Source organism: Chelmon rostratus, chromosome 6 (assembly GCF_017976325.1).
Source record: "Chelmon rostratus isolate fCheRos1 chromosome 6, fCheRos1.pri, whole genome shotgun sequence".
Taxonomy (NCBI): Eukaryota; Metazoa; Chordata; class Actinopteri; order Chaetodontiformes; family Chaetodontidae; genus Chelmon; species Chelmon rostratus.
Genome location: NC_055663.1, coordinates 20,496,477 through 20,557,424, shown reverse-complemented (window position 1 = coordinate 20,557,424; position 60,948 = coordinate 20,496,477). Strand labels below are relative to the sequence as shown.

Sequence of the window (60,948 nt, the reverse complement as noted above, 5' to 3'; positions counted from 1 at the left end):
TGGCCGGGGCTTCGATGGTTCGTAAACTGAGCTAGCCAGTCTGCGTCATTGTTGTAACAGAGAGTCAAGTGTGCAGTCCCTCAAAGGGCTGCGACTCGTGCCCTCATGTAAGGATAGGTAGGCAGCAAACGATAAGACAAGAATAGTCCAGTACGAACCCGAGGTCAAATGCATTTTTAGATCTCTTCTTCTTGTGCTTGCTGTAAAGGAGGAGGAGAAACGATGTCTTGCACTTCCATAACGTTTGGATACTCGCAAGGGACAGATTAGAAAAAAGAATGGGCAAAACAAATGCCCAAGAGACAGCGATATCCTGACTGTTTGAGCCTCAAGAACTCTGGAGCCTACATTTTCCATAATGCGTCCAACAGCATCTAGTTGTTATGCTGCACTCACATAACGTCGGCAGAATGGAGAGAGCAGGAAAACCTCCTGTTTTTCGACTGGGGAGTGTTCATGCATGGATACCTCCGCTGCTAGTCTTGTAGTCACATCACTGAAACGGTCTAAATCAGCTACTGTTACAGTCTTTTGTATATGGAGCAATTTGTTAACAAGTGAGCACTCTTTTCAAATTTGCGGAAATCTATTGTAATAGTGTTGTGATATTTATTCAGATGTAACTGCCAGATGGAGGCTTTGCAGCCATTTTGCCAACATTGGTTTTTTGTTGTTTTCACTACATGGGAGAAATTCTCGCCAACAGAAATTCCTGAAATCCCTACATTTCAGTTTCAAACAATACGTAGTGAGCACAAGCATGAGATCCCACCTTCAGTTTGTAATGCAGGTTTCTGTTACAGATCTGTGGTCACCTAACCCACCCTGATGACATGGCATCATCAAGGGGTGTTTCTGTCACACACAGAGGGCAATGTTTAACTGTGTGAACGGGCCAATTAGAAGTAGTGTTCAGAGAGAAACTGAGATTCTTCCACTGTTAGAAATTTAACGTCTTGCAAGGTCCAGGGTACTCACAGACACTGCAGATAGAAGTGTTAAGTAAAGATTTATTTTCTTATCACTTTTTTTCTAGTTTAGCTGGTAAATTATTTGGTCTGGAACATATCAGAAACCCCCCGTCGTAACTTCCTTGAGCCTCTTGTCTTCAAATTGCATTTTGGTCTGACACACGGTCCCAAATCCAAAAATATTTATATTTGCTGGATCAAGCAAATCTGGAATTGGCTTTTGTATTTTTGCTTGAAAAATGTTTAAATAATTAATTGATAATTACAATTGTTGCTAATGAATTTTCTCGCTCAGTAAATTGACTAATTGTTTCAGTTCTGATTTGTTTTTGATAGTAGTCATGTGTGTTGGTTGGCACTCTGTGCTCTGGCTGCTCCATTGTTTCTTTACTGAAGGGTTTATTGCAGCCCTGAACCTGTTGCCTCTCTTGTTTTTGGATGTTCACAGTTCTTAATGTGAATATTATATATATATATTATTTGATTAACAAAGATGATTTAACAACTTTGTTCTGAGCTGCTGCTGTTGACAATTGCAAAGTCCTGGAGCCATCGCTACCATTTGGCTGATGTTGTGTCCCGATCTATATTTTCAAGAAAGAACTTACATAATAAAGATTTTTAAAAAGAAAAGTGCAGCATTGGTTTTCTGTGTTGATCAGACGTATTTATTATAATAACAACTGGTCTTTTCCAGGCATTTCAAGATCATTCAGCAATTTTCACTGTATGCTTATCTGTTATGAAAGTGCAGACAATTAAAAATGCTAAGTTTTTAAAGTGCCAACACCCCAAAACAATGACAGAGTGCAACACATCTATATGCAAAATATACACAATTCCCTTCATTTGAATCAGAATATTTTTGCATATTGCAAAAGTCTATACACACTCACACTCACACATATACTGTCAACTTACTATTGCAAACAGTGACATTAGCTTATTGTTCCTCGCTATTCTTGCCCACTGTAAAACAGCAGTATTTAAAATGTCTATGAATATAAAGTCTACTGTCCAGCATCAAACAGCTTCTTCCTGCCCTCCATGCCAGACATGGCCTCCACGTTCTTACGCCAGTCAGTCACCTCCTCTTTCTGTTCATAAGAAGAAAATAATTCTTAGTTATACTGTACTTTCGCAAAATAACCCCAAAATATGAGAAATACCACGGCATCGAGCCATAAGTCAAACCTATTCTGAGTTTAAAACCATGGAGTCAGCCCAGCAGGACATAATCTTGAAAATATAATTTTATCAAAATACATCAGATCGCTGTTATAGTTTCCACACTTACCTTCTCCTCCTCTTTCTTCACAGTCTTCAGGTTGGCCTTGAAGTCCACGGACTCTTTGACCTTAGCACCCAGCAGAGCTCCCAGCATGGCGTCAGCAGAGATTTTCACCCTCTTGAGAGCAGGTCGCTTCATTTTACCCTTCAGCTCAAAGATCTTCTGAGACAGATTTTCAATCTGCAGGAAACAATCAAACATGTAAGTGAAAACTATGTATTCGTGCACAGACAGTTTAAGCAAATCCTAATAAATGACATTACAGTACAGTAAAAACAGATTCAAATCCACAGATCAGGTTAATATGAATAGATATTGACCTCCTTGTTATTTTTGGACACTTTAGCTTCAATGTCATAGCGCTCTTCATCTACCACATCAATCTTATGGTGCAGGTCTTTGCAGAGAGCCTGCAGGCAGAAAGAGAATCATGTTATTTTTATTGAACTGAGTAAGGAGAAGCCTATAGTTCTCTGGCCTGTTGCGCAGTTGGAAATCTCTGTGTGTGGATGCAACACTATTATTGAGCCCAGTGTCTTTTATAACTAATGCGTTGATTGTCACACTAGTTTTGTATTTTGTCATATACATGTTATGTATTTAATATGTATGTCAAATGTTTTTCTAATAGTATTTTATTAATGATTTTGAATAGCTAAATGCCCAAAATATAAAAAGTAGTCAAGGCACCTGCCCTCTAATGTGCCGACAGCATATGAACATGCTGTATGCATGGCATCTATATACTACAGAGGGATGCCTGCATGTGGAACATTCAGAGGATGTTGTTTCGTTGTAGTACAACGGGCTGTACATGCAATGACTTGCGCATACCTGAAGGTCCTGCACATACCTGAAGGTCCTGCATGGACAAACCAGACAGCTGAAGAGGAGGGATCCTCTCACTCAGAGCAGCGTCTCTCTCCTGCTTCTTCTCCTCCTTCTCCTTCTCAAGCATCACAGTGGCCATTTTCAGCAGCTTGGTCTAAATTGATTGAAAAGTGAGGTCACATCTCATTTTGTGAGCTTGTGGATGGTAAGAGAATATCATGAAACTAAATTTGACAAAGAAGATAATACCTTGAGCGCCAGTCTGCGAGATGCAGAGATCTTGGATTTTCTCTGCAAAGGAAGCAGTAGACAAAATGTAAAAGCAAAAAATCCATAAGAATTCTAAATGAAGTTTGTTTTTGAGATAACGTACACTAATTACATAAATAACTTACCGGTCTGTGGTGGACATAATGATGTGGAAAAGGATAAGAAATAAGAGTTAGTAAAGATCCGAAGAATTAGTCTGATTTTACAAATACTGATTTACATAATAAAAAACAATCAGAACTTACGCCTCAGACATGGTTGGTTTTTGTCTGTAAAAATGAAATAATTTGTCAGAAAAATGCATGATTCAGGAACAGTATTATTTACAGACATGTATTATTATAAACACTGTCAGCTTTTGTAAATGAATGAATATTTAATTATTTTGTGATTAATGAAGCAGTGTCTTTTTCTGCTTCTGTACACACTGTTTATTCACCTTATGTTGACTGAGCTGAGTTATAAGAGTCATCCAGACCTTGGTATGGTAACATGCCAACATTAAGCCTTTAAATTAGCAACACTTCACGCTTGAGTGCTGCAGATAGTTTGAATGATGTTCCTTTTTTAATCCCAGTTGGAGTCGATCCATTTTCAAGGCAGCCAGATCAGAATCGAAATCAGAAAGCAAATATATGTTTCACTACATTAGTGGATCTTCTTTGTCATAAAAACTTTTCTCAGTAGCTTTTATTAAAACAATTTAAGAAAAAGGTTCACTACAACATTACCATTTAAATTACCTGATGAGTTTAAACAATAAATAAATAAGATAAATGTACCTTCACATTAAGTGCATAGATTTTGAAGTAACTAGATACTGCAATGCAAAGTGTATTAAATCTTACATTTACAGTAAATTTGCATGCAAGTTTCCACAAGTTTTTGCACCTGCCTAATAAGGATCTTACTAGTCTTTAAATTTTTCCGTATAAATGAAAGCAGCAAAATTGTCTAACTCTTTTAAATATTCTTAATCCAGACTATCGTTATTAGAAAAATCAACATACCTTTTTTTCAATCTCTGCAGAAAACCTGTTGAGGTGAGCAGCGACTGTCTTTAAATGACAAGAAGAAGACTCAAGTCAAATTTAATGGCCCCTGTTGGCTTCTGTGAGTGGCCAACTAAAATAGCCTCCTGTGTACTGACAGCCACTATATTGCACTTCTAAATGGCATCCCCCAGCACCAGGTTCATCACTATACTCCCATTGCTCAACACTTGTACAGGATGTTAGGACCGCCTTGACCCATTGATTGACATCTCTCTGTTCTAATTGATTAAAATAAAATGAATTTATTAAATCTGATGAATAAAAATTTAATCTGGAACTCCAAGCAAACCAAATAAACCAAACAGAAAAGTCGTTATGGTTGTTTAATGAGTATCACATGTATTACAGATAGTGAGACAGCGCCATCATCTGTGTAATACAAATACTGCACTACAGACAAACTCATGAAGCTTATCAGCCTTTTCTATAACACTCTCTCAATATGCAAAGGGTACTGTACAGTTTATAGTAGAGCTAGAATAAAACTATTTTGATACAGTATAATCTAAAAAATGCATTTTTTTTATCTTTTACAAGTGCCTATGGTTGATTATTCTTTACAAAATCAGTTTTATTTCATCCTGCAGTGGAAACCTTCTTGAATTTAATGCTGAAATAAAGATGAAGAGGAATTTAAAAACAAAACTTGAACATCGTAAACTTACAGTTTACTTTAGGAAAGATATGTTGCAAACATAGCCTTGTTGCAGACAAGAACCTTTTTATTGTCCTGCATTAAACAGCTTCTTCCTGCCCTCCATTCCAGACATGGCCTCCACATTCTTACGCCAGTCAGTCACTTCTTCCCTCTGCAAAATAGAGACAGATTATAACCTATTTTTTCACACAGTTTCTTATTTTGTGGATGGTTTTTCTTCTCAGCCACCAGCTTTACCTTTTCATCCTCCTTCTTCACTGTCTTTAGGTTGGCCTTGAAATCAGCCTTCATGAGTTTGGAGCTGTCGGTGCATGCACCCAGCATGTCGTCTGTAGTTTTCTTCACCCTCTTCAAGTTGGGCCTCTTTACGCCCTTCAGCTCAATGATTTTCTGATTCAGTGTCTGGATCTGCAAAACAAACATCACGTTTTAAGAAAAAACAACAATAACCACACAACTAACATCCTGATTGGTCAGGAACTGGTCATAGTCATTCAGGTGTATTGTACCTCTTTGTCATTTTTGGCTACTTTAATCTCCATATCATAACGTGCTTCATCTACGACATCAATCTTACGATGTAGGTCTTTGCAGAGGTCCTGTGAAGTAAGAGAAAACTGTCAAGATGATGGGAAATAATAATAACTGAATGGGCATCATTTGCTGTGTCTGTACCTGGAGCTCCTGGACAGACAGGCCTGACAGCTTCAGTGGAGGGAAGCTCTCATTCACAACTCTTTCCTTCTCGTGTTCCTTCTCTGCACTTTCAGCCACCAGCATAGAAGCTGCCTTCTTCAGCAGTTTCGACTGTAAGATAGTAAGGCGTTAACAGGCCTGGATAAAAACTAACGCGGTCTTAGATCATGTGGCATGCTGTTAAATACTGTTCTCATATGGCCTAAAGGTCCACGAGACCCACCTTCAAATGCAGCCGGCGTGTTGCTGAATATTTTGGCTTTCTCTGTGAGAAAGTTAAGAATAAACCATACATCAGTGACCATCATTTCAAATGTCTTTTTAAATATGAAATTCATTATTATGAATCAATATAGATGACTAAGTCATGCTGGGGACAGAACTTATTTTGACTCACCGGTCTTCATCAACATGTGGCAAGAAAATGAGACAAAATTTATATATTTGTTATTATTTCACGTACAAATAGTGCGCAGAATGGTGTATTTTTAGAGGCTAATACTCACCCCTCAGACATGTCTGCAGCTTACAGTACCTTTGGGCCAGAAACAAAGTTTTCTTTACTCATTTTTACTGCACTCCTTGTATTTTAACACATAATGTATTCTATGTAGTTTTACAGACTACACCTAGTATAAATAATTATAATAAGTCTCAAGAGTATTGTCTACAATTTATATTTTTAATGAATCCAACTTGTTAACAGTTTCATAGATTTATTTAGAGTAATTGTAGTCAGGAGCAAATAATCCTTCCTATTGTTATAAAGTGCCTGTTGCATGGCTATATTTGGCCACATTGCCCTCATGCCTCGCTGTGTCCAGCCAGCAGCTGTGGCCTTGATGATGCCAGAGAAAGCCAAGTAGCAGAAAAGCTTGGCAGCCAGGAGAGTAACACCACCAAACCTGTGGAGACTGTGAGAGTAATTAAAAAAGAACTGTTCACAATCTCAAGACTTTGGGATCCACAACACTGCTCGTTTTCTATTTTGCTCAGTTGTGAGTTGCATATATTCATCATCATCCAAGCCTAAAGTTTCAGATTATGGCTAAAGTGAAAATGAGCCGTAAATCAACATTATCTCTTTTACCACATGTCCTCCCCTGTATCTTTCTCCCACTTTCTCTGACCTTCTCTTTGTAGCTTTGGCTTTACAACATTACATCCTATTTTTAATTAATTTAAACATGGCATTATATATTCATAGATAGATGCAGGTGATAGAGAAGGATAAAAGTATGTCAGTGCTCCTGACAAAACACAGTCATATATCCCATTTAAATTAAGCCAGCCTGACAGGGTGCGAAAGTCAAGCTAAATAAGCAAAGTAGCAGACAATTTTAAGAAGCCTTGCCCCTCCACCCAGGAGGTTGCCAGTTCATACGAGCGAGCCATCATCACTTATCACTCCAGCTTTTCGGCCACAAGGATGGGTCAAGTGTGCCGTTACCAGCCGCCAATACTTTGGCAGCCAGTTTAAGCCTCGGGTTACATTTCCTCACTTAGAGGATCAAGAGATCATCAAGAAGTTTGAGGTGTCGTAGAAGTCAATCCACGGGAACCGCGTTTGAAAAGTTGCTCTAAGACCTTGACAAAAGTAGCGACATAGCAGGGATTCTCTCACATAAATACCAGCCGTGTCAGAGGCATGCTGATGTGCAGTCTTCACTATTTGCTACATTAAAGCCGGACTTCACTTGACCCAGACGAACATAATGCTGTAGAGAAAAGTACTCATGCACCCTGGCTGCCGTTACAGCAGGAGAAGAGGTCTCTTAATGTTGCATTGTAGGGTTAAAGAGCCCCCTTTAATATCTATAATAAATATGATTGACTTTTATTTTCTTGTAATAAATAGCAGAGGTTGATTATTTTTCCTACCTTGAAGATGAGGAAATCAGCGAGGGCAACAACAGTGGTGAGCGGGGAAGGAAAAAGCACTTTATGGTTAATAGTGAAAGATTTATGCATTCAAACTCTCATGTGAATGGCTCACTAAAATAGACCCTCTGTCCACCTGACAATTCTTGCATCACAATGCAGCCCTCTTTGACTTGCCCTCTACCCGTGACCCATTTATTTCATGTGATTGTGTTTCGTAAGAGCACACTTCACATGTCCCTCACCGAACTGACAGCTGAGTTATCCTCTCTGCAGATATCAGGTGCCCTGAGTGTGTTAGCTTTTTAAATTTGTCATGGGGTGTACTGGCAAAGGCTGACACCAGTGACCAGTTGTTTTAAAGGTGCCTTTTAAATCAGATTAAAAAAAAATGATATTTTGTAATTGATTAAGTTGAACTTAAAGTTTAAAGTTTTTTCTCTACGACCTGGAGTCTACAGCCACAGTTATCATCTGAGGCGATACTTGGGCACAGTGGTGCTTTGAGCTAAATACTAAAATTAGCTAACATGCTGTTAAGAAGGTGTGATGTTTACCATGTTCACTATCCTAGTTTGCTGTGTTAGCATGCTAACTAGCACCAAACAGATGAGGCTGATGGGAATGCCCTTAGATTTGCAGGTCAAAAACAAAAGTACTGGGTAAATTAAAATTATAACAAGATTGGCCTCTCTGACTATATTTTTAGCAACGTTATTAATACTCACTGTCTCTGTCAAAGTAACAAACTAAACTAAACTAAATAATGTTGCTAGAAGACAAGTCTGCCTCCACAAAATTCATTGACAATTCATCCAATAGTTGTTGGGATATTTCAGTCTGGGCCAACATGATGGACAGACAGACACAGCAGTGTAATCCCTGCAGACACACAACTGGCACGGCTAAAATATTGACAGTGTAATTAGAGCTTTAATGCCATCCAGTATTGAAATTTTTTTGAAGCTATTTTTACCTCATGAATTAGCATTTAAAACCCATGAAGACAATTTGGTATATTACAAATATGTTATGTTGTATTTTTTTTTTACTTTTCTTTTTTCAATTAAATTCAACAATACTTTATTCATCCCTCAAGGGGCAATTTGAGGCAAGCAAGTTTGCAAACACAAATGCGCATAAAAAATGAATTTACGCACATAAAAACAATCTTAAAATACAAATATAGCAATTTTAGAAGGAGCTGAAAAAACACAAGGAATAATGTCAGTGGCCAACAATGTCTAATGGCCTCTGGAGTAAGACCAAACTTCATGCATACAGGCAATCTGAATCTCCTTACTGATGGCATTAGGGATGTGTTTTTGATTGCCTCTATCTAAAACAAATGCTGTATTTTATGACTAATTAATTAACATCGGTATGAAATAAATCTAATTCATCTATCAGTCTGATTTGGCCAGACTAATTGGTATTTGCAGTTCCTGGACAGGTTGATAAGGTATAAATATACACACTAAACAACTTAAAGTACAAATAAGAGCAAACAGCATCAATGAAAGTAGTTACAGACTAAAACATACAAGCACTTTTCAAGCATTTATTAACTTTATATATCAACTATGGTTTCTTAAAGGAAGAATTTTAAAGGCGGAGTTATAATTGTTGACATTACACATATAATACAGAAATACACACAAAAAAGTCCTTATATGTCATTACAACTATTTTATAGTGTGTTATAAACACAATTGTTGTATGTATTTATAAGTTATTCATCTGCCACGTATAAATGGCCAAATCCTGAACACAACATGGCATATCACAACTAACAGTAGCTGTACTGAATAAAAGAGTATTTTTAGATTTGGATCAAAGTCACCATGACTTCTGAGGCATAATATGCTGTGACGCCACTCTTCACAAAGAGGAGAGATTAAATGCAACCTCTACAGTCTATTCTGGTCATATTTCAGTGGCACATGACTGTCTGTCTGTCTGTCTTAGTGTTATGTAAAGTGATACGGTTGAGCTCATTGTCCAGTAGGAGACACAGTAACACTGAGACACAGCGACAGGAATTAACACATAGCCACGGCCACATTTTGTCCGATAGAATATAATCTCTGGTCACCGAGTGGTGAATAGTTGAAGGTTTAGTGGTCATAATCCTGGTCTTCATGTGTTGATCCTGTGTTGAGATGTTCTGTTATCGGTATATTTAAGTGTTGGCCTGGGGGTTATGTGAGGACAGGCTTGATGTTAATAGGTGGTTTAAGAAGTGTCCTGGTGGCCTCTAGAGGTTAAAGACACTGATTTTGTAAGTCCAGCAGGGGACCTTTGTTACATGTCTCTCTCTCCCCTCATTTCCTGTCAACTTTCTACTGTTGGCTGTCTAAAAAAGCTAAAAATGCCCCCCTCACCAAAAAGTAAGTAGTTAAAGCATTTGAATAAATTGTGTATAAATAATTTTAATAGTGTGATAAACCTCTTAGGCAGCACTTAACTCAAACCTGTTGCTAGCCACCAAAATGCAATTAAAACAGTTTAAGCAGCAAGTTTTTAGTCACTGCTGCCCCCTAGTGACTGTAGGATGTTTTGACACATTGGTTTGCAGTGTTGGCCTCAATCGACAGTGAACACACACACTGCAGTCAGTTAAAAGCAACTCCTTCTTCTTATACAATTCTGTAGAAAATTGCAGATTTTGTAAGCAACATTTCCCATGAAATGTTCTGCATGAGAATGGAAACTACCAACCACATTTGATGCTTGAGCATGCTTCCTGTGTGTTCAGATTCCAGCGTATGATAAACACGACACAAATCACACTGGTTCAGATCAGATCACAGTGAGACTTCTCTGTATTTGTTCAGGCAAACTACAACTACTGAACCAGTAGTTTTTAAAGCTTTTCTTTCTGTATTGTGGAGCTCCACCACAATGATCAATGTTCCTTTTTTCTGTTTTTGTTTGACTGCTGGGCTCACAGTGTCATTTTCTCTTAGGACTCTGGACAAGCGTCTGAACTGCAATCAACAGGTGAGGATGCAATCTATCCTAGATGATAAACATAAAAGCAATCTTATGAAAGTAAACTGAGGGGAATAGTCCTAGATTCATGAAGTCACTCTTGTTTTGTGATGTTTTATTCCAGGGGCTCGACAACTGTAAAATTAGTAAGTATCTAATTTGTCAAATCAGTAAAGTTCAATCAGTTTGAGATTAAGTGTTTTTCTTAGCACAGTGTAATTTTGATTTGAAATGACTGATTTGTTTTGACAGTCATCTGCCCTCACACATAAGAACACATAAGTCAAATATATTCCTAACATTATAATGTACACACCGTTCCCTAAATGTCAGAAAACTGCTCAGACAATCACACGGTTGTACGTAGACAACTTGCTCCGACTGGCCCAGAATGGGGTCCTGAGCATGTGGGACTCTGGATGGACAAACATGAGACTGTTTCTGTTTTGAATGTAACGTGGAAAATAAAGGCCGATGGTAAGTATTACTAAAATCTGCTTTTGAAACTACAATGTGGTTTATTGTAGTTCACATTTTAAAATACATAAATTACAAATGCATGAATAGAAAAAAAAGGATTCATATAAAATGGACACTCTATTCTATTCACAGGAAGTATACGAGTACTTCTTGGAACAGAGATAAATATTCAGGATGAAAGTACAAATCAAAGCATGTGTGTGCAGTTTTCTTACCGAATCGGACAACAGCTGAATCCCACATCTAAGAGGGTAAGACTGAAACATAGTTATTTATTTAACGATTAATATTACAGTGCCATGCAATATAAATGTTACAGATTAGACACCTGCAATTTGTTTTTCTTTATTAGTGGACATTTTCTTTGGATGGAGTTGTGGTAGAGCCTGGCCGCACATATATGGTGTCAGTTTTTAATTTGCCAGAACCGGATATTGGAGACTACAGGATTAGAAAGCAAATTACTATCCCAGGTGAGTTACCTCCAGATCCAGATCCCTGAAATATGCGCCGAACAGCCGGAGCACATTTACTATGCTGGACATTTATTATGAGTCATATACATTGTGTATACGTTTGCTGCACATGCGTGGTTATAAATTACATATATTGAGTCTTTGTTGTTGTATTCAGGTTTAACTTTGTGCTCTGTAATCCAGGAAGTAGTAGCATGTGTAGAGCCAGAAGTCTCAAGAAAAAAAGATATGTTTAATGTAGTGTGTTGTGACAATTGCTCTGTTACCAAAATACCCTTTTCTTTCAAATGTATCCCATGTCATCACCCTTTTGATATGTAAAAAACCAATCTGTTTTTGCATTCGAAGAGTGTCTTGTCAAGGTGGACATTTTTCATTCTTATGGGATAATTACCACAACTAACTGAGTGATTTGATACTAGAGCCATCACAGAACAAGCTTTAAAAAGTTCTAATCAGGTTCTTGTCATATATGACCAGGATGTGATAACAGGATAATCCAGAAGACCCAAGTGTGTCTGCAAAATGGTAAATCTTTTTATGTTTTAATGGACTGCTGTACGAGGTCCAGGAGTATCTAGGCATTGTACTTTTCATGTTTGGTTATTTCAGGTAGTCTCTGGGATCCTCACATGACTGCTAATGTGTCTGTGGATAAGGAACACAAAGAGTTATCTATTGTTGTGGGTTTCGAGACAGCACAGTATTCAGAGCTATACCAAGTGTCTATCCAGGGTCATCGTTTCCATCACAAGAAGAATGTCTCAAAGGTAATTATCCTGTTGTTGGTTCACTGCTTGTTTAGTATGAATACTGTAGCACTGTAGCACACGTGATGTCAAAACTCTCACTTTGCTATTTCCTTGAACAAATAGGGAAACAGAACATCGCTGATTGTGACGTTTGAGTTTGGTTTGTGGAACCTGTCACAGTGCAAGATGGTGTTGATGGTAAGTTCAGTTCTGATTTAATGTCCCATCCCTAACAGTTGCTAAATCCATGTTACTTATAGATATATAACATCACCTTACTCTGCTTGTTCTGAAGATTCAGCCGTTTTTCATTGGATGCAAGAATGGCTGTCACAGCCCCAAGAAAATGATTGATTACTGTCAGTGTAAGTACGCTTTTTGCCATTAAACTGCACATGGCAGATTTTCAGCGGCCACTTGGTGCAGAGCATAAATCAGTGGTGTTCAACCTTTTTGGGTGTGACCTCTTTAAATAAAACAATGTTTGCTTGCTCGCTCATTTTTGGTGTCAAAAGTCAAAATGTTTTGTTTCTTTCAAACGTTTTAAACAGCAAAAATTGGAGAAAATGCCCAAAAAAATAATGCTAATTTATGTAGCAGAACATTATTTTTCCTCTTTTTTCTACTCCATTGATCATATCTCAGGCCCCTTGGATTGATCTTGTGACACTGCAGGCTCCAAGAGTCTCTCTTGGGAATCACTGGTATAATGATATTTGGATTTACTTTATGTATTTGTTGAGGTATTTCTTTATTTTTTGTTTAAGATTATCCACCACGGACTTTAATCGTGAAGGCATCTGTGGGGCTGCTCGTCATTGGTAGTTATCTTGCTTATATACTGTGGAGAGCATCTCATAAAGGTTTGCCTTCTTGTAAACACACTGTATCAAATAGAAAACGCAGCTTGAATTGATAATTAATCAGTGGTCTTCACCCTTCTGTCAGATCCTGTGAACTCATCCTCATCTGCTGCCAAGGAACAACCAGAAGCTTTTCAAGTGCAAGAGAGAAAAAGAGTCCTCATCATCTACTCCCTCGACCACCCTTTATACAAAAACATCGTTCTCAAGCTTTGTGCCTTCCTGGCGACCACATGTGGCACTGAAGTGGTCCTGGATCTGCTGGACTCCGCAAGACTGGGAGCGTTGGGAACCATCCAGTGGTTGGACTGGCACCGAGAACAAATGGAAAGCTCTTCAGATAAGATACTAATCCTGTGCTCTCGCGGAGTACAAGCCAAATGGAAAGCCATGTGTGGTCACAAACAGGTTTTTCTGAGAGAGGATGCCCGCTCACCCGTAGGCGACATGCTCAGTCCAGCCCTCAGCCTCATGGTCCCCCATTTTATCCGATCTGCATCATTTGAAAAGTACATAGTGGCCTACTTTGACGATATTTGTTGTGAAGAAGACGTTCCTTCACCTTTCAACATTACAGTACGATACAAGCTGATGAAACAGTTTGAGGAGCTCTTTTTCAGGATCCTGGATAGTGAAAAGTACAAACCAGGCAGAGTGAATTACATCAAAGGGCTTTCAGAGGACAAATACTACCACTGTCTGTCAGGTAGGGCCCTGCGGGATGCCATAGAGACGTTTCATGCATATCAGCTGGAGCATCCACAGTGGTTTGAAGATGAATTACTGGAAAGCTCACAGTTGGAAGTTGAGGAGGCCTCAGCTGAGATCTGTGATGATGCAAAACAAACCTTTTAACACAACCCAACCCAAGTCATCACCATGTAAATACACAAGAAAGTGATTTCACTGCCGACAAAGCAGGACTGAACATGGCTGGAGAGTTTCAAACGTACACCTCAATTGGGTTCAACCCTCTTTATGCTGAGAACATACAGCAAGTTTGATATTATCACATTAGTGTTTTGTGGCATCTACAGACAACTATAAAAAGCACTTCACCAGTTATTCACTTATATTGGACATGAAACACAAGCTATAAGTGGATCCAGGTCATGGTTATCCAAGGAGGCTTGAATCAAGGGTAACTGGACTTGGTTGTAGAAACTTGAAAATGCCACATTGGCTGTTATGTGTGGCCAATGGATGAAGATGACTTGTTGGATCTGTTAATTCTCTCCAAGCAGTTACTAGATTGCAGAGTGATTTTTTTTTTAATAAATGGAAATATGTGGACACTTAATACACATTTGTGATTTCTGTAATAGATTTTGCATTTCGCCATGTACAGTATCTGCTTATCCTTTTTTGCACGTTGCATCAAAGTTAAATATCAAATACTTTCACTTAGGAGACAATTCCAGAGTAGCTTAGACCACAGAGATCTGTGTTTGATTCTTGTGGGCTGTGTAAACAGTGTCTGGGTCGAAGTTCAACCTCCTGGGCAAAGTTTCTACCATGTTTGGTACGCTGGAGAAGGTAAGAACCAAAATCCTGTTTGTGGGACGCTATTGTTCTTTATATGGAGCTGATTAAATGTACTTTTTAATAACTCAAACAATGGACTTTTGATAGAGTTGCCAATATTTCTACCACAGCTAAATGGTCTCCCTCCATAGAGCATGTTAGAAATGAATTCATGTAGAAGTTCCTTTAGATTGATGTGGCTAGTCACATGGGTTTGAATTGTAAATTGTGTTTCTTGATGAGTCTCTGATCCACTCAGACTCACTGATGTGATATTAGATAAAAGCAACTGTTAGACTTACAGTGCTGGCACAAAAACAGTAGTAAAGCACTGACTAAAATTTTTTTTGACTTTCTGTCTCAGATAACTGACAATATAAAACATTTCTGCTAACAACCTTTGGTGCATAAATACGGTGAAGCAGGAAAAACAGATAAGAGGACTGACCCCAGCTCTGGAATGTGGGTGTCAGTTTCTGAGAGTAGCCCCCAAAAAGGGGGGATGGGAATGTGTCCTAACTAACTGGAGCAAAGAAAATCCTCACAATGCCTGAGTTGGACTTGTGCCTTGCAGTGACAGAAAACACACTGCAGGGTGTGATGCAACAGGGGAGCCGGTTTGATTTTTCCTTCGAGAAGCTGAGGTAATGTTCATCGTTTTGATTTTGACAAGCACATCGTGTGTGACCTGTACAGCTCTTTGTCGAAGAACAATCTACAGGAAATTTAAGTTAGATGCACTGCCTCATTGAACGTTTCCCATCAAATAAAAGTCTGCAGGAAGTAAATTTAAGAATGAAATCTATCTCATAGTCCCTTTGGTGCAGTCTTTTTTGAGATTCATTCTAAAGAACTGAGAATTAAGCTTCAAGACATTATGGCATTCCTGTAGTTTAATGTTTGGGATTGTAATTTTTGAATATATGTTATGTTAAAGGAGATGTGGAGGCGGGCTGTTTTTTCCTCCTTTAAGCATTTAATCATAATCAATCTCTTGATATGGAGATTGTTGGGGAGGAACGCTGGAGTGGAGACTAAAGCCTTTGATTGATCCACCTGAAAGAATCAGGCTGCAACAGTGGGAAAGCAACTGAATGGCACAAGGTGATTGGAAGAAAAGCATCATCTGCCACAGTCTTTCACATTTAAATGTAAAAACTGAATATTTTCAGGATTTCTGGACAGAATGAGGATGCTGAAGAGAGCCTCTGCACTCATCCTGAGAAGAGGAATTACAACTTTTAAGAGCAGATTGTGCAAAAATGGTAAATACACCCTCTCATTATACAATATCTAACCATTTAAAGTATAATGTACACACAGTTCATAAAAATTGATGATAATGATAACAATGATTATGAACCATGACCTCTTCTCGTAGACAGCCTCTTCAGAGTTCATCCATCTGTATCACAGGCAGTGGCAGAAAACAAACCAGTGGTTGCACTGGAGAGCACCATCATCACGCATGGCATGCCCTATCCACACAACCTGAGGTACCCCAGTTAACCTTCAAATGTCATTCAACTCTGATGCCAGCAGCTCATCGTTGTTTTAACCACTTGTAACCGTTAATGTGTTTTTTATGCAGCACAGCGAAGGAGGTGGAGGCCATTGTGAGAGCCGAAGGAGCCACCCCAGCCACGGTGGGAGTGATTGAGGGTGAGGTCCGTGTTGGTCTGTCGTCAGAGGAGCTGGACCACCTCGCCCGCTGCCAGAGCTCCCTGAAGGTGTCCCGTCGTGATCTGCCCTACGTCATCAGCAAAGTGAGACCACAACAAGCTCACACTCACAACACAAAGCTCAAAGTGATCTCACTTTGACTACCTGAGTCCGCCATTTATGACGGTGCTTTGAAAACTGCCCTGCTATTTCCTCAGGGTCTCTCCGGGGGAACGACGGTGTCAGCCACTATGATAGCAGCACATCAAGCTGGCATCCCTGTGTTCGTCACAGGAGGCATTGGAGGAGTTCACAGAGATGGAGAGAACAGTAAGCAGTCCTTGATGGGAAATACTCACTGACTTTTACACACACTGACAGTAACTCGTTATTGTTAACCGTGAAATCAGACTCACTGATTGGATGGTTTTGGCCTCCTTTCACATGGAGACTGAACAATCATCAGGTGTGTCAGGTACTTTATTACTCAATGACAAAGACCATGAGCAGAGATGAGGGTGCTTATGGAGTCACAAATATGATCTATATGGAGGCCATATACAGGCCAGCCCACCTGGTGGAAGTCCTCCATGTGTAAGAACAACAAAACTGTTCAGATAGCATCATCTTAACTCCTTATTTGGCGACTTTCATAGTTACGTTCATGAAGGCTTATCATTAGTCACCATTGAGTCAGTGATTATTTCTCCAGGTCTGGACATCAGTGCAGATCTGACAGAGCTCGGCAGGACTCCCATTGCAGTGGTCTCTGCTGGTGTCAAGTCTATTCTGGACATCGGTCGCACCCTCGAATATCTTGTAAGAATACTGAGATCATTTCATGTTGATGAGTCCTAAGTCATGTTGCACAATGGATCTGATACGATGTTTCCTAGTCGAGCGTGTGCTTTAGTCAGCCAGATACGTGTTAGCGTGTTAGTTTCCATAGTCTTTTATGTATCACCTGACTTGTGGTTGGTTTACCACAGATTTCCTGTTTTGTATTTTTCTGTGATTGATGAAGTCAAATGTAACCCGTGGTTTAACATAGACAGAGGTGTTACAACAAGACGAGACAGGCTTTACATTACAAAGACTTGAGGATAGCGCTGAGATTACTGCTGAAATTACTGTTGTGTGTGTTTATGCATGTGTGCAGAGTGATGTAGATTTCCTTTTATATAGAAAAAAAATGTACAAAAAATAATAAACAATCAATATATTAGATAGAAGGAAAGATAAGAATATTCTTTGTGCTTAGAAAAGGAATTAATTAATCAAAAGAGGCAGACAGATTTTTGGCAAAGCTCTGTTTAAAAAGGATTGTTCTGTATTTCTATTATGTATCTTCAATTAGGAGACTCAGGGCGTCTGTGTCGCCACTTATGGAGCACTGAAGAATTTCCCAGCCTTCTTCTCTCCACAAAGTGGATTCACTTCTCCATACCAAGTCTGCGACCCTGAGGAGGCTGCAGAACTCATCGGTATATGAGCGTTTTATATCCTCAACAATGACAGTTTTGCTTGACCTTTAACACACAGAGCTTATGAGTCTGGATCTGTTGTTTGCATCGTTCAGCAAGCTGTCTGTCACTGGGTCTCCAAAGTGGTGTCCTGTTAGCGGTGCCCATCCCAGAGGAGCATGCGGCAGCTGGGCAGCAGATAGAGGAGGCCATACAGGCTGCGGTGACAGAGGCAAGGTACAGAAAGTCTCTGTGGCTTGTCATCTATTGTTAATCAAATGGACTGTTAATATTAACAGAAAAAAGATCACTTTCTGTTCTCTTTTATGATTTCCCCAGTGCTAAAGGTATAAGAGGAAGAGATGTGACGCCATTCATTCTTCAAAAGGTCAACGATCTGACTAAAGGAAAGTCCCTTCAAGCCAGTATCCTACTGAGAATCTGAATTGCTGAGAACTGAAGTAGAAAACATGATCGTAACAAATATTGTCTAAAAAAAAGGCACCAAATATATTACTAACTTTGTCTCATAGGCCAGATAATGTCACAGTGCAGCAGCCTCTAAGGTATACTGTATGAACATCCTTAACCTGTTGTGTTCTTAGACATTGCTCTGATTCATAACAATGCTAAAGTTGGCAGTCAGATAGCATGCGCGCTGTCAAAACAAATGAATGACAAAACGTCAAAGGGCAAGACTCAACCACATGGAAAACACTCATCACACCCCGAATCAGATATTGTGAGTATAAAAACTGGATGAGCTTTTCAATGTTTAGTCAAATATTGGCACAATGCAGTAACCACAATGTTGTTCTGTTCAAGGTTGTCATAGGAGGAATAAATGTTGATTTTATTGCTAAAGGAAAAACAAAAACACTTGTAAGTTTAATTTACAACAGTATTTATTCACACTACTCCAGATCATGTAAGACATGTTATGTAGGTTGTAATGACTTTTTCTCTCCTCCAGTTTGGACAGACCAACGTAGGAAGTGTCTGCCAGTCATTTGGTGGAGTCGGTCGGAACGTTGCTGGTGGGTTTTTATCTGCTCATGCTCATGCACATGTTTTCACATGTACATGTAATCTGATGGTCTCTCACTCACTTCTTTGGTGCTGTCCAACAAGACTCTCTGAGTCGATTAGGCCATAGACCCCTGTTCATCTCAGCCACCGGCGCTGATTCTCACAGTGATGCAGTGTTTAACCATTGTAAACACATGGTAGGTGAACATCAACAGTTGTTTATTACCAAGCACGATGCTAATCCATTTTGCTTAAATATGTAAATGTTGAGTTTTTGACTTTTTTTCTTATTTTTGTAAGAACACAAGTGGTGTGGCCAGGCTAGAAGAGCAAAGCACAGCTACGTACTGTGTTGTTATCTCTGAGAGTGGAGAAATGAGTCTTGGACTGGGAGACATGGACGTTCATCAGCAAATCACAGAGAAATATGTAAGTTCTCCACCCAAAGTTATTAATTTTTAGCAAGGCTAACCCTGGATTTGTGTTCCAGCACCATATTCAGAACCATATTCATGACTTAAACTATTAAGCCTTAATATTTTCGTGATATCACACCCAAATTTAAATACTAGCTATGGTTAGCATGTAGTTGCCATAGTAAATAAAATAATTGTATTTACACTCTTTAGTTACCTCTTTATGTAGTTATTTTGTATTGACAATTCACCATTCCTGCATTGGAATAGGCAGGAAATGACCTGTGCATGAACTGAACAAAATTCATGAGACAAGAGCTGGTGCATGCAGACATTGCAAAAATATACATGTGCATGCTCACATGTCACATAATGATGTAATCTGACATGGAAAAAGATAAACATTTTGTACTGGGCACTTTTTACTGTTGAGTGATATTTTATGGAACAGAAATAATTAACTGAATAATGACAATAACTATTTGTTTCAGCCCTAATTTGTTTTAGATTTTGCTGTATTTTTCTATATTTGACCATTCCCTTAAATTTTTGTTGTGTTTCATGGTATTGCATTGTATGTACACCTGTGATGCACCTCTATGGAGTCACTTCATTTCTTCATCTAACTGTTGAGTATCTTTTTAAAGGTTTCACAGTTTGAGAAGCAGCTCTCGTCAGCCACTCTTGTGTGTCTCGATGGAAACATTCCCGTCTCCACCATCGACTATGTTTGTTCCATTGCCTCAAAACACAACATTAATGGTAAATACAGGGAGGCGGTCAGTAATGATAATAAATGATGGCGAACTAAAGCTCTCACTGATTTTAACACAATGCAACCAATGTGTGTCACAGTTTGGTATGAGCCCACAGATTCCAACAAGGCTTCTAAGCCTTTCATTTCAGACGCCTGGAAGTCTCTGTCCTATTCATCCCCAAACCTGGCAGAGTTGTGCACCATGAATAAAACACTTGGTATCCCAACACCTGAAGGTAAACTGTATTAGTATTTAATGGTTCAACCGTGGGTTTATTTTTCCCTCTTTTTACTCCCACATGCTCTCAAACACATATTCCCCTTCACAGTTATACAGTAAAGGTTCGTGTGAAAAATGCAAACAGCGTGATACTAGCTGAGGATGTGGTTTTTGTCTTGTGGGTTGGCAGTGCTGCCAAGCTCTCTTGACGAGGTGCTGAGTGTAGCCATGGCTCTCTCACGCCCCCTTCTGGATCATCTTCACTGTCTGGTCGTGACTCTCGGGGCAAATGGAGTGTTGGTGTGTGGAGAGCATGATGCCGGCTCAGTCAACCTGCAGCCAAGAAAACAGAAGAGGGTAAGGACAGCAAATACTTAAACTGATCATGATGCTTATGACAGTGAAAGTAAATATGTTTACTGCACCTGTGTTTGCAGAAGAGGCAGCTTTGTGCTCTCCACTACCCATCACTGACTGTAACAGCAGAGGAGACAATGAATGTGTCAGGAGCAGGAGATAGGTACTAAAAATTTGACCTACTTTCTCTTCCCTATGCTATTTTCCAAACTTCCTCTGCTTTAGTTTTATTTACTTTTCATTTCCCATGACCTCTTTCTTTTCCTGTCCCTGCCTGTCACACAAAATCCTGCCTAAGCCTTCAAACAAAAGACACTCATCCACCTCTAACCGCAGTCTTGCAGGTGCCTTAATGGCAGGGATTCTCCAACAGCGAGACACAGACACCTGTGTTCGGATGGGGCTCCTGGCAGCACGGATGTCCCTGGCGTCACCTCATCCCATTGCCCCCACGCTCACCTTAGACTCAGTGAATCCCAACAAGGTCCAGGCTCATTACTGGCCCAAACCCAGCCTCTTGTGGATAGACTGATCCTGGAACACTACTGAGTATAAGAAGATTAGGTCTGTTTGCATTGGGTTGGTTAATACATTTCTCAGTATTTTGTCATTTTAGTTTTATTCTTGTGAAACCTGCATTTAACATAGCAACCTAGTAAATTAATTTAGGAAGATGACATGTTTTACCAAAACCATTGAATCCAATTTTATTTGATATTTTGTGTTGTTCTATAATAGCTGATCTCTTACAAAAATGTTTAAAAAATGAACCACTTTTTCCCTTTTCCTTCTTTGTTCATTATTGCAAATCCTTGTCAATAAATTCTGAAGCATTATAACAAGGTCCTCTGGTGTTCTGATTTCACATGATGAAGAATGGTTATATTCAGCATCAGTGATGGGTGAAGCACACCTTTTCAGGTCCAAAATACTCAATTGCAAAAGTCCTGCATGCAGTTCTTTTTTTATGTAAAAGAGCATCACTGTAATCAAAAGCAAAAATCTTGTGCTGAATGTTCCCTTTCATAGTGTTTTGGGCTATTATATTCAATGCATTGTTAGGAAAGCAGCATTATAGCATAGTAGCTGGTCAATGTAGGGCTAATTTTAAGCACCTCATATACTGTTATGTAGTTTGACTTGTAACAACATGACATGTTTTCTAAGCTGATCCTATGTTTTAAATGTAAAATCAATCTACAAAACTAATAACTAAAACTCTTCATAAATATATTGGAGGAAAAAAGTACAGTATTTCCCACTGAAATGCAGAGTAGTAAAAGTAAAGTGATATAAGATGTTAACACTTAAGGAAAGTATTCGTAACTCAAAAAGTAATTAAGTACAGTGTATTGCGCTATTTGATTTTAAATACCACATTCTAGTTACACGCTGGTATAAATTGTGTCGCTGGTCATGGTTTAAACTCACACAATCGAAAACTCCATTACCCACAATGGATCTGTGCATGTGCGCACACTCAGTGGCATTGAACACTTGCCCCACTCCCTCCTCCCTACTTTAATGCTAGCTAAGATGGTGGTTAGAGCGTAAATTGTCTCTACAATACCAAGAAAAGAAAGGGGCAAAACATCTTTACAGCCTTTTAATTACATCAGAACAACAGACATAGGGCTATCTTATGTGACTGTTTAGAGAAATTTTGACATTTCAGATATATTGGCTCGCAGTCCCCGCCCAATTTGGTGTGACTCCCTTGGAGTGGAATCCTAAGCTAAATACGGACAGGGTAAGTAACACTAACGTTAGCCAAGTTGCTAGTTGGGCTAGCCAGCTTCCATTCTATCTCAACGAATAAAGGACAATAGTGTCGGTTACGATTTTACGGACTGACACTAGAGTACTCACAATCTTATTAGAGCACTGTCCAGGTAATCGTAATGTCGTGAGAGCAATGTCAGCTGTTTATGGTGCCAAAACTTGCTTCGAGCTTAGCGTTAGCTTGTGTAGGCCGCGTCCTAAGCTTGGCTCCAAAACCCCGTACGTTTTGATGATAATGTAGCATGCTAGCTATGCCGATGCTAGCGGTTAGCAAAAAGCAAGCTGTCAGTTAACATGCAGGCGAAAGCGTAACGTTATTGCAAACGTTTTTAGAAACGTTTCACGTCAATATCAAGTAAATACTCATCTCTGTACGTTTTGGTGTTGTGATTCAATATACAATTGCTCCTGGACACTTGTAATTAGTTAGACCGGCTTCTTTTACCAATTCGCGGCTAATGTTAGCTTAGCCTATCATTAGTCAAATAACATCTGTCATAATGTAGCTACGATCCAGAAGACAGAGCAGCTAAAGTTACCAGCCTGGCTAACTGGGTATTCTGGCTTCATACATGATTTTACCTATCAGCTTATATCTCTAGCTAAAGAGGCAAAACCGTGATACTCCTGTACATGGCAATTTATTAGCAAATGCTGCCAAGTATTTGAAATGTTGCCATTTCTCTGTTATCGGGTAATTCAACTATACGATGTCAGGTTTGGTCAATCTGGGTTTTTCATTCCGTTAGTCTGCCTTCAGCAGTGTTGTCACGCACAAAACAGGCTGGTGTTTTATCGCTAACAACAGACGTTTCATTTGTAAATAAACGCAGTTTGTTTCATTTCCCTATAACGTAAATTATGACGTTGTGTCAAGTTACTTACTGTCAACCCCTGAAAGACACAACAACATCCGCATTATCATTTTAAAGGGATGACTGCTGTTCCTTGTTTTCTAAGACATAGAGTCAAGTTGTCTTTTTCATTGGCGCACCCAGCTAAAACTAATTAAGTTTAAAACAAAGTCCTGCAATATCTCAAACCTTCATGGAGGTGGTCAGTTTTTATTGAAACTGATATAGAGAGGTCTTGAATCTACTTATATGTTTTGAAGGCTGCAGTTTGCTACCTATCACAGTTTCCCAGAGCCCAAGGTGACTGCTTCAGATTGCTTGTTCTGTACAACCATCAGGCAATAACTGAAAGATATCCACAGAGGACTATGGAAACCACCAAATACTCACATTGAAGAAGGTCGAAACCAGGGAATTTTTGACACTCTCTGTCAAATGACTTGTGATGAATTGATTTTCAAAATACCTGCCGATGAAATTCTGTCAGTTGGTTAATTGTTTCGGCTGTGACATATGCTGAGAGCAGTTTCCATTATTTAATGTTTCTCCAATGTTATAGACACATTTTCTCTGTACAGCACACTGCAATTCAGCCACTCCAGAAGATTTGAATCTGCACCTTTCTAAAAAGTTTAATAGAAACTGAACATTATATCCGTCATTGAATTAAGATTTATTGCATTAGACTGCAGTAGTTTAACTAAGTGAACCTAATAAACTAGTGACTGAGTGTAGTGTTTCCTTTGCTGCTGAATAGGTCAAACTCTACGTCAAAGACATTTATAGAAATACATTTTGATGTGTGTTTAGTCTGATAATGTGACCTTGGTGGTCATAAAGTCAGTTTAAGAGACTATACCATCCTGCTATTAAGTATGTGTTAAGAATTTGTTCAGTAGACTTTCAGTCATGTCTTGATGGAGTTCTTATACTTAGCCTTTGTATGTTTTCGTAGCCCTGTGATCTGTGATCGGCTTCAACACTCACCCTCGCTGCGCCATACGATGTCCCACAGCCCTGAAATGAAGGACGACCCTATGGAGTGCCCTCTGTGCATGGAGCCGCTGGAGATTGATGACGTCAACTTCTTCCCCTGCACCTGTGGCTATCAGATCTGCCGCTTCTGTTGGCATCGCATCCGTACAGACGAGAACGGCCTCTGCCCCGCCTGCAGAAAGGTGAGGAGATGATGAGATGAATGCGATAACAGAGAAACTCATCACAACTCTCAACAGAGGATTGGTTTGGGAAAAAAGAGATAATGATGTTGAATGTCCAAATGGGAGGGTCCTGCTTCTAAAGCAGTTTGTAACTTAAAATATCAGTTCATCATCATTTACAGCAATTTGACTAATGGTGCCTGTTGATATCTCTATCTGTAACTTAATTGTGTTTTCGTGTAGCCGTACCCAGAGGACCCCGCTGTATACAAGCCTCTGTCACAGGAGGAGATCCAAAGGATAAAGAACGAGAAGAAGCAGAAACAGAACGAGAAGAAGCAGAAGGTGACAGAAAACCGCAAGCACCTGGCGAGTGTCAGAGTGGTCCAGAGAAACCTGGTGTTCGTGGTGGGGCTCTCACAGCGACTCGCTGACCCGGAGGTGAGCACAGTCTCAGCATCAAAAATTTCAGTGACTTATGCTGCCTGTGACATTGGAGATGCTTGATGTGAATATGGCTGTGACAAACTGAAGGCAGTAGCTACTAGATTTATCGTGTCCTTTTCTGACAAGCACAGACACAGTTCAAATCATAACTACTTTGATAGGGAATGATTTTAATGCTCATTTAAAGGTCTGTCAGTAAACCCTCCCACAGAGGCCATAAGAGTAAAACTTGTGTATGAACAAGATCACAGCGGACCCAAAACCTTGCCATCAGTTATGTTTATTAATTTTTTTCATTGTGCCCACAGGTCCTAAAACGACCAGAGTATTTTGGGAGGTTTGGGAAAATCCATAAAGTGGTCATCAACAATAGCACATCGTACGCAGGTTCACAGGTGAGAGGTTGGACCAAACTGACTGCATGTTTATAACCATTGACAGAACTTAATATTGTTTTTTTTCTAATAGTTGAACCATTTGTCTTTTACCAAGCAGAAATGTTACACCTTGTGTTGTTTACAACTTTACAAATGACGAGATTTGCTTGATTTTATAGTTAATTTTCCTCAGTTGTTGGTGTTGTTTATTATTTTTTTGTAGATTGTTAAAAATAATTACTTGCATAATATATTATAGATCAAATCATAATTATTGAAGGATGGAAAAAGTTAACTGACTAAACATTTAAGCATTCAATAATGGAAACATTATTAACTCAATGCAGCTATAGAACACTGAATTAAACGCAACAGTAAATCTGTTCAATTCGTATATTTGCTTATCCTTTTTTCAGGGGCCTAGTGCCAGCGCTTATGTCACTTACATCCGCTCTGAAGATGCTCTAAGAGCAATACAGTGTGTGAACAATGTGGTTGTTGACGGCAGAACACTCAAGGTGAGAAGCTGATTTATCTCATCACTGGTGTATGGCTATGACTTAGAAGTTTTTACACAACAGCACTGTGATAACTTCATTCTGTATTCTCCTCCTCTCTGTTAAACACAAACATCCTTATATAAACAACTTTGATTGATAGTAGGATTAAACTAAAAGTCCTTAGCTTTGAATATCATTTACATATTTTCTTGTCTCATTTTCTCTGTGTTAAAGGCTTCTTTAGGCACAACAAAGTACTGCAGTTACTTTCTTAAAAGTATGCAGTGTCCCAAACCTGATTGTATGTATCTACATGAGCTGGGAGATGAAGCGGCTAGCTTTACTAAAGAGGAGATGCAGGTAAAATATTTTGCTCTTTGCTGTTTGTGCTGATCGTTGTTTGAGTATTAACAAAAGGGTTAACTTTGACTCATGTTTTGTCATTTGTTTTAAGGCGGGAAAACATCAAGAGTATGAGCAGAAACTCCTCCAAGACCTCTATAAAATTAACCCTAGCTTTCTACAACCTCCAGCATGTGGAACAGAGAAGTCAAAGAGTAAATCCAACTCCACACAGAGGTTGTTTTTTAATTTATTGTCTTCTATGTTCTTCGTCTTTTTACTTCCACAATACATCTTAATTATTATGCTAAGCTTGTTTTTTCTCCCGCTTTGTAACAGAACCAACAGTAGCAATGGTAAAGATGGATGGCCGACGCTGTCAGGACATAACAAACTGGCCAACGGGCTTTCAGAGGACCGCAAGTCTCCTCCGTTGCTAGACTATCTAGACCAAGAAGTTATTGCTTCAGATGGGCTAGAAACAGAGCTGGGTCCTGGCCAGCATACTGCCCTGTCCCCCTTCTCCTCTAATTGTGACAGTAACAGGTAATATAGACAAAAGCCTAAATATCCTTAAAGAAAATTGTTTTATTTCTGAAGCTTCTTTGTGATGTGTATCTGATTTTGTCACTTGTCTGCTTCCCAGTGACAAACCTCCAGAGTCCATTGGAATGGTGAATGGTGAGACTTTACAACAGGTGAGAAGACCTCAACTCCCTATTACTTTGGTTCCATATAAATGAAGGTGAATCAGGTTGGGGAAGGACAGCCTCACAAGCGTCGCCTCCTCTCTCTTTGTCCAGATACCCACCAGTGACTCCCCCTCTCCTCCCCCGGGTTTAACCAAGCCCAGCCTGGTGGTGCCCATCAGCGTGTCAGACCTCACAGCCCGTTCACCCTTTGAGGGTGCGGCAGCTGAGTCCCAGTCGCTCTTTTCAGACAACAGTAACTTCAGACATCCTAACCCTCTCCCTGCTGGCCTGCCCCCCTTCCCCAGCTCCCCCCGCGGCAGTTCTGACTGGCCCATGACCCCCGAACCACAGAGCCTCTTCACATCAGGTATAATGGAGCTTTAATTAAACATTTTGTATGCCTGGTTGTTTGTGCTTTTTGTCTAATTTTCAAACAGTGGGTTGACCTGCAGCTGCTTTATCTGTTTGTTTTAATACCGTGGCCATTAGCAGTGCACTCCATAATACTGACTGTAACAGCAGTGTATCATTAATTTAGGCATTTTCTGCTCTTGCAGCCATTGGAAATTGCCCTGTATAGTAAAACTAGTAAAATGCTTAGAATGTGAATGTAACTTGTAATTGTTTGTTTGTGACCTGGTCCACATTTAGTCTATGAAACGCTTCTTATGGGAAATGAGCAGTAAGTCATTGGTCATCACTGAATGACACGTCTCTATCATCCCTGTAGTGCTGACAAAAACGTTTTAGTAAGCTTTAGGTTTTAAAAGGTCTATCTGCATGACTCCATTGAACTTCCAAAGAACAATGACATCGAAGAGGCAGTTTGAGGGTTCATTTAAATGAGTAATATGGTAAAATGTATTTGTCTTTTCTTAAAGTTACAAAGTGCTTTACAGGGAAAAGAAAAACAACATTAAAAGCAAAGCAAATTCAAATAAAAACGAAGAAAAGAAGAATAAAATCAAAATTAAAAAGAGAAAAAATTTAATCACGAGAATGGAAAGTAAAAGAAATGTAGAAATAAGAAATGTATAAAGAAGAATGCTTTAAGAAGGGATTTAAGAGCGTTCACAGCCTGTCTTATCTCTGGGCAAAGTGTTTCAAAGTCGAGGCTCTAACTGCAGAGGCCCTTTGTCACCAGCCATCAACTAATCACTAAGCCAAAGACATTTATGACTGGTTGACTAAGAATTTCTCACATTGAGGACAGATCCGGTAACTTTTCTTTCTCCTTTACTTACAGACACAATACCAGTGTCTTCTTCCACAGACTGGCAGGCGGCCTTTGGCTTCGGCTCGTCCAGCAAACAGCAGGACGACGATCTGGGCTTCGATCCTTTCGACGTCACCCGCAAGGCCTTGGCCGACCTGATAGAGAAGGAGCTGTCAGTGCAGGATCAGAGCCCCTCGTCCCCAGGGCCCTTCGCTCAGGGGAGCAGCCACGGTCCCAGCCTGCTGCCCCCTAACCCTAACCCCAGCGCCTCTCACCACTTCCCCAGCGGCCTGCCACGCCTCCCCCAGCTCCACCACAGAGCCATCTACAGCTCCTTCAGTTTCCCCGGCAGTCAGAACAGCCAGGCCAGTCAGCAGCAGCAGCCAGCCTCCAGACACCCCTGGATGGGCGTCCCCACACGAAATAACCTCACACACTTGAACCACTCAGCCAGTGCTGCCTCACACAGTAATTTCCTGGACCTGAATCTGCCCCCTCAGCACAACACAGGGCTGGGAGGGATCCCCATCTCAGGTACCAGACACCTGGGTGACTGCGGCACCTTTCTGTGTCCTGTGGAAGCTGTGCATGTTAAAACAGATATCAGATGTGTTCCATAATGGTGTTATTTAATATGACAGCTCATGATACTTGCTCTGTTTAGTGTTTATTGACCTTACATAACAAACCCTGGTAGATGCAGTTCTGCAGACAGCCACTAGTCTGTGATCAAAACACCGGAGGAACTGACACGCCTGCTTTGCTCTCCTCTCCTGCAGAAAACAGTGGCTCTATAGACGGCTTAAATGTGAAAGAGTGGCAGGACGGCCTGAGAGCTCTCTTACCCAACATCAATATCAACTTCGGGGGCCTCCCAAACTCCTCTTCCTCTTCCTCCTCCTCATCCTCCAACAGTGTTAACCACATTGGTGGGCCGGCGGGGCCAGCGGGCATCTCACACAGCCTGAGCTGGGACGGTACAGCCAGTTGGATGGACCCTGCTATCATCACAGGTAGAAAGTAACTGAGATGATTTCGCAGTTAGTGAGCGACTGAAAATCAGTCAAGGAGCGTTTTGACATCAGATTAGTTTTATTAAGCGAGAATGCCAAACATGGAGTGGTTCCAGCTGCTGTTTTATACCGTTGAATTAGAGCTGCAACCATTTTCTTTTCCATTGCTCTGCTGCTTATTTCATTGATTCATTGCTCGGTCTGTAAAAGTGTGAAAAAAAAGGTGAACATTGCCCATCACAGTTTCACAAAATCCCTCAAAGCCTAGTCCAAATAGCAAATGCTCACATTTCAGAACTTCTTTTTTTTTCTAGATTGAACTTAACCAGACAAAACAAATCATTTAAATAATGACACTTTGGTCTTCTTCACTATTTCCTGGCTGTTTCATACATTTTCACATAACCATAAAGCTAAAAATGATGATATATATGGTAAATATTCATTCATTATAATATGATAAAACAGCTGTTGGTACCAGTTGTGGACAAAACACCCAGAAACATCTTTCAATATAAACACCTTTGGAATAATATTAATAGTAGTGGTAGCTGTTGATACTCTTCTCCCTGCTGCAGTATGTAGTTGAGCTGTTCCTGCAAACTTTCAATGTTCGTCACAATTGAAATGTCAGCAGGCTGTTTTCTGAATTAATGCATTAATCGCTTTGTCTATAAAATGTCAACAAATCTTAAAGATTGCTCTTTTTGTAAAGCAGCAAATCCTCACATTTGAAAAGCTGGAACCAGTGACTTTGGTGCTTTTGTTAAAAAAATCCTAAATCAATTTTTTGCCAGTTAACCAATCGATTGATCATTTCAGCTCGAAAGTCAGTTACGTGAATGTTACCAAGTTAGATATTGATTAACGGTATTTCTCTGCTTCAGTTAAGTTCTGACAGTCACAATTGTTTGAATAAGTTGACACAAAGCAACTTTTACAACAAGGAGGCCAACAAAACCCAACCAAATTAACTGCTCAGTATCTGTACTTACCACAGTGTCTTATTTTGGGCCCCGGTGTATTTTTGTCATCACTCATCTCTTCTGTCACCTCTCTCTGTCACCCCTCTTCTCCCCACAGGCATCCCAGCCTCAGCAGGGAACAGTTTAGACTGTCTCCAGGACGACAACCCACCACACTGGCTCAAGTCCCTGCAGGCGCTCACAGAGATGGACGGCCCAGCAGGCTCAGCAGTGCCCACTCCCCAGCCCCTCCACACCGGCCTCCTCGACGCCCACCTCCCCCTCCATCACAGAGCCGCCGGCGGCTGGGCTCCCTACCTGCCCCCTCCCACAGCCAACCCCGCCAGCCAGTTCCACTCCCCTCCCCCCGGCTTCCAGACCGCCTTCAGACCCCCAGGACAGCCCACCACAGAGCTGCTACAGAGTGCTGCTGTGGACCGCCACTGAACACAGAATACAGCAGACACCCATCCATCCCCCACTACCACTTTATGCCCAGTCATCCTGTACCCCGCTCCCCCTCCCCCAATGCAATACACACCAATCTGCAGAGTATGAAAAATTATTAACAAAGTAACAAACATGCTTTCTTCTTTTTCTCTTCCTCCTTCCTTTTTGTCTATTCCGAAGGCTGATTTGTTTTTGTTTTTGGTACACAAGTTATCATTACCCTTTGTCTGCTACCATCACCACTCCTTACATCTAGTTCTGGGCGTAACATGGGAATCATTGTGCAGCTCGCTGTTAACTTCAGAGAGCGCAAGAAACAGGATAGCATCGAGCGCCCAGTGGTGACACAAGAGTTAACTCCACAAACTGGTGAAGAAACAAATTAGCTGAAGTGAGGTCTTTTTAAAAGTAACTAATGATTAAGCATGAACAACATTTGTGTTTTTGAAAGTTGAAGTCATGATAAGTTTTTGAGGAATGAAGCAAGCTGTGAATCTGCTCTTGAAGCTTTGCCCCAAAGACCCTCATCCTCCCCACTTTAACAGGAGACTGTGAAACGGTTAACCCTTCCAGCTCAGTTGTGAATAAGTCGAGGTAAGAGAGAGAGAAAAGGGGTTGGTTCTTAGCTTTTTTCTTTCTTTCTTTCTTTCTTTTGTGGAGAGTGGTTTTTAAAAATGTTAAAAAAGAAGCTGAGATTTGGTTAATGGACAGAGTGAATGCAGATGACACAGGGGAGTTGAGGGCACAGGCTATGCATGGGCTCCCTGTTAGGTAGGGACACAGATGGCCTGCTTGAGAGGCCGCTTGGCCCATATTCCCTTTAGTGGAGGGCTCCCACTGGCCCCGTCCTACTGGAGGGAAAATTTTGCTGAACCTCTGTATCAGAGGATAGAGCACTGCCTAACTGCAGGGAGCCAGGGCTTAGGGAGATCGTGGCACACATCCTGAGCACTAGGGTTAGACTCTTACTCAGTGCCACTGTGTGGTACCTACAGTAGCTAGCCCTAACATGGACAGCCACCAAATAGATAGGACAATGACCAGGATGGATGAGGAAATGTCAAAAAATACTAATGAGGGTAGCAACAGGGTCAAACATGTCCCTTTGTCTGACCCAGGAGGGCTTAAACGAGGCCTTAAAACGGACAGAGGAGAGAAAGGAGCTCGAGTGATTGGAAGGGGAGTCTATCGTCAGTGATTGCTGAAAAATATGCAATATTGTATGTGATTTCAGCAGCTGTATGTGAGTGTGTGTCACAAAGGGAGGTGCTGCAAGACAAAACCAAGTACTGTAGTAGTGATTTAAGGAGCTCTCAGCCTTTAGGATTCGAGATCGACCTCTCCGACCACCGCCTTTTTTCTTTTTGAAGTCTTAATTCTGATCCGTGTACGCTCTCTCTTTCTCCCTCTCTTACCCAACCCCCCACCCTACCCATCCCCCACCCCTCCCGCTGTTACCTATTTAACAGTATTCACAAAAATGAACAAACTCATCCAGGAGAAACCACCACAGAGTCATACAATGGGTTTTAACATGATGTTGCGAGAAAAAAAACAAAATTGAGGCGCTTAAAGGAAGTGAACTGTCCTCTGCAGGTCTGGAAAAATGAACCTTAAATAAAACTGAAAACTCAGAGCTGGTGTGTGTCTGCTGTTGTGTTCTCAACACCCGGATTCAAATATGTGCACTGATAATTATTTCAACCCTAAGATACTCACCACTATACTGTGCAAGGTCACTATGAAATCCCTCTTTTGTGTCATTTCTTTGTCCTCCACTAGAGGGCAGATCACTGTCAGTGATGAAGCTCTGCAGTCAAACTTCAGCTGAGCACACACACACAAGGTAACACAAAAAGACTCGGATACTACAGTTTCTCAGGTGCACAATGTTTTATCTCACTAAAAACAATTTCAGCAGTTCCAAGTATGTGTTAGGCACAATTAAATGCAATTATAATGCAGATAAAGGCGAGGTGTGACCACAGTGTTTAATGCCATATGTTTAGTGTGTTTTCAGTGGAGCTGCACTGCTGGGAGCAGAGCATGCGTGCATATTGCAGCTCTTCACTTTGCAGCTCTGAACTCTCCTCGGCCAATGCTGCAGTAGATACCGGCAGCAGACACTTTGTTTCTGTCCTGTAGGACTTCTGACAGACAGCCGATACTCACACAGTGGCGTCACTATTCTACAGTTAGACAGCTGAATTCGATGCTTGTTCAGTTAGGTTTTTGTTTTTTGTTTTGTTTTTTGCAGTGCCCTTGAAGCCAAAGTTAGACCTTGATTTGGTCTTTTTTCGATTAATTGATTAATAGTCTAGTCAGGGGTTATCAAATTCAAAGGGCTTTGGGGTAATGTTAACAGGAAATGTTCCCATGGAGTCATTTAGTCGTGGGATACAAGTAGAGCCACGTTTATTTAAGCCTATATTTCTCTATATTTGGCCATTAAAAGTATGCCGAATTAGCCGTTAGCGGCCCCTGTTTGCAGTGTCCCCATTAAAATGCCAACAACTGTCACTGCATTACTTTGATCGTAAAGAAAACTTAAAAACGTGATGATTCTCAGGCAGGTTCTGGAGTTATACGGAGCGTCTTTTTTCTGAGATTTCTAAGCAGATTTACGGACGTTTTATCGCGTGTGTGTTTAAACATTTAGCATTTGTAAGCAGTGTGTCAACATTTACTAAACGGCAAAGCCCTATATCATATTTATATATAAAGTTATTTTTGGTAAGTGTTTGTTAATGTACTATATTTGCCAACAGTTCTAAAGCATCCTATGAAAACACATTTTATATCATTACAACTGTGTTTTACTATATTGTGTTTTTACTGTACTGAGGTTTGTGTGTAACAAAACAATATCTGTTGGTACACACCAGCCTCCACTTATGGGGGCCCACAGCTGGCGACATGTGATATGTACTGTATACAACTATACTATAGGTTGTTATAAACCATTTACTGTTCATAGACTGATTAGAAATGCTAAATAGGGGTAATTTAAGACAAAAAAACAATCTACCAAAAATCAAATATATAAAACAGAGAAATAAAGAAAATTAATTGGCCATTTTTTCACAGTTTTCTTTGTTAAATGACTGAAATGATTGTGATTATCAAAATAGTTGACCGTCACTTTCCTGACGATTTACTAATGGGTTAATTGTTAACAGTTCCAGCTCGAGTCCTGGTGTAACTGGACATGTTGGTGAAACAGAGCTGCCCCCCTCTGGCTTCAGGCTCCAGGTGCTGAGGAGGCACTCGCAGAGGAAGGTGAGTGTGAATAACGCAGGCAGGCAGCAGATTCAGGGGCTGTGACAATGAGTCAGCAGCAACACGGAGGAGGGGGGAAGCTTTGCTGAGAGCGTTCCTGGACCAACACACACTCACACAGACACTGCACTGAAACATAATGGAGGTGTCTTTGTGGTGATGCATACCTGACATATTCAAGAATAGCATCTGTTTATTTTCCACAGCTACAGAAAATAGCTGTAGTGTTTGGGGCTTTCTTTCTGCTCTGGTGGGAAAAAAACTGGCACGGAATTTGCCTAAAAGCATGTCGGACTTAATTATTAAGTGCTCTGAGACAGAAAGTGTTGCCTAAAACGAATGATTAGTATATTGATTTGCTTGCTTTGCTGAAACTGCATATTCATGCTCATTATCATAAGGGGAAGGGAAGGACTGGGCACTGAGGATGAATGATGAAGCAAAAGAGGTTAGAGGCAATGCATGGAGACAAATCACATTTTAGTTGCCTATTGCAAAGACCTGGGTCGCATAGCAGTAAATTATTCTTATTTCATTCAAAAGCACCAGAATTGGGATTTTAACAGCAGTGAGGCAACTCTGTGACTTCAAATCCCTGTCTGTAAATGTCTAACTGAAATATGCTGAGTATTTGCAAAGAAATATCTGCGAACAGCATTTAACTATGGTCAGGTGTTCAGGACAAGCAGAAAAAGCCCTGATTTTTCACTCCTCTATTCCACAGAGCTGTCCTCTGCGGGGGTTCAGTCTGTTAAACTGCTGAAATCTCGCTTTCCTTGAGGACTGCAGCTATGAGGGCATGTGGAGAGGGCACAGCAGCTGCAGTGGCTGCCGTTAAGAGCAAGCTGTCTGTATTGAGAGGCATGGATGAGGCTGTTAGCAGCAACATAAAAGCAAGACCACAAGACTGAGAGAAACATGAAGCCAGTACAAACAACAGTGCGTTGATATCAGCCGTTTTGTGAAATTTTGCAGATGAACCAGAACTCTCAGGTGCTGCTGTTGCACCTGGACTTTCAATCATACTGGAGATGAAGAGAGGCAGCCTTAACAACACTCCTCTGCACAGATATTGTGCTAAATGCTGCAGCATACTATACAAAATATTGCAAGGAACCGTCAAGGAAAGCCTGAGGTGCATTTTATTTATTCTTAAGGGACTGTCTGAGAATGATTGGCTGCCACCTTCCACCTAATAATTTTCATACAGTTCTTGAAGCAGAGCTTTTCTCCTGTCAAACTGATTTAAATTGTGTTACACTTTTCTATGAAATGTTACTGTGGCATTGGTTTGGTGTGCAGCTGTGCAGGAAAAAATACACAAAAATCATTTGAATATAGCTAAGATTTGATTAGCGGATAGGACTCTGATCAGGATCAGGAGCAAGCCATACTAATGGGCTGTTCACACATACAGACTCAGAAGCTGGGACAGTGACAGGCTGCTATTCATTGCAGATGGGACCTTGCACTGCAGCCTGGCACATGCCGCTGCATAAGCTGCTCCAAAGGTGTCCGGTAGAGGAGAATTGGGAAAAGCTCAATTCATGTCCTCTGATGCAATGCCAGCAACAGTCGGGCTTATTTTGATTCCTGCAGAAACAGAGGCAGAGAGTTGCTTATCGCTTTCAGCGCAGATAAAGGGCCACAATGCCGATCAGTTTTTGGGTATGATTGAGGTATTAAATCTGTTTCAACAGGACATGCCGTGTTAAAAGCTGTTGTGCTTGTACTTGTGAAACAAACTGGAAATTTGACGTGAACTGGCCAGTCAGAGAAAAGTATAAAAACTTTGTGCTCAACACAACATACCCAGAGAACTCCAGGTTTGTGAGAGGCCAGAGACGGCCAGCTTTGTATCTGTATGTGTGAACACATTGTGAGAATGCAGAGCAATGCTAGCGGCTCTGTGAGACTGTACGTACAGTAGGTAGGCTACAGCAGCTTTGACCTAAATGCTAACATAAGCACGCTAACATGCTCACAGTGACTGCGCTGGCATAATGCTTACCCGTTTAATTTCAGTATGTGAGCATGCTAATGTTGCTAATTAGCACAAAACGCAGTATACCTGAGGATTATGGGAATGTCATTAGTTTTGCGGGTATTTAGTCATAAACGAAGCACTTGACCACTGGATGATGATGCTACATGAGAAGTTGAGGGAACACTAAAATTACTCCAGTTTATCCTGTGAGGAACATGAATGTCTGCACCAACTGTCGTAGCATTCATTCCAACAGCTGTCAAGACATTTCACTTAAAGTCGACCTCATGGAGGTGCTAAAGGAAAAGCCAGGAAATCCTGCATCCCTCGAACCACGCTGCTGGCATGGCGATCAGACGTCATTACTTTTAACTGAGCTCTGTTACTTTACGAGAAATAGAGGGTCAGGAGTCTGGGCCCGTCTGACCTGGGCCCCTGGGTCTGTGCCCAGGAGGCCCCTTCACTAATTTATCCATACTGAGAGGTTTGCTTTGCTCTGTAAAGCATTTTTTTTTGTCTTACCCAGACTAAAAGAAGTTCTGTAGGTGTATGCACAGTCTAGCGGTTTAACTTCAAACCTTCATGTGTGTCACTGAGGAGGACAATCAGAACTTTTGAGGTTATGTGGTTTCCATATGACAACACTATGATGGTCGGTGATATATATACATAGAAATGTATTTCCTGGCCCTGGTCTGGCTGTGTGCATGGGAAACCTGTAGGGACGGCTCTCAGCAGAAAGCACTCTCTCCATTTGTCAGCCTTTGACAGGCTCTCTCACCAGCGGAGCTGCCTGCACTGCAAAAAATTATTTAACAACTTACGCAGTTTTATATAAAGCTATTAAAAGTATTTTTCATCAATTCAACCAACTAACTACAGACCAACTAATCAATTCATTGATTAGTTGGTCAACAGAAAATTGATCTGCAACTATTCTTGGTAATTGTTCAAACCATTTTTCAAGCAAATACTGCAATTATTCTCTGCTTTCAGCTTCCATTATAGCCTTGTAAATTGAATACATTTGGGTTTGGATTACTGAAGACAACTGGAGACATCTCCTCAAGCTATGGGACATTGTCATGAATATGTTCTGGTTTTCCAATATTTTCTATACCAAGCTATTAATCAATTAATTGAGAAAATAATTCGCAAATCAATAAATGATGAAAGTAGTTAATTGTAGCCCTCATTAAAACAGTGACATAATTGAAAAATGCCTGTAGACTGTATAACTCCACTTCGCTGCAAGACATTCATATTTACTTGAAACAAGTAGCAATATTAAGTAGTAAATTATTACTTAATAAAGAAAAAGGTAGACACTGTCACTTAATTAAGAGAAGTGGCACTCAAAATACAGCAATTTATTTCAACTTATTGTCATATTTTTTTTTCTTTTTAATAATTTGAGAGACTCAATACAAGATCAAAAGGCTCAATGAGGTGGATATTTTTTGCAGTGTGCAGATCTCAACTGACCCACACAAGCCTTTACTGTAAATTCCACCAGCAGTCCAGTTAATGTGTACTGGCCAGGAAAACTGACATGCTCCTCCATCATCGGACAATATGTAATGGCTCCGCATATATAGTGCAACATGGACAACGGTTTATGTCCAGCAATGTCTCGGTGTAGCCTCAGGAAAAAGACATTACATGCATGTTTCATTTTCCTCTTTTGGTTTTTCTCTGGAAGACGTGGCAGCTATTTATGAGTCAGCGTTTAACCTGAACGTCAGATGCCACAACATGTTGAATAAGGTTAAGGTCTAAAAGAAGCTTCATCAGTGATACCAAAAAAACAGAGAACAGGAGTGTGTTGGAGGAAAGACCTCAGATGGTGAGACGTCCGGCTAAATAAATGGATGGTAGTGCAGCTGACTTTTGACTGGATCTGTGATAGTTCAAGGAATAGTTTTTTTGGAAAAACATGTTTTCTTGCTAAGAATTAAATTAGTGGATTCACACCACACTCATATCTGTGAGGTGAATATTAAGCTGGAGCCACTGGAAACACTAGCCCGGCTTAGTCTAAAGTTAACACAGTCAGCCTCTCAGCACCTCTAAAGCTCACTAATTAACATGTTGAGCATTATATTGTGTTTTTAATCCGTACAAAAACTGAAGTGTAAAAACAACAACTGATAATGAATGTTGATTAGCTCTTTAGAAAGAGCCAGGCTAGCTGTTACCCCCTGTTTCCACTCTTTGTGCTAAGCTAGGCTAACCAGCTGCTGGCGCCAGCTTCATATTCAATGTACAAGCACGAGAATGGTATCAATCTTCTCATATAATCCTTGGTAAGAAAACAAATTTCCCAAAATGTGAAACTATTCCTTTAAAAGATCCCTCATTTTCCCACCGGTACCTAAAGGCATCAACTGCTGAACACCTTTTCCTGCATTACAGTGGCCGAGCGTGCACGAATGAGGGCTCAGGTTGTGTGTACCTCAGCACGGCCCTGGCGCTTCATGGTGATATCCTTTTGCGGTTTTGTGTTTGCCAGCCTCCTTGAGCGTCGGGCGGTGATGTAATCGAAGCAGGAAGGTCACAGCGCCGGTTTCGTTGATGTTAAGTTTTGAATTTTTCTCCCCCAGACAAGCACGCTGACACTGCACACTGGGCAGGAGGAGCATGTAAACTGAGATCCACATCGCCTGATACCACAAGGACACATCCAGACTGGGAGCATTGATAACAGATTCCACCATGGCTGGATGGATTGGAATGGAAATAAAATGGTCATGTTTATAAGCAATTACATGTCAGTCATTAAATCTTAAAATAACTCAACAAACCTACCATTAGGGTGAGATATTTCTGCTTTTTTAGCCATGCTGTGGCTCCAGAGAGGGTATTCTGGATGTCTTGGTCCATCACTTTGGTCCAAACTGGAATATCTCAACAACTGTCAGATGGATTGCTCTAAATGTCTTTAAGACATAAGGCATTTGTGGTACCCAGAGGATGAATCCTACTGAATTTGTTCATCCCATAGCACCACCAAGAGGCTGACAATTGCGTTTTTGAGTCTCAACAGCTACTGGATGGATTGCTATCAAGTCTAGTACAGACATTCATGCTCCCCTTAGGATGAACTCCAACAACACTGGTGATGACTACGCCTTTAATCTAGCACCGTCATCGTCAGGGTAGAATTGAAATGTTTCGGTTTATGACCAAAAACTTGCAAACCTGACCACTTTCCCATCAGCCTCAGCAGGAGTTACTTTGTGTTTGGACAATGTTGCTAACAGACTAAAATGCTGAACATGATTAAAAACATTAAATTAGCTTTAGCAATTAGCTAAATACTCACAGAGTAGCATTGTCATCATGAGTTTGTTAGCATGCCGATGTTAGCATTCAGCATGAAGCACCACTGTGCCAATACAGCATCACAGAGCTGCCAGCACGTCTATCTTATTCTTGTTCCAAGCGCTTTTCATGGAGGAGGATGAACAGATGGACTGATCAGTTTATAGACCAATTGTTTTATGGGTACATGGAGCGATGGTGGACAAACAGACATATTGATGCTTGGTTTAAGTCATGCTACATTATGTCTGAGTGTGTCTACATCATTGGAAATTAGATAAACCTGTAAAAAGATCAGCAGGTAATTCATGATTCCTTCTGATTGCACCACCACCACCTTCACCAAATTGCATCGTCTTTTCCATATCACTACAGTGATGTAAGGCTGTCAATGGCCCAAGAAAAAGAGGTACATTTAACTGGCCTGAGTTTCACAGAGACCATTTGTGGACTTCCACAAGGACGAGGAAATTATGGATGTGCCCTTAATTATTAAACAAGTGTGTCAGCAGCCTGGCCTGATGGAGGTAATGCAAAGAGGAAGTGGGCCAGAGAGAGGGCCTCAGGGATCAAGGGGATAAGAGAGGCTGGTGGGCTTGGACCTGGGGGTGGGGTGGTGTTAGGCCCAAGGGCTTTGGCTCAAGCATGGGAGATCCAATACTGCTGTCAAAGCTATTTTGCACATTGTTAACATTCAAAACCTCCCGTAGATGAGGCTGTTAAGGTGGACTACTGTGCACAGGCATCTCTGCGATTTGGTTTTACACAGCGATAAAACCAACACCAGAGGACACTTGTGATTTGATATATTGTAATCATACGATACTGTGCATGCACAGCCGATTGGGCCACAATGAAAAGGCCCTTGAGAAACTTTTTGGATGACGTCAACAGGAACGGCGTGGCGTTTTTGTACAAGGGATATGGGGTGAGTGTCTGTCTTCAAAGAAATCGATCAGGGAATATCAAGTGTGCCTGAGGCCTGACTCAGGCAAATCAGCCATCCTTTGTGTGTGAGTGAGTGTGTGTGTGAGAAACAGAATGAAAGATAGAGGCATTGAGGGGATGACCGCATGCTGCCAAAGTACATTTGCACACAGGCATGGCTGTAAGCACTCATTCCTCGATATGAACACGTTTTGCAGCTGATGGGCGACTTTTCATTCAAGAAAATGTGTTCAGGCACATGTAAGACAGAGGTCGAAGGGGGAGTGGGGGCTTAAGCTTGATGGCCTACTGCACCACTAACTGACAGCACCTCAATTAGTCCAATACACTGATCAGGGATTTCAAAGACAAGGGGTCGGCAACCTGCTGCTTCAGAGCTGATTGTGACTCAAAGCCCCTCTCCTGTGGCTTTGACAAAAATATCATGTGAATGAACAACGGTTATGCTTTAATGTTCTAATTTTCATTTATGTTTGTCATTTTTGTTGTGAACCGAAAGTGATTCTTACATTCTCCAACTGTCAAAATGTGTAGCCTACTCACCAAATAAAAATGCTTTAAATTAGAACATTAAAATAGAGAATTTAGCAGTGTGAGGTTGTATTCATTTCACCATCAACAATGCTGGATTACCGGTATTCTACATGCTTAACTGCAACTACATCCAAACTGCTGCAGAACAATTGTAGAGCAAACTCCTCAGAATTAGATCAAACCTCTAAACTCCATGACTGCTGCTCGTCTTGTGGCAGCTCAGGAGAAAGTGAGGCGTGGAAAGCTGTTCATGGACGGCAAATGCGTCAAAGAACTGTGCATTAAAACATCAGAGCATTTCTTCTCAGATTTCATAAGCAAAGCTAAGATAGTTCAGAAAATTACAGCTCTGCAAAGACCATCAAACACAGGGCCATAAAAACGGCCAGCAGACATCACCAGTCAGCAAACTGAGGACATCAATTCAGCTCCAGCCTACTCATTCGCCTGCAATGAGTCAAGCCATGTGAACAATATTAAGCAGACAGCGCTGCTATGCAGGTATGTGAAGGTGTGTGGGCTGCAGGAAGAAATCATTGAGTTGATACTGCTGAAAGGCCCAACATGGGGGGGTATTTGTGAGGCTGAACTGTTAAAAAGCCAAAGAAATAAACTCCAGCCACATGGTGTCAGTGTCTACAGATGGAGCGCCTTGTATAAAAGCGACACAGAGGGGGTTTGTGACTTTACCACACAAGTTGTTTTTGAGATGACGGCGAGGAAGGCACGCTGTGTGCTCACAGAAAACCCAAACACTGCTCTCACCTCACAGATGTGAGCCTGCAGTCTTGTGTGAAGGTCAAAGTTACATCTTACAGACAGGGCAGATCGAGAAGATCTGCAGTGACGTTCAGAAACAGAAATCTCATTTAACAGGTGAGAACAGTGTGATTTGACAAGCCGTTATTTTGCATCAAAGCATCTGTTTTAGAAAGCTGTGATTTTGTCAATGAATTGAATGGCTGATATTGTAGTGTTTTATGCTCAGGCCCGAGGACTAAATGCTGTTTGTGGCTGAGGTAAATAATAAAAGGATTAAATTGAGGCCGGCATATTAGCATATGGAGGCTGACACCTAGGTGCATGTGTTGACCTGAAATGTCCAATAAACATCCATTAGTAAGTAGGTGTAGTCTGGCAATATTCTATAGTTGTGTCTTATGTGCTGTTTCCCTTTTCTCTTTTGTGTCTTGTCTGTCTCTACCTGTCTGTTTGTGTGGGTGTGTTCTGCAGGTCGCACCTCTGATCCACTTACTCACTCCACCTGCTAACCTCACCTGATCCCAATCAACAGTCAGGACTCACCTGAGTCTTTAGGCACCAGCTCTCCTTCCAGTATTTTGTGTGTCAGCCTCTGAATTTTGTTCTGTTTGCTTGCTGCCTGTGTGCCTGCTTACCTGTGTGTCTCTGTGTCTGCCTCAGGTTTACCTGCCACCTGCTCCAGAGGATCAGTGTTTGTTGGTTGTGACTGAGTACCCCGTTTGGATTTCCTGCCTGCCTGCCCTGCTCTACTACCAAGCTCTCTGTTGGATCATCTTTAATCATCTATTGCACATTTCATGAATTGATAATTAAAAGGATAATTTTTGATTTTTCACCACCTCTGTCTCTGTGTTTGAGTGCTGCATTTGGGTCCTAGTTTTGACAAGACGTGACACATTCTCCTCTTTTGGCTCTGTTTTTGGTCTCCAACTCCTGAGGGAAATTCCTGGACCTTTTTAGCTGCTAAATGCTCCACTATGGTCACCAACTAGTCGCTAAGTGTGTTTGTAAGGTACTGAGCAGGTAGCACACAGTGGGCTTATATCAGAGCTTTGTTTGCTTACTGAGTTGATGAGAGCAGTGAGACTGAACAGAAACAGTGAAGTTTAAACCAAAACAATGAGCCGAAAGATGCTAAAATACTTTGACCTGAGAGGAAATGCAAAATGTCAGGTGATAATTCTGTTGGTTCTTTATGCAAGCAACATCTTTCACATTTAATATAGACATTTATTCCATTGCTATTGATTAGTGCAGCTTTCTAAAAAAATACATACTCACTACAAATGTTCACAGAGGACTTGGACAAGGTAAACATGAGCATGTAGACTTGTCTGACAGTCATGGTTGGATATCTGAATCCCTGCAAGTAGGTAAAGATAAGTGACAATAGAGAGAGAAAAACTAACAAAAGCAGGTGTGATAGGCTCCACAATGACTGAGCTCCTCTTCTGTGCTATTACAGTCCAGTGGAGCTTCACAGCACTCAGGAGGAGAGGGAGAAAGAGGGGGAGGGAGAGAGACAAAGACAGAGTGAGGGAGTACTGTATGTGTGTGCAAGAAGAGTGGGAGCGACGCCAGCTCACCCCACCCTTACTGCTGCTGCCTGCAGAGTGAGGAGTGCTGCATTTCCTGAGGGCAATGCAGAGGACAAGGAAGAGGAGGCTTGCTTCTGTTAAGGTCACCATACAGCAAACATAGAGCAGGGCTGCAGACACAGAGAGCCTGCGGCGGACAGAGACACCGAAAGGGACCGAGACACAGAGAGAGCAAGAGACAGATGGACGGAGTGAGAGAGACAGATGAGCTGCAGCATTCAGCGTGATGCCTCTGCTGTCCAATGTTCTCCACGAATATTCAGCTTCACGCAATCAGGACAGAAGTGGGGATGAATCATTTCACACGCCGAAAAATGCGCCCACGCATTTCAGTTTCATTTCAGCTTGATTGTCCTTTGACTGTTCTATGACTGGATGTGTTTGTTTGTTCGTTGTTTTAGGGTTGCTGGCCTCGACAGCTGCACATATTTCATATGAAAAGACCTCTACATTATGAGGTTTTATCTGACATGTTGTCAAAATCACACTCTTGGAAACAAGATGTTTCAGAGTATACTTAAAAAGGTTATATTCCTCGTAAATGGACGACAAAACCCTAAACTTAACTCAGTATGTCAAATCTTGTCTGAAAAGGTCATTTCTACAAATGATCAGTGAATTAATCGACTATCTGAGGAACACAACATCATCAGGCAGCTATTTTGATAATCGATTGATATTTTAGTTATTTTTATAAACAATATCAAACATTCCTTTGTATCAGCTTTTCATATGTGAGGATTTGCTGCTTTTCTTTGTCTTATGTGATAATACACTTAATATATTAAGGTTGTAAGTAGGTAGTTTGAAGTTTTGAAGACATTTTATAGATTATTAATCGAAGTAATTGTTAGTTGCAGCCCCAGTCACTTCAGACTTTCACACTCAGAGCATGCACAACAACTCAGAGTCACACTCGGATGGTTTTGGGCATGTGTCCGTGTGAATCTGTGAGGAAGCAGAGAGAGAAGGGGGGCTCTTCAGGCCCCTGAGGTGTGTAACAACTTGCTGGGAATGACAGAGGTAAGCGGGCCTCTCCTGGGACAGGAGGATTAGTGAGGAACCATTACCTTAGCCCCATGAATCACTGCTAATGGCTTCAGTGAGAGGGTACTATAGCACAGAGGTAGGACACATTTAGATTGAGACCTCCAGCTCTGAAACAACGCACACTGCAGCATATTTCTCCTGTTAGCGCAATGCAGAAAGGGCTGTGACAACTTAGTGCACAAGACGGTTTTATTTATGCAGCTTTTTGTGCAGGTCCATAGTGCAGATATACACCCCCATCCCAAGCCGAAATGAGCATACACCAGCAGATCCTTAAAAATTTATTGAAGTTAATGTAAGGTGAAATCATACGTGATATAAGAAAAAACAAATAACCCTTGCATAGATCACAGACCATGCCTTTGTCGTCGTCTGACAAACTGAACACATTGTAGCATAATCCTTGGTAAACACAACGTGACAATGACGGCTGGAATAGATAACACAATCAGAGTTTGGTTTGCTTGTGGATGAAAAGAAGAGCAGAAGAGTTCAACAGTCCTTTTGCGCTTTGCTCCCAAACTTCCCTACTAGCGATTAAATGTGCATTCTTGACAGAGGGGACAAACTCATAGCCATCACACTTCTAACACAAACAAGATCTTCTTCATCAGTAGTCACCTTTGGTGAGTGAGGTACACGACATCCCAACGTTTGATCCTGTTCAGTGCCTCCTCAGCAAGCAGAAAGCAGTCCAACATCAAGACCTTTAGCAAACAAGAATGCCTTAAAACCAATGCGGTACAGAGGAGGGTGTGTGAGACAGGCCCTGCTTAGACATGATTGGCATGTTTCCCACAACGCAGTATCACTACAGTCTAGACTGAGATAAGAATGGGCCAAATGTCACTTGAAAGAGCGTTTCAGTCCTAGAATAGGGATAGAGTTTGAGAAACTAGCCCTTAATGTCCTTGCTCACATTCAGAGCCTAGCAAGCACAACCTGAAATCACACACAGACGCTGAGAACGGCTCGGATACCCAACGCCATCTTAGTGATGAGGTCAGCGCTAAGGTGCTTTTAAGAAATCCAGCAGAGGACACATTTCATGACAACTCCTGAACAGGGCCTTACAGGAAGCCTTGGTGCAGATGAAAGCAAGGGTTTCTTTTTTTAAATGATGCAACTGTATTATCGTTGATCCACAGTTTGAAAGGCAAAACTCATGCAGTCTTCCATCGACCATGCAGTTTTTTGTGATTAGTAGGTTTCTGTAGAGATACATTATAGCAGTAGGTTCAGCAGTGGTGGTTGGAAAAATGTGAACATGGTGCTTGAATGAATCCTGTTTTTCTTTTTTCTTGAAACCAAAAAGACAAACCATGTTTTTTTAATAATACACTTCTTCCATATCATTAAGTGTATAGCAATTGATCATAATACAGTAGTTTCATTATCATGGCTTGCCAGAGGAACATATTGTCTTTGATATTCCAGTATATGGCATGTTCTTCCTATATCAATCATGTTACAGTGCCACCAAAAAACAAACAGAAAATAATAACACACATTAAAATTGTTATTTATAAGTAATTGCAGTATATAGTGCTTACTTTTCTCTGTCTTATTGTAGCGAAGTTGCATTTTGTTCTCATGACATTTCATGTTTTTTCTTATAGTTTAATTAGGTTAATGTTGTCATTTCTTTTTTTTAGATCGTCTCACTCGTGTTTGTTTGCAGAAGCATAACATCTAACAGTAAGCTGAACAAATGAATATGTAAAACATTTTAGGCACCTTCTCTGACTTTCTCTCACATTGCTGATCAGTCCAGTGAACTGATGATAGATCCTCTCTAAGTGCATTATGGGCCGTCCCTTTGGGACTGTGTTATAGGTTCGACTGAACCCTTCAGCAGCCTTTCTTCCTGACTGCAAAACAACTCCAGTCCGACCTGGGTGGTTAATGGGGACTGCCACTATAACAAAGCCTGTATTTGGATTTTTCACGGGCTCCTCACAATAAAATGTCAGCCTCTACATTTGACCCCACTGACCTTACAAAATCACAGAACAGAGGGTAAGAGGTTGGTACATAAACAGCCCTGTTGTGAGTTATCTGTCAAGTGATCGCAGCTTCTCTAACATTCAAAATAGATTTGTTTTACTATTTTTACAAAAAGCATCTAAGAAACAGGCGATCTGTTATTCTATTGCTGTTAAGAATGTGTGTTTCTGTCGGGTAATTGAATGCATAGCACCATCCATACATGCCCTCGCAGCAAGAGTAGCAACAGCACTGCTAATGTGAGGGGTAACATTTATATTTTCTTCACCTCACTTTCAGCTGTTTCCTGCAGGACATGTTACACACACAACTTTCAAGCATGACTTGTACGAAAAAACTTGTGATCAAAGCGAACAATTTCCTGATAGCTGCATTTATAAGACTACTATAATTTCCTTATATCATTCTATATATAGTAATATAATGTATGGTATTGGGTATTATTGGTGTCCTTCTGTGTGAGAAACCCTATACAAACCGAAGATCCCTGACACAAATGTGTATCTTTTTTGCTCTCATGATACTGACATCTAGCAAGGCTCTTGGATTTTCACCTTGCCTGAGGCAGACACTCTTCAGCAGTACAGTACGAAGATCATTTCCAAAAGAAAATGACAAACAGTGCCCTAAACTAACCAACCAGCCACCAATAACAGAGCAGGAATACGATTTAAAGAATGGAAAAAGTCTTGCCCAAAACAATTAACTAAGGCTTGCTTCAGCTGATGCTGAATATAACGTGTGATGTAACAAGACAACAATGGTAGTCCTGTACTAGCACCACAAAGGATAGCCATTGCACCAACAGAAACAACTATGACATTCAAGTAGCACTGCAGTGGATTTTTTTTTCACAGGACCTTGTCAGGAGAGTGCTAAACTAAAAACAAAAGTACAGTATCGTGCAAAATCTTACTATCGTTTGGCTGAATTAATCTCAATACAGAGTGTAGATTGATGTGAAGTAGCTGGAGATTTTCAAGCAGTCGTTACAATTTGTCCAAATTGAGCTGCAGTTAGCCTGTCAGGAACAACATGTTGAGAAACAATGCGCTACTTGTGAGCAAGCAGAGTGAAAAAGAAAAGAAAAACATCTTACAAGCAAAGAAAAAGAAAAGTAAATGGTTCAAGCAACAGAACAAAATGATTGTTCAAAAAGATGGGCTGCACTTTGCTGTGCGTCATAATGCCCACGGATTGCAGGGTGGCACAGTTAAAAACTATGACAAATGTCTCTGTGTCTTATACTAGTGTGTTGAAACACATTCAGGTGTGTTTCTATGACCCAACAGTAATTTTACAAACCATTGTTTCAAAGAAACTAACATATAAACAGTCAATCTCATCCCGTTAGGAGAGCCAAGCAATCTCTACAGACTTTCCACAAATGAATGTTTTGATTGTGCGTAGCTTTAAGTGAAAAAATAAAAAGGCGCGGGATGGTGGTACACTATTTGCCCTAAGTGCTTGTGTAAAGGCTATGCTTTGGGACTCTCACATTCAATGTTGCATGGCTGCAGTTAACACTTAAGGTTCCACTTTGCATTATGGTATAGGAAGCCCTGCATTGAAGCTTGCAGCTCTGCAGCAAGTTTGCAATGACCTCACTGAGGTAGAGACCCTGAAAGGATGCATGGTGCACGAACAAAACCGACAGACATAAATAAAATATGTTTAAAACCTATAGATATTCCCTTTTGAACTGGATTGGTAAACATGCAGAGTACAATACATTGCTGCTTAAGGGCATAATTAAGTGCGTGACAGCATGAAAACTGGGTTGTGCATAACAGCCATGGATCATCTTTTTTTTCTTTTTTCGACCACAATTACCTGCTGTTTCAACTTTGCTCATCTGGCATCATTAGCATCAAAACCAACAGTGAATCAACACGAGAACAGAAGGTAAACCAGCTCTCCTCAACCTCACAAATCCCACTGTACACAGAGGCACTTTCACTGGTCCTGTTGGTGAAAGGGATAAAGGCACTAGCAACTAATGTTAGAATAATTCTCTGTAATAAGAAGTGAAATTTGGTATTGATCCTTTTTTTAGTGGATTCCAAACCAACATGTACTAAAATTTGATGTGGAAATGGAAGCATGATTAATGATATGTTAACATTTCTTGGTCAAAGAAGGTCCATGCACTGCACTATTGACATAATACTGTAATTGGTGCTTATTATGCTTATATGCATTTTTGATATTTATTTATTTATTCAGTATTCTTTGACTACTTTTAAATTAGAAACTCTGCATCCTCGAGGTGGGTTTGGATATATTTGATCGCAATTCAGAAACATCCAGAATTTGATTTCCTTAGTTTCCCTGACAATAGGACACTGCAGAGTGCCTGAATTGCAACAAGCTGTATACTCATGTCATGCATTAAATATGCCAGGATACAAAAGTACCTTAGTTGATAGACCATAATGCAGGTTACTTTTTTCATGCTATGATCTCGTTTATGTACTGTTCCCTTAAGATTTAACATTCAATTTCTATACTTCTAAATGATTAGCATTTCAAATTAAAAACTCATCCAGTGCACTCAGTATGAAAACAGATGAGAAGGGGTGGATGGGGGCAGGTATCCAAAAGAACATCCTTTCCATTATGTGAGATATGTCTCATGCATGCCGATATCAAAATGGAAAGTCTCTTATCATGCTCGTGTGAAGCTCACTTTATCATTGTGCTGTGTTGCATCTAAAGGGCATGGCATTGAATCACTTGGTGATATCACAATTACAGCATCTGCTGGAAAACAGCAGCATTGCGGATGTCCGTGAAGCGTGTAGATCACCATCTGTTTACATCCAAACAAGAGAGATCAGTCTTCCTCCTATAAGGTGCTTTGCTGAATAGTAGATCCTTTGTCGGGAGAGAGGAGGGGGGAGCGGGGGTCACCTAACTTCTTGGCGCTTACCACTTGACTGCAGATGCTTGCATGTCTCTGCAGACTTTTCTGGTGCATTGTGCAACTTGCTGAAATGTTATCTGTACTCCATGCATAAGATTTTAGTTATCACGCCGTCATCTGATAAGACAGTGTGTGCTCTGCGTCCTCCAGGGAGCCTTGTAAATGCGTAATAATTGATGTTTTCTTTTTGATGTACCTATATATTTGTAGGATCAGAAGAATTAATTATTCTATCTACCTGTCATATACTCTAAGAGCTTTGTTTTTTCTGTTTCCTTTCTATATAGCTGAGCATAGTTGTAGGCCTAATGCCATAGAGTGCTTTGGGGAGGTAAATGAAGCATTCCTTACTGATGGTCTACTCCACATATGACAGTCCTATAGAGATCCCAAAGTTCCTAACTAGTGTCTAAACATCTGTAAGCAGCTTGCTTTTATTTACACAGTTTTGGTTGGCTATAGTGCAATTGCCAGTTCTGAGGTTTGCCTCCCTAAAGTTGTCGATGCTATTGTTTATGTCTCCATCAATCTCCATGTACTCTGACTTGCTGACGGTGGATGAACTACGGCGGCTGGAGTTGGTTTCAGAGGGGATGTTGGGATTGCTGACGTTGAGCAGCTGGGCCTGCTCTTCTCCCTCGGTCTCCCTGTGGTAGAAGTAGTTGAAGTTGGACACAATGACAGGCACCGGCAGTGCAATTGTCAACACTCCAGCGATGGCACACAGAGATCCTACAATCTTGCCTCCTATAGTGACTGGGACCATGTCCCCATAGCCCACAGTTGTCATAGACACAACAGCCCACCAAAATGCATCCGGGATGCTGCCAAAGTAGGATCCTTGCTCCTCTGCCTCAGCAAAGTAGACAGCACTGGAGAACAAGATGACTCCAATGAACAGAAAGAAGATCAGCAATCCGAGCTCTCGCATGCTGGCCTTCAGGGTCTGGCCCAAAATCTGCAGTCCTTTGGAGTGTCGTGACAGCTTGAAAATCCGAAACACCCTGACCAGACGGATCACCCTGAGTATGGCCAGAGATGTTGCCTGCTCGCCCACCCCCTCGTTTTCTGGGTCTTCAGCCAGCTCGGTGCCAAGTGTAATGAAGTAGGGGATGATAGCCACTATGTCGATCATGTTCATCATGTTCTTGAAGAAGGCCGGTTTGCTTGGGCACGCCAGAAAGCGTACTATCAACTCAAAGGAGAACCAGATTATACAGAGTGTCTCAATGACGAAGAAGGGGTCAGTGAGGATATTTGGCTTGTAATAAATAGTAGTGTTCCCAACTGTCACTATGCGACCCGCTGGGTCCTCTTTCAGCTGTGGTAAAGTCTCTAAACAAAATATGACTATTGAAATCAGGATTACCATCACAGACACTATGGCAATCCCTCTCGCAGTGCCTGAGCTTTCTGGGTGCTCAAAGAGGAGCCAGATCTGACGCTGGAACTCCTTCTCAGGTAAGGGACGCTCTTCCTCCCTGATGAAACCCTCATCCTCGCGAAACTTCTCCATCGCGTCCACTCCCAGCTCATAAAATTTGATTTCTTCTGAGAACATATCCAAAGGGACATTCACTGGTCTTCTCAGCCGTCCCCCAGACTGGTAGTAATAGAGGATGGCATCAAAGCTGGGGCGGTTTCTGTCGAAGAAGTACTCGTTTCTCAGAGGATCAAAGTACCGCATCCGCTTTTTGGGGTTGCCCAGCAACGTTTCTGGAAACTGGGAGAGAGTTTTCAACTGTGTCTCAAATCGGAGACCAGCTATGTTGATGACCACCCTCTCGCAGCATTCGTGGTCATTGTGGTCTGGGGGGTAGGTGTCCTGAGGGTGGCCAGGGACAGCCGAGGTCTCATCCATGTTATCTCCTGCTACCACGGTCATTTTGGGAGGAGGAGGAGGAGGAGGTGGAGAAGGAGTTGTGTTGGGATGTCGGTTAGTCTGACTGAGCAGGCATTCAGGTTCGGGGGAAATTTTCCACTCCTCAGCTTCCCACACCCCTTAAATTGTTGGAGACGTCCCCAGATACGAGGGGGCTGGTTGGCTGCTTTGCCTCAGTGCGGCTCCACTGCGGTTCTCGCTGACTTGACCATTGCTGCTCTCCGGTGCATCTGCTGCTGTTGTTACTGCTGCCTCTGTCACCCAGAGAGAGAGGGAGAGAGAGAGAGAGAGAGAGAGAGAGAGAGAGAGAGAGAGAGAAAGAGAGAGGAGGAGGAGGAGGAGGAAATAATGGGATCAAACAGCCAAGATATTTGCTGGCTCAGCATTTTCTGCAGTTTATTTATTTATTTACTTCTCTCAGCCTGCAATTAGTGCTCTCCGCCAATAGTAACGGTGAAATAAAATTACCCTAATGAAGAATTTCTATGACATTTCTACGATATAGGCATTTACAATCTCTCTCTCTTACACCTTCTGATCTGTTATTTTCAACATTCTACATTGAAATTCACATTAGTGATTCTATGAGTTTGTTTTATCCTGTTTCTGTTACACTCACATGTTTCTTTACAGATGTTTAGCTCAACATACAAACGTCGTGGTTGTGTCTTAAAGGTGCATGGCAGCGATCCATCCTACGCCACTCTAACCAGCCTGAATTATGATGTGACGCATAACACTACTACATAATACTGATATTATACCAATTGATGTTTCTATGCAAACAGCCTGCAGGCCTATACTGCGGAGCAAGAGATGCCTCTGCGAAACAGAATGAACGACACAGTAATCGTCCATTCTCTTCAACAGCAGCTGCCGATAGAAAATCTAACCCAATCTGTATCTATTGTGTAAGTCAGCAGTTTCGAGGCTTACCGTGGGTTGATCTTGAAAGGTCTTGAATGCGTCTTATCCTCGAGTAAAATCATCCAACGGCAGGGCACCGCTGAGTGTCATGTGGCAACTTTACATTGCACCTACCCAAAAAGAAAAAAAAACTGTGCTCATCGCCTCCCTAGCTGTGTCCGCCGCGAAGTGTCCTCAAATAGTTCTGAACGCCTTTGGGCGGTGAAGTAAGAGGAGATAAAAAACAAGATGAAGATCGGGTGTTGTGAGGGAAGCCTGAGATGGGAGCGACAGAGAGGCAGAGCTGTAGCGTCGGCAGCTGCTTGCGCGGCGGCGCGGTGGCGTGAACAGCTCACAGCGTACCGCAGGAGAAAATCCTGCGCTGCAACTCAGGGGGGGAGATACAGTAAAGGGGCAATAAGCGAGCCCTTGGCATTTCCACACATCACCGCATCAGTAGGAATCTGCTGCTTTTTGCGAGTGGACAGGACGACGGGCAGAATGTGTTTCAGCGCGGCGCGGAGAGCAGAACAAAGGCATCGAAATGGACAGCTGAGGGACAGTCAAGTGCGGCAGTGCGGTCCAAACGTTTTCTCCACAATGTCAAGCAAGTTTTGCCGTGCATTTTACATGCAAGTGCAGGGGAGGTGAGGGAAAGGAGAGGAGGGGGAGGACAGGGGAGGCAGGGCAGCAGGAGGAGGAGGAGGAGTTGGAGGGTTTCGACGCAATGCAGACCGGCTCTACTAAAGCACGCCGCCAGAAGTTCTCCATACACCACAAAAACAAGAGCGCTTGTGTGCCAGCACTGGCGCAATCCGACTGCAAAGAAGGGCAGCTGGTAACAAAACCTCCAGACCAACACCGTGTAACATCTGGGCTAATCCATCAGGTAGAAAACTAGCCTATCATCGATTAGTGAGAGATGAAATCACCTTTTCATTCTCCAGCATCACTCCGGGATTGAAGGGCGTTAGTTGGATGTGTTGACACGCTCCACATCTGAGCCTGCGAGACCAAATCTGATGTTGTTATTTTCATCGTTGTACTAGTGAGCGATGAGGAGAACTAACCCGTCAACAATGTGTTTTTACAGCCCTCATAACTATGAAACACCACATTATGGGGAGGCTGCACGTCTCACTCTTCATATCTGTCACTTTATGACACCAAGTTACATCTTCTCAGTGTCCAATCATTACATATGCAGATTTGAGACGAATGCAGGATGTTTTTGCTCTGCAGAGGGCGGAGGATCAGTTTCAGCACCGCGGACAGCGCAGAGGATTGATTAGCTTCATAGAAAACTACGAATCCCAAAAAACAAACACCACAACACACTCAACTCATTAGGATAAAATATCACGATAAATACTCAAATAACAACCAATATTTGTGCACTGCTGACTTGGAGGGCCTGCATGCAGGCTGGTTTTCGGGGCCTAAAGACGCAGTGAGGGGGCAGAGCTGAAGTGACTCAAAACAAGCGTCCTCTGGCTCCCTAAAAACACACATTCAACACAAACTCAGGTCATCAGACCTCTGTCCAATTTGTTAAAATGTGCCTTCAGCCAAACGAATCTCCCTACATTTGTTACTAAGACATTTTATTAAGTTAATTGCTTTTGTGGCAACCAATTTTCTGGTTCTGCGCCTTTTTCCCCATCATTCAGCACCAAACCTGATGGTGTATTGAACTAATTAATGGGCATGGATTTGAATTTTTTTCATAAATGACTTGCTGTTTGCCTTCTGTGAGTCTGATCTGTATTATACTGGGACTGCAAAGAAACGAGCGGTATATTTTTTGATTCATAATTTATTTATACTTATTTATAAAAAGGATTAAGTTAAGTTCACATACATGTTTAAATTAGAAAAATAAATATTTTATTACATTTAAAGTTCACAATGAATTCATGTCATGCAGACATTGCATCGTAATGTTCTAGGCTATGTTGTTTACATCGAGCTGCAATGCAATCTGAGTGTTTGTAACAACACAACTTTGCTGCATAAGAAAAGGGGAAATTCAGACTTACAAAAACGCAGTATACACAAGGCTTTCATACAAAGAACGCGTGGTCATTAATAAAGCCCACACAAAAGAATGTTTTTTTCTACTGATGATACACACAATGTCCAATAACGTAGACTGCACATTTTCCAAACACTGGCACTTAATGAATATCCATAAGAAAAGTATCCAATATTTTGGCGAAGAAGAGAGTCCCACAGTTGTATTTTGTTGCAAGTCTGAGGGAGAGACAAGCTTCACTTAATCGTCTGCCTCCTGCAAGTAAGCAGAAAACAAAACTCACTACGTTAACATGAGGAGGTAAGAGAAAGCAGTCAGGCTTCTGGTGAGCTTAGGTAACCATCACAAGCTTCCGGATGCAAACTGAGTCAAAGAGCGTGATCTCACGGGCTTATGGCCTAAATCAGTCAAGGCCAGCTGCAACAGTGCAAACATGCTGAAGCTTAAGCATTCGTTTGCACACAGTGGAGGCTGAGCAGAGGCGTTGTGTCTGCAGGAATATCTATCATCCACAGAGCGGCGCTCGGAGCTCGCTTGTTCTGGCCGTTCTGATCAGCTTCATGTTGGAAGCATGTTTCGACCCCCAACGAAAAATTAGGTCGGAGATGTTTTCTCTCTCATAGTTATGACTGCGCGTTTTCGGAATCGTGAGATGCGCTATCTTTAGAAAAGAATCTCATTATGATGAAACACTATCCCGTGACTTCGAGATACTCATCTTTTAATCATGGAATACTTATCGTGGCATTATGAAAAACATGTAAACTCTGGTACCGTGAGGAATAGAGCCTCGGCTGAGCCAACAATCTTCCAGTCCACACACAGGCAACCAAGCTGCGAGAGCTACTATTAGAGGAGCGATGTCACACGCGGTACCCGTCTCAAAATGTATTAAGAATAGTGTTTCACCGTGCGTCGGGGACAGTGCAGCGCATGGCGCCCTACAGACACCGACACACACAAGGCCTAAACAAACCCCGAACAAACCCCCAAACAGTCTGACTAACTCCAGTGTGACAGACGTGTTCATGCCTGGGTTTATGTGCCGCTCCCTTGCCGCGCACTCCTCCGCGCAGCGCAGGTCGCGGTGCGTCCTGTGCGCTTCGACGCACGACTGAGCTCTCCTCTTCAGCTTTATGCAAAGCTTGGGGACTGATGCTCATTTCCTTGTGCGTAAACACCACTCGAGAGTTGGAAAACATCTCCAAAGTTATTTTTCTTTGATGATTGCAGTTCCCCTTCGTGTATTTAGAGGTTTGTTATCGTATGGCTCAATTACTGCCGATGGTATTGCAAACATTCCAAGCGTTGTATTGCGCTCCCCGGGCGTCTCCAAACGTTTTCAAATGTGACGCGTTAGTGCACAGTTCCCCACTTAACTGATTTTTGCTTTCTATAGTAAATCCCCATATAAGAGAGTAGATAAGGCTGCGGCAGTGGGAGGAATGATTTTCTCTTGTCATCTAGTGAATTCAGTTGCAGTGAATTGAAGCCAATCGTTATTTTGGTGGGGGTTATCTTAGGCCCCGTGACACCTTGCGTAAAACAGCTGCAGCATCCGACATGAGGGAGCCACGTCCACTGGAAGACAACTCACCAGAAATAAAAGCGCTTTATACATCTGTCAGTTTCCCCGTGTATGTCTCCACTGGGTGCACGTTTGGATATGTCAAAGTTTCCAAGTCGTCGCTCTCCTGATAGGACTCTGTTTTGGAGAGCGACTGGCTGCTCTTGTTTGAATCACATTCACCAAAGGAGGGCTGCAGCTGCTGTCCGCAAGTCACGTGCACGTACTGAACATTTTCCTCCTCCTCGTTCTCTCTGTGGTAGAAATAATTGAAATTTGACACTATCACAGGCACAGGTAGGGCTATGGTTAGCACTCCGGCGATGGCACACAAAGATCCAACGAATTTCCCCCCGATGGTGGAGGGACACATGTCTCCATATCCAACCGTGGTCATTGTCACCACAGCCCACCAAAACGCGTCAGGTATGCTTGAAAATCCAGAATCAGGATCTTCTGCCTCTGCAAAATAAACAGAGCTGGAGAACAGAACAACTCCAATAATCAGGAAGAATATGAGCAGTCCCAGCTCCCTGAGGCTCGCGTGAAGCGTTTGGCCGAGAATCTGGAGACCCTTGGAGTGTCTGGACAGTTTAAAAATCCTGAAAACACGGACCAGTCGGATGACCCTCAGTATGGCCAGCGACGCAGCCTGCTGACTGCTGCCCTGATGCTCCGCGAGGTCAAGGCCCAGGGTGATGAAGTAAGGAGCTATGGCCACAACATCGATCAAGTTCATGATGTTTTTAAAGAAAGCTGCTTTACTGGGGCAGGAGAGGAACCTCATGGTGAATTCAAGGGAGAACCACACAATGCAAAGTGTCTCCACCATGAAAAACGGATCTGTGAACGGACTGGGCTCTTTGCCGTGAGCACTTCCATTGGCGTTATTGTCGTTCACCGCGGGGACCTCTCTAAACTCGGGTAAAGTCTCCAAGCAGAATATGATAATGGATATTAAGATAACCATAACCGATACGATGGCAATTATCCGTGCGGGTCCTGAACTTTCTGGATACTCAAACAGGAGCCAGAACTGGCGCTGAAGCTCGTTATTTGGCAGCGGGCGGTCCTCTTCCCTCGCCAAGCCCTCATCGTCTCGGAAGAGCTCTATGGCATCTTCATTAAGTTCATAAAACCTTATTTCTTCCAGGAAAATATCCACAGGGACACTTACTGGCCTCCGAAGCCGCCCTCCTGACTGGTAATAATAGAGGACGGCGTCAAAGCTCGGCCTGTTCCTGTCAAAGAAGTATTCATTTCTCAGCGGGTCGAAGAAACGCATCCTTTTACGCGGGTCTCCCAAAAGCGTGGTCGGGAAGCGGGAGAGGGTCTTTAACTGCGTCTCAAAGCGCAGACCTGAGATGTTGATGACCACCCTCTCGCTGCACTCCTGGTCCGCTGGTTCCAAGTCAGCAGCATCTTGCAACAGAGGAGTTACGACCACAGTGTCGTCGTGGTTCTCCTGGGACACCACAGTCATCTTTTTACCCCTCCGAGGGTAAATCCGTCATTCACCTCCGCGGTGCCGTCCTCTTGCCCTTTTGCCTGTGCGTCCTCCCAACTCTCTTTCTCATGCAGCCGCCCGAGATTCAGGCAAAGTCCCCTTTTTGCGCACCAAGTCCCAAGAGTTTTATTTGTTAATATCCAAAATCGACGTGCTGTTGTTGATTTACACCGTCCTTTTGTCAGATTAGTGCCTCTGAACTGTCAACTTTCAATGGTGCAGACAGATCTCCACTTGCAAAAGCTATACCGATGGCTATCATATTCACACCATTTTAAACTCCAAAGCCCTCCCCAAGTTGGAAGACCAGATGACACTTGCTGCTGCTGCTGTCCCTCTCACACTCACTTTGCTGTAGCAGTGCAGTGGTTTCCAAGTAAAGCGCCCAGCCTTACACGTTTAATCTTTTTAATTTTAATTGCAAGTTTATCTCTCTAAAAATATCCCACATCACAGTCCACAGTGTTGTTTTGTTCAGAGCAAGGTCCAGTATGTTTTCCAGATCCAGACTCGACTCCGAAATGGAGTCTCTCATCCTGCAGGTCCCTCATTCATGAAATCATGGTGCTATTCTTGTCACAAGGGGATCCTCCAGGACCCGGCCCATGTCTACACTTTTGGAAACCGGGAGTACAGACGAAGGTGACAAATACATCCAGCTTGTTAGGTGTAGTGAGTTTTTTTTTCTGTAGCTTCATAGGCCTATGTGACTTGAAATAAATAAGATGAAATAACCTGAATACCTTGAAGTGCAGAGACCTCGTATAACCAGGCGCCCTCCTGGACCCGGCCAGTGGAAACTGCTGGCTTCACTGACACTTGAGTAGCCAGAGAGGATAGCGTCTTCAGGAAGCCACAGCCAAAATAATATTCACCGTCCATAGCACTCCAAGGGCTCAATTGTACAACTTGGAACACAGGGACTGCCACAGGACAAGTGACCTAGCCTCGGGGTCACTGAGATAGACAAAGGTATAAAAAATAAACAGCTGCAAGAAGCCTTCTTCCACTCTTATTAGTTCCTTATCAGACACTGCAAATCCTCTGCAGTCAGGCTAAAACTGAGTGTTTTATCCAACACTAGTTCAAAATCCACTTTCTTCCACGTTAGAGCTTAATAATTCTATTACTCTTGAAGATGGACTGATAAAAAGATTAAAAGATGGGGCCCGGTGGTACAGAGTGAAGTTATACAGTGTGTGCACTGCAGCATTGTGATCTATTTATAGCTCCGTTTTTTCCACTTTCATTGCCTTCATAAAGCTGTATCGGTTAGTCCCTGCATTTGTAGACACAGGAGTGCAACAATAATAGCGCAGGGGTGCTAATCAGTGTTACTAAAACCAAGCTGGACAGTTTGCATTATTACGTAGATGCGGGCAGTCTTTGGCAGGTATAACATGCCATCAAAAACATTTCCGTCAGAGAGGTTTTTTGCAGTCAGGTTAATGAGCATGGGTTCCCAGAGGGGCACTTTTTTTTTTGGGCCTTTCCATTACTGAACAAAGGCTTGGATTTCAGAGTCAAATGTCAGGACACGGTGCCGCCTGCTGTTAATGTGTTAGCATATAGCGTTCACCAAATGACTGTCTGGGTCAAGCCAAGGTCTCAGGCCTTGACTATAACCAAGGAAACAAACAACAACAAACAAGCTGAGGAATGGACACGTGACTCCTATACATCAGTCAGACCAAAAAAAAAAGTACTGATCAGTCAACATGTGAAGTAACCTCCCTGTGTCACCTTTATTTATCATTTTTCAAAGCTCGTTATTTTCCTCTCACCTTTTTGACATCCAGAATCTTATATGAGCACATATTCATATCATCTCTCGATTATTTAATAACAGCTGAGTAACACATACTGTACACTGTCGCCAATGCATCATTGTGGTGGTCTTGCAGTTGTGCCTTCTATTAAAATCTGTACATTCTGATACGTGGATAGATATGCATGTACATGCATGGGCCTACTTAACAGTGACCGCATGTAATGAGACGTAGGCTGGGAGAGACGTGCCGTAACCCCTGTGGGGTGCACGAATGCTGACAGCGAGAAACCTCCCATCGTAATTAATGGCACGACCTATGAATGCAGGAGACCCCCATGGTAACCAGATACTGTGGATTCACTCGCACCAAGAAAACATCTGCTTTCTCATCATTCTTCAAAAAAAATAACCCAAAACATTTTCCTCACATCTCGACTGACATTTCTATCACTATGAACGTGATAGTATGATGATAAATACATAAAACAATCTCTGTCGCAATAGCATGATGAAAAACATTGATTATGACTGTTGACTTCATCATAAATATGATGTCAATATTAATTATATAATGAAAAATTCCCACATAATGCATCATTTTAATAATGCTCAGGTATTCTGAAACTGATTTGATTTCTTTAAAAGGAGCTGATGTTTATTGACATTTTGATATATTGTACTTCATCTTCTGAAGATCATCTTTGACTAAATATAGACAGAATGAGGTTACTTACTAAGTCATTATAGACGTGAGGTAACCACAGTAGCAACTTGTGTCAGTGACTCCCCTTGGCTTTCCTCCTCCTGAACCCCAGGCCAAGTATTTACAAAGTGTGTGTGTGTGTGCGTGTGTATTTCTGTAAGTGTGTATCCGGCGTTGCCATTAGCACGATTGGTGAATGAACGCATGTGCATATCATGTTTGTGTGTGTGAGAGTGTGTTATAAATTGAAAGGGGAGTTTTTAGGAGGTCAGTCCTGCTAGTCAACAGCTCCTTCGGATTACATGGTTCTACTTCCAACTGCTCTGCTCGAAATGAAATAGGGGGCATTTGACCTAGTCTGTTGTATGCTCTGTAGGGCCGGTGATGACAGCGTCTCAGACACTGGAATGAGTCTATAAAGGGAGCGCTATATCTGGGAGGCCTCTGATTCAAGCTGCTTTACCCTAAGTCTTAAAAGTCCAAAAAAGCAAAAAAAAAAGTTCCAAATAGCATATTGCTAAAAGCCAAACTTAGGAGGGAGATGGAAAAAAATAATTGTAAACAGTGATTTACCAATTTTCATTTTTGAAAATGACTTCTAATGACTTCACAATATGATGCTACATACCATGAGATAATATACATTTCTCTGCTAATTACTACTATTACTACTACTACTAATTTGACAATCACTTAAACATCTCTAGGTGTATTAGAAGTCCACTGTGTTTATGTTGCAAATCAATTATAACAGTACTGAAACTTACATGATTTTTGCATCAGTGTGACAAAGTGCTTTGATTTGTCAGGGATTCAACCAGAGACATTTCTGACTGCTTGTTTTTCCATTAACAATTTCTCGACAGATTTTTACTACATCATGCTATATATGAATATTGTGATATAAAATTAGGTTTTTATCAATTTCCCCCCTATTTACACCTGGGCTAAATCTGATCTGATCTGATTTGCAAATTTCTCTTTGGAGATGAATAAAGTATCTATCTATCTATCTATCCATCTATCTATCTATCTGGTCTGATAAGCAAAAGTTTTTAAACATTGATTTTCATTGGTTACATATAGCAGTGTTTTCAACTTCGACTTTTTATGACTAAATTTCAAATTGAAGCAGGTCCTAACTGCATGTTTAACTATAGTCATTTAAATGCTGTCAAAGCAATGGTTGTAGGTAATCCAGAGAGCTAAAAATACTAATTTACAACCAAATTTTGTTTTAACCAAGACATTAGCGCAGCCAGTGCTGAATTTGCAGATGCCGATATCTAGGGGGAACTTTGTATGGATCATGGCATACATTTTACGTGTTCCCTCATCAGCCAGTGTGTCTGGCTGAGACATGAGGAGCGTTTGCAGCTGTACCTAATTAATAGTGTGAAAACTGTTGCCTACAGAGCCTAAGCAGTGTTTACTCCATCTCCATCCCCATTATCCTCTCTGCAAGTGAGTGGAGCACACAGTCGCCATACCCTGAGGTGTTTGAACACAGGGCTTCCACTCTCGAAAGTGGATACCCCAGTCAAGCTCCTTGCCAGTTCCTGGGTTTTGATAGCCACCAATTTTAGCCTGCTGTCATCTGAAGTTGATGTTCATGTTTTTGCTGATAGGTAACCAGGCATGCGGCAAGAGATGCAACTGGATACCTCAGATCCGGAGGGCAGGGTTCCTTGGAATTACCTCTGCATGTCCTGATCCAC

General features: G+C 41.6%; 7 protein-coding genes across 8 annotated transcripts; 3 read left to right on the top strand and 4 right to left on the bottom strand.

Moving 5' to 3' along the window:
* Window positions 1–1,646: 1,646 nt before the first annotated feature.
* Window positions 1,647–4,511, bottom strand: tnni4b.2 (troponin I4b, tandem duplicate 2). Its single transcript, XM_041939038.1, has 8 exons — window positions 4,374–4,511; window positions 3,609–3,632; window positions 3,489–3,492; window positions 3,343–3,384; window positions 3,116–3,247; window positions 2,583–2,672; window positions 2,269–2,442; window positions 1,647–2,068 (listed from the first exon to the last, which is right to left on the bottom strand). The coding sequence occupies exons 2-8, from the start codon at window positions 3,617–3,619 to the stop codon at window positions 1,982–1,984; spliced, it is 540 nt and encodes a 179-aa protein (XP_041794972.1). The 5' UTR covers window positions 3,620–3,632; window positions 4,374–4,511; the 3' UTR covers window positions 1,647–1,981.
* Window positions 4,512–4,733: 222 nt separating this feature from the next.
* LOC121607964 (troponin I, slow skeletal muscle-like) lies at window positions 4,734–7,787 on the bottom strand. Its single transcript, XM_041939039.1, has 8 exons — window positions 7,654–7,787; window positions 6,279–6,307; window positions 6,170–6,173; window positions 5,996–6,037; window positions 5,752–5,883; window positions 5,586–5,675; window positions 5,314–5,484; window positions 4,734–5,227 (listed from the first exon to the last, which is right to left on the bottom strand). The coding sequence occupies exons 2-8, from the start codon at window positions 6,287–6,289 to the stop codon at window positions 5,141–5,143; spliced, it is 537 nt and encodes a 178-aa protein (XP_041794973.1). The 5' UTR covers window positions 6,290–6,307; window positions 7,654–7,787; the 3' UTR covers window positions 4,734–5,140.
* A 2,673-nt stretch (window positions 7,788–10,460) lies between these two features.
* Window positions 10,461–15,171, top strand: LOC121607961 (interleukin-17 receptor A). The gene is given in 12 exon segments (XM_041939036.1): window positions 10,461–10,656; window positions 10,772–10,793; window positions 10,981–11,124; window positions 11,260–11,378; window positions 11,480–11,600; window positions 12,084–12,131; window positions 12,216–12,373; window positions 12,479–12,553; window positions 12,651–12,720; window positions 13,123–13,218; window positions 13,304–14,056; window positions 14,059–15,171. Coding segments are annotated over 12 exon segments (1,869 nt in total). The 5' UTR covers window positions 10,461–10,557; the 3' UTR covers window positions 14,223–15,171.
* A 207-nt stretch (window positions 15,172–15,378) lies between these two features.
* On the top strand, window positions 15,379–21,422 carry zgc:136858 (uncharacterized protein LOC678543 homolog). Its single transcript, XM_041939343.1, has 18 exons — window positions 15,379–16,007; window positions 16,124–16,238; window positions 16,334–16,508; window positions 16,623–16,734; window positions 17,117–17,223; window positions 17,762–17,888; window positions 17,984–18,104; window positions 18,207–18,292; window positions 18,473–18,609; window positions 18,693–18,749; window positions 18,841–18,904; window positions 18,999–19,093; window positions 19,197–19,325; window positions 19,960–20,074; window positions 20,168–20,305; window positions 20,480–20,646; window positions 20,727–20,809; window positions 20,983–21,422. The coding sequence occupies exons 1-18, from the start codon at window positions 15,929–15,931 to the stop codon at window positions 21,176–21,178; spliced, it is 2,103 nt and encodes a 700-aa protein (XP_041795277.1). The 5' UTR covers window positions 15,379–15,928; the 3' UTR covers window positions 21,179–21,422.
* Window positions 21,423–22,178: 756 nt separating this feature from the next.
* cnot4a (CCR4-NOT transcription complex, subunit 4a) lies at window positions 22,179–32,071 on the top strand. Of its 2 annotated transcripts, none has more exons than XM_041939711.1 (13): window positions 22,179–22,396; window positions 24,238–24,460; window positions 24,686–24,883; window positions 25,198–25,284; window positions 25,683–25,784; window positions 26,001–26,126; window positions 26,221–26,345; window positions 26,448–26,654; window positions 26,755–26,806; window positions 26,912–27,167; window positions 28,047–28,550; window positions 28,796–29,029; window positions 30,113–32,071. In XM_041939711.1, exons 2-13 carry the CDS (start codon window positions 24,287–24,289, stop codon window positions 30,439–30,441), a joined length of 2,394 nt encoding a protein of 797 aa, XP_041795645.1. In that variant the 5' UTR covers window positions 22,179–22,396; window positions 24,238–24,286; the 3' UTR covers window positions 30,442–32,071. The 2 variants fall into 2 exon arrangements, with proteins under 2 accessions (XP_041795645.1, XP_041795644.1); XM_041939710.1 differs by having other exon boundaries at window positions 28,796–29,032.
* A 17,197-nt stretch (window positions 32,072–49,268) lies between these two features.
* On the bottom strand, window positions 49,269–50,744 carry LOC121607886 (potassium voltage-gated channel subfamily A member 1-like). The gene has a single exon (XM_041938911.1). The coding sequence runs from the start codon at window positions 50,742–50,744 to the stop codon at window positions 49,269–49,271; it is 1,476 nt and encodes a 491-aa protein (XP_041794845.1).
* Window positions 50,745–55,295: 4,551 nt separating this feature from the next.
* Window positions 55,296–56,732, bottom strand: LOC121607896 (shaker-related potassium channel tsha2-like). The gene has a single exon (XM_041938926.1). It carries the CDS (start codon window positions 56,730–56,732, stop codon window positions 55,296–55,298), a length of 1,437 nt encoding a protein of 478 aa, XP_041794860.1.
* Window positions 56,733–60,948: the final 4,216 nt, after the last annotated feature.

Coding starts and splice junctions, on each gene's coding strand:
- zgc:136858 (XM_041939343.1), top strand. CDS start 15,929: ATGAGGATGCTGAAGAGAGCCTCTGCACTCATCCTGAGAAGAGGAATT. Junction 16,008..16,123: donor GAGCAGATTGTGCAAAAATG/GTAAATACACCC, acceptor CTCTTCTCGTAG/ACAGCCTCTTCAGAGTTCAT. Junction 16,239..16,333: donor CCCTATCCACACAACCTGAG/GTACCCCAGTTA, acceptor TTTTTTATGCAG/CACAGCGAAGGAGGTGGAGG.
- cnot4a (XM_041939710.1), top strand. CDS start 24,287: ATGTCCCACAGCCCTGAAATGAAGGACGACCCTATGGAGTGCCCTCTG. Junction 25,285..25,682: donor CATCGTACGCAGGTTCACAG/GTGAGAGGTTGG, acceptor TCCTTTTTTCAG/GGGCCTAGTGCCAGCGCTTA. Junction 28,551..28,795: donor GGGAGGGATCCCCATCTCAG/GTACCAGACACC, acceptor CCTCTCCTGCAG/AAAACAGTGGCTCTATAGAC.
- LOC121607886 (XM_041938911.1), bottom strand. CDS start 50,744: ATGACCGTGGTAGCAGGAGATAACATGGATGAGACCTCGGCTGTCCCT.
- LOC121607896 (XM_041938926.1), bottom strand. CDS start 56,732: ATGACTGTGGTGTCCCAGGAGAACCACGACGACACTGTGGTCGTAACT.
- tnni4b.2 (XM_041939038.1), bottom strand. Junction 2,443..2,582: donor TGTCCAAAAATAACAAGGAG/GTCAATATCTAT, acceptor TGTTTCCTGCAG/ATTGAAAATCTGTCTCAGAA. Junction 2,069..2,268: donor TGAAGAAAGAGGAGGAGAAG/GTAAGTGTGGAA, acceptor TCTTATGAACAG/AAAGAGGAGGTGACTGACTG.
- LOC121607964 (XM_041939039.1), bottom strand. Junction 5,884..5,995: donor CACGCCGGCTGCATTTGAAG/GTGGGTCTCGTG, acceptor ACTATCTTACAG/TCGAAACTGCTGAAGAAGGC. Junction 5,676..5,751: donor TGTCTGTCCAGGAGCTCCAG/GTACAGACACAG, acceptor CTTACTTCACAG/GACCTCTGCAAAGACCTACA.